The following is a 64,307-nucleotide window of genomic DNA, read 5'->3' on the forward strand; positions in this document are numbered from 1 at the left end:
GTATATTTTTTAAGTTTAGAAATTTTTTATAATAGACTTTTAGTTTGAATAGAATTTAAATTTGTTGAAATTTAATTAATAAAATTTTACCTAAATTAAACATTCGTTAAATATTATCCCCTTGTAGGGCCCTTGGGTCCTGAGGTTCATTATCTACCCGCATATTGGGTCTGTGGCCCAAGTCGAGGACAAGAACCCGCACGAGGAGGAGGAGCCTTCATTAGAAGAGACTGTGTTGAAAAATGGAAAGGTGGAATTTGGTCATAATAGCTCCAGAGAATGTGCCAGGGATGAAAACGTCCTCAGCCAGACTAAGTCGAGGTCCTGGAAGATGGTTTATCAGAAAGGGTGATGACCCCAAAAAGTCAGTTGGGGGGGACAAGCATTGCAGAGATATCAGAGGAGCCCCAAAATATCTTAGGTGAAAGCTGCTGCTTCCGCATTAAATGCACTACAGCTAACTTTCTGGCCACATTAATTTGGAGGTGTTGCTTGAACAATAGATTTTAGCCTTACAATTACTACATAAGGACATATGAGGAGTGCTGATAGGACAAGTATCCAAACTAACCGTGTAGCATGCACGTAGAAGGTGGAGATGAAAAGGAAAGACAATATAAAAGGAGAGGGGGTGGGTGAGAAAGAGGGATTAGAAAATCCAGGAAAGAAACACTGTATCCGTCTACAATCAAATTTGTAACGTTACCTAAGAACTTTATATAAGAACCAGTGTCCTCAGATTTTGTCGAGGACGTTCTTTCTTCAGTTTACACTAATGCATTTTCATTCTTCTATCATCAAACCTATCTAACTTGTTGTTTGGTTAACTAAAGCCCAGTTTTCTAACCCATTCTCTACAAATTCATTATTTTGGGCCTAAGTCCATCTACGTGTTGGACTAGGAATTCAAATCTAGTCCTTACACCCCTAATTAAGGAAATATATCCTAATATATATATATATATATATAATTAATTAATTTACTAATTAGTGAGAATAGCTACTTGACGCAACTACGACTTTTAAGCCCAACTTTTATTATATAGTATATGATGAAATGATATAATGTTAAATCATGCAACTTGAGGAAAAACAAAAACAAAAATGTGGATTGTGTGGGATTTAAGTTTAGAAATGTTTGATAATAGACTTTAAATTTGAATAGAATTTAAATTTGTTTTAAATTATTTTTAAATCTTATCCCTTAATCAAAACACGGTTTTTTTTTTTTTTAGAAAGAAAATGTAGGCTATTGTATAAGATTTTGAGTTTAGAAATTTTTAATAATAGACTTTTAGTTTGAATCGAATTTAAATTTGTTGAAATTTAAATGATAAAGTTTTACCCAAATTAAATAGTTGTTTAATATTATCCCCTAATTAAGAAAATATATCCTAACAAAAAAAATATAATTAATTTACTAATTAGTAAAAATAGTCACTTGGCTCAACCACAGCTTTTAAGCTCAACTTTTATTATATGTCTATGATATGATATGATAATATGATGTTAAATCATGCAACTTGAGGTAAAAACAAAAACGTGGGCCTTGTGAGATTTAAGTTTAGAAATGTTTGATAATAGTTTTTTAATTTGAATAGAATTTAAATTTATTTTAAATTATTTGTAAGTCCTATCTCTTACTCAAAACATTTTTTTTTTTTTAATTTTTAGAAAGAATATGTCAGCTGTTGTATGAGATTTAAGCTTAAAATTTTTTTATAATAGACTTTTACTTTGAATAGAATTTAAATTTGTTATGATAAAGTTCTACTTAAATTAAATAGTTCTTAAATATTATCCCCTAATTGAGGAAATATATCCTAACAAAAAATATATACTTAATTCACTAATTAGTGAAAATAGCCACTTGGTATAACCACGGCTTTTAAACTTAACTTTTATTATATAGGGTAGTGTATAATATGATATAATATATAATATAAAATTCAATCCCGAGACACTAAATATGACCAGTTATCGAATATGAACTGTTTCGTACTACAATATTACGAGGAAAAAAAAAAATCTTAAACATCTTTAATGTTAGGCTTTTTGACAAAGACTGAAACATTTAATTGTGCAAGTTCAAACGTCCTAATTCTATCAATCACATATTCATCAAAAAAAATCTATCAATCACACTAATTTCAATAAAAAAATTTATTTATTTATTACTAGTGTGGGTCCGAGAGTTCTGCAGTCCGGCCCAAACTTTATCTGGGCCCAGGGCCCGTGCCGAAGACGAGTGCTCGGCGGCCGAGGTAGCAAGGGGAACGGCTGAGAACTTACCCTGTCCTCGGCATTCAATAGCTTCAGCAGGAAGACCAACACCCAGGTGTAGGCAATCACCAAACAGCCCCCTCAAGGGGATGTGAACGGAATGGGGCCCATAGGGAAGCAGGGTGTGAACTCGGACCAAGGAAATTGCGTCCCACCCCCTTCAGTAAATGCACCTGCCAATACCCAGAGCTGGTTAATGAGAAAAGACGTTTGGGCGGTGCAAACGTCGATCCATGCAACTAATAGAAAGTTAGACGGGACAGTTGATGGGATGGACACAGGAACAAGCTCCTGCCTGACCTACAAGTGGAGGGTCAGGATCAGCCAAGACGGACTATATAATAAAAAGGAAGGTGCACCGATTGGGGGGTTGGGAAAAATGGCCAGAAACCAGAGCCTCCCAGCCCACCTCCAGGAGAAAGACTCCAGGGGTGTAGGGAAACTTAAGCTCGCACGAACACCGCGAAAACCCACCGCCTGTCAACCAGGGCCTAGCCTTTCAAACCCACGCTCTACAAATGATATTGTTAGGGGCCTTTTCACGTGCGAACCCGACACTGTTACGGTCCGTCACGAATCGCGTCCTTACAACTAGTATATATTTTCATGAATAGACCACCATATAAACTTATTACAGGAAGGAAGGTTTCTTAAAGAATAGGAGGAAGTTAAGAAATCAAAAGGAAAATGCTTTCTTTCTTTTAGGAGAAAAATACTAGGCAATTGTGAATCTAAATTTTAATTTTGCTTGAAAGAGAAACCTAGAGAAAGACTTGAAGTTGTAAATATGACAAAGGTATAAAAATGTACACTACTATGCCTTTATACTATTTATTTAATTACATAATCATAACCAAACTCTCAAATTGACAGTAGCACAGTTGGCTTGGGTTTGAATCTCTTCTCGAGCTAAACTCACTGATTTTATTTATTTGTTTATTAAAAATTCAATTTCGACTTTGAAAACATGAGATTTTTTAAATAAATATATATTCCATAAGTCTAATTACATATTTGGAACATGAAAACGAGATACTTCTACCAATAAATGATTTTTTTTTAATTATTAAATTGCTTTAGAACAGTTGCATCATCAAAATCATTAACTGGTTGGCAAGTTGCAGTTTGTCCATTATTATATCATTATCAGCCACCTCAATAAGTTCATGTCTCTTTCTCATAAAAGAAAAAAGAATTAATATGTTCATGTCTAGGTTCAGTGATGTCTCTTGTTTATCAATTTCTTCAACTATTCAACCGCTGTCTCTGGCTCCAAATCTAGTTTTGACTATTCTCTTGATACCAAATCAGTTGTTTTTTTCTTCATACTTCCCGAATTTGGACTTCGCTCGTTGGCCGTCTATTTTTGGACGGGCCCTTATCATTACCAACAGGGGCGGTGCCACCTTAAGGTCAAGATGGTCCTGACCTGATTTTTTTTATATATAATAATAATTTAAAATTTTTTATTTGTCTACCTTTTAAAAAAAATTTTGGAACACCTTCAATTTTTTTATGCTAATAAAATTAAATTTTACTCTATAATTTGTTCTACATTCAGTGAATGAATGATTGTTTGATTGTGTATATTGAAAGAAATATAACTTGTAGAATTGATAATGGTCTCATGCACTGATTTCAAAATATAAAAACTCGTAGAAAACAATTGTAAACTTTATATATTTGAGTGTTTTTTTTTTATTGTTGTTATTGTCAATATATGAATTTCTTTTTTTATTAGATATGCTTCTTAAAGAACACCCTGAGAAAAATTTCTGGAGCCGCTACTGATTACCAATGTGATAATTGCATGTGTCATCTTTTGATCACATATCATCGCATTAGATCTGGTGCATGAGACATTTGTGAAATTATATTCAACTTGAATTCTCTGAGATCCCAAGGTTGTTATATGTAAAACCTAGTGGGAGAAACCTTCCCAATTGATGGTCTAATTCAAGGAAATCAGAAAACAATAAATAAATGTGACCCACATCTCAGAAATCTCCAATATTGTAACTATATCATAATTCATAAGTCATGACAATAAGAACTTCGTTTAGTTCAGATACCAAGTTTTCAATCCATGCAATACAATTACATAAAAGGAGAACATTGTTTGTTTGTCATCTGAACCATCTTGTTGGTTCATTTCATACAAGGAATATTAGAGCCCAATCCATTACTCATATGCCTAATGATAATTATTATATATTATTATGTATATATTTAAATTACAAGAACAAAAGAATCCTTCAAAAGGTAGAGGTAAAAAAAGAATCACAAAACCGACTTCTAGGGAGACAACATGTCCAATTGTCCTTGCAAGGTAGTAAATGGTGGTAATTGAAAGGCATCAAATTAGAGCCCCACAATGTTTATCTAACCCCCAAACAATGTGGCCCCTTGCTGCTTTGTATTTTACGGCAAATTCCTATAGGTTTCTTCCTCCTCTTCCAAATGGAGGAACAATAATCACCATACATCACGTAGATACCTACCAGTCATTTGCAGATTCTTTATCATGCTCTCAGCTTTGGAGCTGTCAAGAGATCCCTGAAAATTCACAAGTCAATGAGCCTGATTAGTCAGGTGTTTCAAATACTAGAAATCCAATTCAACATCAATAATTCTAGCCACAAATTTTTTCATATGATTGGAAAAAAGTAATGCTACGACCACATAAAATGGCATAACTTTTGCGTGTGATGGTGGGTCCATGTGGAGACACTTCTATGGTTCTACCACTCACAACTTGCCACGAGTTGTGCCATTTTATGACATCACATCACCAAACCATAATATACCACTTCAACTGTAGTAAATATAAATAAATTTTTTTTTGATAAACTAGTAAATATAAATAAATTAAGAAAATTATTGTATCCTCAGACTTATTGATTACTTTTGAGAAATGTGTGACTCTAATGGGGCCTCCAGTCTCATAAAAAAAACAAGCCAATTACCACCCTACGTGGGCCTTCACCATATAAAACACTACTTTTTTGTTTATGACATAAATATTATTTTAGCATATACAATAATGCCATGGGTGGTTGTAATTCTTTAACTGGGTCGGTTTTATAGTGGGTAGGTACTGGCAGCTTCAACACCACACGTGTATCTATCAAATCAATAAATTCAGCGGTCAGAATTCATCCAAGTGGACATACCTGTTCTTGAGCAATGGTATGAAGAGTTCTATGGACATCTCTAGCCATGCCTTTGGCATCACCACATACATAAATATAACCTCCTTGAGAGACCAGGTTCCAAATATCCGAGGCCTGTATACACATAACAAACATGGCTTAATGCTTCTATTTAGTCAACTAATTAATTTTTTTATTGGTAAGTTACACACGTATTTAATAAGAACATGAACCCAAGACTCCACCCTTCACCTAGAACTTGCCAGGGGAGGAGGTGCCAGTTGAGTTAGCGTTCATCGGCTAGTAGATTAATTAAAATTTAATCGTGGGATATTAGAGTTGGGGTAGGTGAGAATGAAATGGGTCCAATACCTTCTCCATAATTTTATGCTGCACATACTCCTTGGTGGGTCCCTCACGTGAGAAGGCAACAACCAGCTCGGAGAGAGCTCCAGTCTCAACAAAGGTGTTCAGCTCATCTTCATAAATATAATCCTGAACAAAAAAGAAATGTAGTTATTGTGATTGACTTGCACGCATACCTAACACCCACCACCCACCCACCCACTGAGCCATGGAACTTTGTAGAACATTATAGAAACGCAGAAGGTGTTTGGTACATCTGGTTTTTTGGAATTTTGGTACATCTGTTTTTTTAGAATTTTGGTACATCTGTTTGAAAACACGTGGTTTAAAAATATGTGTAGAAATACGTGTGAGTAAAAAAATATGTAAAAATACATGTAATGTTGTTTAAAAACTGAAAACATATGTTTAAACAAGTCTACCAAACAGCCCCTGTAGTTTTTCTTTTTTTTGGAGAATAAAATTTTATAGGTTCATGTCTCACCATTCTACGGTTCCTGCATCCAAAGAAAAAGATGGAGGGTCCCAGTTCTGCTCCAGCTTCTTTCAGAGCTAATCTTTCCTGAAAAAGTTATTACATAATTGCTTGCAGTTAGCTCAGCTAACATGTGCAATATGATCAACAAGGAGCAAAGTGACTGAACATCAAGCTTGAAAGTAAAACCTGGAGGAAACCCCTGAAAGGAGCCAATCCTGTGCCAGGGCCAATCATGATAATAGGCACTTTAGTATCTGCTGGGAGTTTGAAGTTTGATTGCCTAACAAAAATAGGAGCCCAACTGCAATCATGACTTTTCTCCAGGGGCACAGCATTCTGGAAGGAACAATGAAAAGAGTAGCACCATAAGATATCAATTGACATATATACCACCACCAAAATTAGATTGCTCATTGACAAAAGAATCAATCTAAAAAAGAAAATCACAAGATGATATGTAAAAACTAAAAAGTAAATATACATACACATGTATACACAAATCAACATCCCCCAGAACTAGAGTATTGACACAAATATATATATATATATATATATCCTGTTTCCAATGTTCATCTTGTTTGTAAAACTTCTCAACAAAAAAATGGAAAGATTTAATATAAACAAACCAAGTACCTTCATCCAGGTAGAACACACTCCTCTGTGAACCCGTCCTGTTGGTGTTTTCTCGTAAACTAATGCACAAGTAACATGAATCCGTGATGGAGCCATCCTGCAGAAAATATTTGGCTATTGTTAGAAAATAAAAAATAGAGAGGAATGTAAATGAAACTACAGAAAGAGAGTGCCTGGTAGTTAAACACAAGTCACAGAGTCACAAATACTACATTGTATTCCCACGTTAAAACATCCTTTGCACCTAGTGAAGTTCCCTTCCTCTATTGTAATCACAATAATTTAATATCTAAATATATCAAAACATCCTTTGTCAGGGTGAACTTTGTTTTTGGTACTTCAGACGGAGCAATGGCTCTCCATCCTACTGCACATGTAACAGAAAACCACCACCTCCGAAGAACATGGTTGGAGTTGATACTTTCTGATTTTCCCAAGAAAGAAAAGGGAAAACTAAAAACTCAGAAGACATGTACATGTACCTTGGGGATGATGAGATTGAATAGTATCTGGGCTGCAAGCGTGGGGCAACTGCTGCAAAGAAGACACCAAGTGGGGGCCTTGCTGATGGAAATTCAGCCATGACCTCAAGAAGGCTTCTCTGACTAGCAACCATCCATTGTGCATATTCATCCTGTACAGGTTTACAGCAAAAGTTATCCCGTGTACAATAAGAAGCTAAACAAAGGACAAATTTTCATATTAGAGTATTCACAACCTTTCCAGCAGGTGATGCAAGATGTCTTAATCGGTCAGCTTCGGTTGGATCAGAAGCATGAGCTGCTAAAGCGAGTAGGGCAGACTGATAACATATGAACTAAGTTTGTTAATTATTCAAAATAATGAACTAATTTCACATACATATGGCACATTGACCAAAAACAAACCTTTTTGGGTGAACTTAAAAGATCAGCATATCGAGTCAATGCTGTTCTTATGGTACAAGGTGGGAAAGGAGGTGGCAAGGAGCTTGAGCTTCCACCAAATGGTGTACCATCCTCTTTATCAGTGTGGACAGAGAAATAAGTATCTGGTGACAAACCCAATATGTTCAATGCCTCGTCTACAACTTCACTTAGATTCTCACAGTAAACACCAACATGATCCCCAGTTTCATATCTGAGAAAGAACACAAGTATGACTACATGAGGAAAATATTAATGCATTATAAATGCACAAGCATTTCTTTCTCTTTTTTGTTAATCTTCAAGTTGCAGCTATTTTCAGTAAACAAGAGATAGATGATAAATCTACGGGAACATTGTAATTACACCATTTAACAATACATTCACACTAAAGCAACTAATCAAAACACTCAGCTAAAAAAAGTGGGAACACAAAAGACAACTTACGAAAGTCCAGTGCCAGAAATATCAAATTCCAGGTGGATGCAAGAACGATCAGATTCAGAAGTGTGAAGCTCCTTTCTCACAGCCACATTAGATCTACATGCAGCAAACAACTTATACATACGTTAGACTACAGACTAAAAAAATAGAATCAAGTATGCAAACTCAAAATCCAGAAAGTAGTTATTTCGTTCATACCTGCATGGATGCTGAGCATCATACACAGCATGTCCATTTGCATTAGCCCAACTTTTATCATCTGCTGATGCAGCTGCAGAGTCATGGAACACAACCCGATATTCCAACACAGCAGCAGTGTAAGGGGTGGTAACTGTTGTTGGATCATCATCATCTCGAAGCAACTGATCCAATTCAGGCCACACCAATTCCCTCCTAGACATGGTAACAATCAACTCAGAAAAATGTATTGGTTTAAAAATACTGAACCAAAATAAAAAGGGTAGAAACAAAGCTTGTGCTGTGGATCAACATTGCAATTCAAGTTCCCAATACCATGCAGTGAAGTCATCCTCAATGCATTGATCATCATCTCCAAGACCCACTGGGACAAGGCGTTTCCCACCTGAAAATGCAACAAAAATAATTATGTTCGCTTAGAATTTCTGCTAAGTTTTAAAAAATTCTAGGAAGACCAATGAGAAAGCATATGAATATATACACCATGTCAGTAAAACTTTCAAATGCAAATACCCTATTGCAAAGATGGATAACATTCATCTTCAAGCATCTCCATCAGTCTTAATTTTGATTATTCACTTTGCAGATTTATGGTTTACTAAGTTGGGCTAGTTAGTCACATCATTCCGCTTCTATAAAATAACTTAACTCTGACATTTATAACCCATAACTGCATGCTAGATGAACAGAAAGGCATTAAGAATGCAAAAGATACACAATTTGTTAATGGCCAAACCCATGTAATAGCATAGTTGTGTATGTTTATGATGTATATCTGCTGCAATTGCTTACTGAAGGCTGCAAGGAAGGTAGGCTCACAAGGTAGGTAGATCAATGCATGCTTCAAAACTAGCTATACATTCCAGAGAAAATGAATCCAAAATAGGGCTCGATATACATTCTTAGTGGTAATAGTACAAGCTGGTTAACAAACTAACATGCTTTACATATAATTGCAATTTTGCAATAACCTAGCATTCCATTTGATTTATCAAAAACCATATCAGAGTAAAGCATCTCATAATCCACAAACTCATAAAAGTCTCAATCAAAGATGCATAAAAAGAAACATAAAAGCATACCCTGGGCAGAAAGGACCTCATCCACAACATTGGCAACCTGTTTTCCCAGCAATAATAAACATGAATTAAAATGCCGACCATTACACGCCAAAAAGTACCAGCTATAAACTATAGATACACGTATGCAAATATTAAACAAGAATCTAAAATGCAAACCTTGTTGAAATGCTCGTACTGCCTGTTGCCAAGACCAAACACTCCGTATTTAAGGTTCTGTAGCCACTCCCCTCTCTCATTCCCCTATACCCACAACCACAAATTAAAAAATTAAAAAAAAATTATTGATGTGATTGCTAATTAGGCTCTATAATATGGTAATTCAAAATAATTGACAAATCCAATAAAATTCTTGAACCACAATAATTTAAAAAAAAAAAAAATTACCTCTGTAAACCACTTATAGAACCTCGCTGCATTGTCTGTAGGCTCACCATCTCCATATCTACGCCAACCCAATTAAACCAAATATTTTTATTTGTTTTTTTGAAAAAATAAAAAATAAAACCCAAACCAAAAAAGAAAAAGAAAAAGCATAGGCATAGCATAGGAACTCACGTGGCCAAGAAGAAGAAAGCCAAACTCTCTTTCTTCAATTTCTCCTCGTATTCTTCGTCATCGCCGGCATAGTCATCCTATAGTCCATTCCAACAATACCAACGTCAATTTTCCAATACCAGAAAAAAAACACTCCACTCCAGAAAAACCTCAACCACATATACACAGACATACCAAATCAACAACTTTAAACGAGGCTTTCTCGTACCGCGCTTTGGCCTCCTCAGCTAAAGCCTGAAATGAAACAACAACAACCACCATAAGAACCTAAGCAAACAGAAATTCAAATTCAAATTCAAATTCATATATTATAGATACGAAGAGAGGTTGTTTTGGCTTTGCGAACCTTGGCGAAGCCTTCGGCAGTGCCGGTCTGAGTGCCGAAGAAGATGGTGACTTTCTTCGTGCCATCGTCAACTTCGACCTCCTCCTCTTTCACGATCAACGGCTTAGGAAGCACCGGCAACGAAGGTTGAGAGCTGCTGGATCTGCGCCAAATCAAAACGACGACGCAGCCGATCAAGACCGCGATCGAGGTCGTGAGAATCATCACCATCTCCCGATTCTCGAACATAATGGAAGCGACATCGTTGGCCGACGACACGTTGGACGGGTCGAACTTCCCTTTAATAATTGCCGACATCAGATCCATCGGCGACACTTTCATTGAGTTCGACGATGACGATGACGATGACGATGGTTGCATTTAGTTCTGTTTTGTTGTTGTTGTTGTTGTTCTGGGTTTTGATAGTGCCACCGGAATCCGTAGCAAATTATATATGAAAGACAGGTCAGTTTGGAATTCCGGTGCAAAGAGAAAAATGAATGTGAGAATATAAATGGAGATGAGAGGAGAAGGAGTCTGTATTTAGGAGAGTGTTGGTGGTTGGTGGGTGTAGAGTAGTTGGAAGAGAGAGACTCCAAGCTCCTCAGACTTATGAGAGAAAGGTACTTGGAAATTGGGAAGTTAGGAGAGGAAACTCTTGGTTTTTATTGTGAAACTTGAAGGTCAGAGTGTGTATGTGTGGGTGAGAAAGTGAATTTCTAAAGGCGTACATAATTTTCTTTATATAATGATTAATTTGGCAACAAATTTTAGAAAACAAGTTATTATTAGAATGTTACTATAGCTAAGTAATATAGCTTAAATTAGATTCTATTACAGCTCGTTGCTTAAAATCCGTAGAAATATTGAATTCCAACTCTTAAATGTGAAAATATCGGATTCGTATCATTAAATGTTTTTTAAAAAATGGTTTTAGAATTGGTTTAAATTAAAAATAATAACAACTTACACGTTGTTGTTGGGAAAAACACAAAAATTTTGACAATATTCTTTTTAATATTGATAAGATTTTAATAAGTCTCAGATTTTGGATGTTACCCCCTCTTTTTTTTTTTTTTTTCCCCTGCCACTGATATAATCTGTCAAATTATTTGCCAAATTTCGGTGTGTTTCTCCTATTTATTTAATACTCTTGTTACCAAAAAAGAAAGAAAGGAAGAGGCAGAGACAAACACGAACCAACGACGCCTACCAACCCAGACTAGTCAAAAACACAATTCCACCTAACACCACACTTAACTATGGTTAAAACTTAAAACTCTCTGGTCAGATTCTTCTTCTTCTTCTTTTTTTTTTTGGCATGTGAATAAGTCATATGCTCAGATTGATGTCAGCACTCCGCAGTGAGAAAGTGAAAGGTGGCTTTTTTTTTTTTTGCTGAATAAAGGGGGGGGGGGATCATTTGTGACTAACCCCCAGGGCGTGACCTAATAGGGGCACCCCCCGTTAGGGAATGTTGGATTGAGCCATAACTACTGTGACCGGGACGCCACAGACCTCACCCTAGCACCCCAAGAGAGCCAGCAAGAGAGGCACAATGCAAGCTAGGAAACCCTCCTCCCACACGGTACCCGCCACGACTCGAACAAGGGACCTTATGCTTGCATGTGGGATCTCTCCCAACTGGGCCACCCCTCCTGGGGCAAGTGAAAGGTGGCTTTGATCCTATAATTACTTGAAAATATATTTTGATCCTATAATTTATAGATGTAACAAAATAAATGGTCATATTTAAAAATTAGCATAATAAACCTTGAGGTTTTAAAAAATACAAAATAAACCCTATATTTTTAAAGTAACAAATTAAACTCGAAAATTTCAGAAAAAAATGCCAAATTAAATTTTAACTCATTTAAGTGAAATGGGTACGACATTGTGTTGGGGTTCAATATAGGCTAAAGATTTAATTTGTTACTTTTAAAAAGTTTTAAAATTTAATTTTGTTACTTTTAAAACTGCGTAATTTGTATTCAACTAAAGAATTTTAAAATAGTACATAATGAATGGTAGATAATTCTTACCTTAGTATATTTTAATTTGTTGAAAGTTGTGAGTGATACAAAAATTAAGTGATGTGCATAGTTTATTGTGGGGCCCAAGTAATTTATGGGCCAGGCCCATTTTTCCGTGGGGGAACCAAAGGCCCAAGTCGAGGAGGGCTATGGCTCAAGCTCGACAAAATAGCTTTGAGATGCTGCCGAGGACAGTTCAGTCCTCGGCAGACCCAAAGTCCTACCGGAAAGAGGGGTAAAAGCGGTATAGGACTAAAAACTTGGGGTAAAAGCGGTATAGGACTAAAACTTGGAAGAAAAATCTAAAATATCCAGGAAAAGCTGCCCTTACTGCCATTCAAAACTCTGAACCTGACAGAGCCGCATTCTTTGGCTTTTACAACCACCCCCAACGACTTTGGGTATGGACTGATGGGACAAGTATCAGCTTTGGAGATGTTGATCCTATACGTGGATGAAGGACAGTGAATGCTGGGGAGTATAAAAGGAAAAATAAGTAACCTAGAGAAGTGGCGGGGAAAAATGGCCAAAAACCAGAGCCTCCCAGCCCACCTCCAGGAGCAAGATTCTAGGGGTGAAGAAAACTTAACCATGTATGAACACCACGGAAAACCCACCGCCTGGTGACCAAGGCCTAGCCTTTCAAACCCACGCTCTACAAATGATATTGTTTGGGCCTTTTTACGTACGAGCCCAGCACCGCTACGGTTCGTCACGAATCGAGTCCTTACATTTATCTATATAAGTACTTAGGATATGTTTGGTAGACTATAATAGACATTGTAATATAATAGGTATTTCTATGATTTAGCTATTCAGTAATTTGGTTATATTTTTATTACAGTGAATAGTCATTTCTTATGAATAGCTATTCTTTTAAAGAAAATGCTAACGAATGCTCTTAGGGCATTAGTTAATAATTCATTTAAAGAAAGTTTTTATCGAAAAAGAAAAAAAACAATTAATATTTTAACAGTTTTTTTCATTTTTCATAAAAGCTGTGTCAAAATTTTCCTAAAATGAATTGTTAACCAATACCCTAAGGACACTTGTTACCATGACCCTTCTTTTAAAATTATAAATAACTATTTTTTTTTCTTTTTTTTTTATACAAGCTAGAATTTATACTCTAGTCTAATCTAAGTGTATGTGTGTGTAAAGCTCTTTCCTGAGAACTTGAACCCCGGCTCTTACCCCCCACACTCCACAAGCATTTATACTTGTAAAGTGACCACCGCACTAGGCCTCGTCAATGGGCCGGGCCGGGCCGGCCCGACCCGTTTTTACTTGGCCCATGGGTCTAATGGGCTGGGCTTAACGGGCTGTTGACTAGTCAATGGGCTGGGTCGGGCCGGGCTGGATGGAAAAACCCTAGCCCATGGCCCTACCCATGGGCAATGCCCATTTGGCTTTTAGCGGGCTGGGCTAGTGAGGTGGGTTTAATGGGCTACCCATGGCATTTTTAACAGGTCTTCAATGGGGTTATAAAAATTTAACCAAAAAAATTATAATTATATATTATTACAAACTATCAAATTGAACAATTAAATCTACTAAAAAGATTCTATTAAAAAAAATACTAAGACATACCTCTTAAAAAGGTACTAAAATAAGATTAATTAACTTTTATTGATAAGAATAAATAAGTACATTGAATTAAATATCAACTCTTAAAGGAAATATTTGAAGAATAAAATATCAATTCTTAAAGGAAATATATGAAGAATCAAATATCAACTCATTAAGGAAAGAATTTCTTCCAACCAACGGTAAGCTTTTTTTTTTAAGGAATTTCTTCTATAATTGTAACTTGTAAGGAAAGAATTGGAATTTATCAAAGGAAAGAATGACTTTCTTTCCAGAGGCACAGAGGTAGGGCAACAGTCATCTTAGTAATTTTGTTTTAAAAATCAAAGCTACTAGACTAATACCAAAATATATATTTATTATGCATATTGTATCACAATCATTCCAAGTATTTAGTGGTTAGGTGTGTGGTCTTAAAGTTTTTATAATGTCTAAAGTTCAATCCCTCACCCACCCAACCCCCAAATTATTTTGTTATAAATTTTGGGCAATGAGTCAGGCTAACGGGTCGGGCTACTGGGCTGAGCTAACGGGCCGGCCCACCGGGCACCCATGGGTAAAGAAACCAACCCATAGCCTGTCCCATTGGGCTACTGGGCTGCCCACGGGTTTCAATATTACCGGGCTGGGCTGCCCATTAGCCTGGTGGGCTAGCGGGCTACTGGGCCAGCCCATGGGTCATGGGCTATTTGATGACCCTTACACCGCACCAAGGGTGCGCGATGGCAACTATTCATTTCTAAAAGATATGTAATAATTATTTCTTAGTAGGTGTATTAATTCTTACAATTAATTATATATATCTAAATAAACAAACTTTCCATATGCACATAACAATTACAAAAATAAAAAAATAGCTAATCTCTCTTTCAAATTTAAAAAATATTGTTTTTTAGAAAATATAATTATATGAGTAAAATATTTCCTAAAATATATCTTAAGTTTGATTTAAAATGTTTTCATTCCATTGTCTTCAAAGTTCTATTATTGTGTTGTCACAAAACAAATGAATAGTAATAAGCATTACATTACAACATTTCCTATTCCTATTCTTATGTAATTACCGTTACAGTCTATCAAACACACCCTTAAAGTATATACAACTTATTACTATTGAAAAATAAATTGCACCTCTAGCAAAATCGTTTTAGTGAGCTTGGCTTGACTGTCATACTTTAGCATATACATCTTTTTAAACTTTATTAAAAAAAAAAAAAAAAAACTATAAATTTGTTGTTATATTTTAAAATGAAACGAATCAAAAATAAAATAAAATATATAAAAACATAAATGCTTTAGTTTTGGGTAGTTAGGTTCATAATATTTTTAAAACAAATTATATGTGACGAGTTGTTATTAGAGGGTAAAAAAGTAATTTCAATAGTAGGGCCAGATTATCTATCTATATTATGTATAAGATGATTCTTCTCTTTGAACTGGACTTTTATATGATTAATACTCTCATTAATGAAGAGTAACTTCTTTTAGAAATAGGGTCATAAATATCAAATAACAAATTTCATTTTAAATTCAAAAATAGAACTCCTAAAATTTAGGATGTTCATCTTTTTATTCCCTAAAATTTAGCTTTTTTTTTTAATTCCTTTTTAATAATATGTGCAAATTATTAACCTTTACCTTAAAAAATAGAATAGCCTCTAAGGCTAGTAACTAATAACAACTTGTTATGTGGTAATTGTTATGAAAATATTGTAAACATAACATTTCTCATATTTTTTTACAATATTTTTCATAATTATTAACATGAACTAGCATAAGTAGAGTAATTCAACCACTTCCACATAAAGTACCTAATTTTTCTATTTTCATTAGAGGCAATTCTTACTAACTGAGTTTTTTTCCTTTTATTAGTTATCCATCACATTAGGGGGAATTCTTACTACCCAAGTTTTTACCTTATCCATTACAATTGGCCATGTCTCATAACAGAAAAAAGAAAAGGCTGTGTTATTGACTTATTGTTTTAGTAGTTGAGAATTGAGATATCCCAAGTGGGAGAGTGGATCTAAAAGGACAGGGTTGTAAGACGTGGAGGAAGTACAGACTCAAGAATCCCAGTGTTAACATTGAACATATCGAAGAGTGCCATTAAAAGATGCCACTAGGCACCCAAATAACAAGTTTGTGTTAAAATAGGCGTTAAAGACAAAAAAAAGTTTTTATATTATCAAATGATACTATGTCATTCATATTAAAATTCAATAAATTAGAGATATGTATTTAACTATCTATTAATACACGTCTTTTATTTGTTAGAGAATTAGTCATTTTTTGTTGACATATCATTTGATACCAAATACCATCAACAGACTGGCATTGCAAACTTGGCATCCCTATATTTTTGTCGTTGCCTAAACAAATTTGAAACATGGGTCATTTGGTAATGCTGTTTGTATTTTTTGAAAATACGTGTAAGTGAAAAAATGTGTAAAAATACGTACCATATTATTTAAAAACTAAAAGCATGTGTTTAAACACATGTACTAAACGTGTTAGTTTGTGGATTTCATCTCATGTCGGTTGTGCCCACGTTTGGATGGGTTAGATGGGATACCGTGTTTTATAGCGTTGTCATAAAGAACCGCTTGAGCTGCAAAAAGTCTTAAAAATAGTTGAGTTGTTCACTACTTTTGTCCTTGCATTGGCCTATTCCTTCGGCGAATTCTATTATTGTATTAAATTTGTTTTGACTAATAATTGAAATGCTGGTGTATCTTGGTTTGGGACTTTTAAGAGGGTGGCTTAAACTTTTATATGGTACAAGTTTTGGAGAATAGAAGTAATTGATTTCATATTTTATTAATATATATGTATTTACCAATATATTCCTCTTGATTATTACTGGAATAATATGCATCATACATTATTAAGACAAGTCGCTGCGATTAATTGTGTGCAGGAAGTAAATTCTCCAAGTGAATCATGATTTTTACATGTAGTAGTGTTCTAATCCAATGTGAAAAGCTAGTAAGTCATAACTTTGTTATTCCATTTCAGCCATTATTGAGTACTTTGTGGTTGTTGATTAAAGGAATCTCCAATTGATATTCAGCCATTATTGTTTGTTTCAAATTAACTTATTTTGTTTTTTTTGTCTATTGAAAAAAATAAGCTAAAATATACTTGTACTTGAAAATGTGAGGTTTTAAAAAGTTCTACAAAAACAAAATAAGCTAAAAGCTAAATGAAAAAGCTCATGGCAAAGGTACGAGAAGTTAATATTTGTGGAAAAACATGGGCAAAGAATGGACAAATGCAAGATTATGACTTTTGTTGTGTAACTTGTGTTCCATTTTTTCTTACTTTGAGACTACCAATTTTACGACTTACAAACTTTGTGTCACAAATGTTGTTGAAACATTATTTCCATTTATTATCACATTAATTTGTTGATTTTTGTAATAAAATTTGTAATTACTATAACACTTTCCTTCCTTTTCCTTTGGTAGGTCTTTCATGGCCTTTGATATTTCCAATGTTGGTTATGTAGGAGTCTAAATCTTTTATCCCAATTTGTCTACTCCACTTTATACTCCACTAATAAAAAATTGCCATATGTACACTTATTAAATTCAACTCTAATTTTCAGCATTTTCTTATTCTAGTTTCTAAATAAATAAAAAACCTAAACTACCCCATCAGCCACCTCCATTGCCGCCATCACCACCACCAGCCTTCGTCGACGTCATCAACAGCCAACCATCACCTTTGGCCACCAACCTCGACCACCACCGGCCACTAGAATTAAAACCTAAACCATCCTATCAGCCACCACCACCACCACAACCGATCCTCCACCATCCCCAACCTTAGCCGATGTCATCAATGTCCAACCACCACCTTTGGCCACCAACCACCACAACTGCCCTCTCAATCCTACCAACCATGTTCAATACCAACCATCCAAAATTAATATATTCTTTGAAAATTTAATAAGTAAGACATATTTGAGAGATTTGGATATGAGAATGGTAGAGTCTTTATCTCTCTTTGTATGATGGTGGTTCTAGATTTGTTAGGATTTTAGGGTGGAGTGATGGTGGTTAGTGAATGGTATGAAGATTGGCTTCATTGTCTGGCATGGTAGAGATTAGGTGATGGTGGTTTCTGTGACCCGCGACTTTAAGGGTGGTGACTGTCGACGCTAGCCAAATTTGGTGGGGTGAAGGTTGGTGGTGGTGGTGGTGGTAGTAGGGAGGTGTTTGGGTTTTTTACTTTTTTTTTTTTTTTTTGGTATTTAAAAAAAAAAAAAAGTCATAATGGTATAATTTAATTAGGTGGATATGTGATAAGATTTTATTGGTGGAGTATAAAGTGGAGCAGACAAAGTGAGACAGAAAATATGGACTCGTTATATAGGGAATACTTCTTGTTAGTTAATTAATGCATGTATTTTTTGCCAAACAAAAATGTCATTTTCAAATATGTGAGAGAGAGAGAGAGAGAGAGAAAGGCCTCAAACAAAATGTACTTCTATTTCTTCCTTCTTCTTCTTCTTTTATTTTTTTCTTCCTTTGAAGGAATGACCTTTTTTTTTGAAGGAATGTCTTGGTTCTTTCGTCATATATTATTTCAAATAATATGATTATTTAACAATTTGGACTGATGTTTCTTAAAAAAAAAAAAAAAAAAAAAAACAATTTGGACTGACATGCATATGATCAAGAGAGCATTGCTTCTGCGCATCATGAATGTAGAGCACTAGAGCGCGTATTGGGAATTATATGAGAGAAAAGGAACTAAACTTGCACTTGTGAGTTGTGATGTGCGTGACTCCACAACTTTCGGTAACTAGTGTTCCAAAATGTCACAATATATGGTCTCTTTTCTTTTGAGCTTTAAAATAAATAATAATAATAACTAGCCTCTGAGTACGCGCGTGAGGCTTTTTAATTTTTTTTGGTAAAGATTAATAATTTGCATTTATTATAATTTAGGGAGACATGAAGACATTTTAACATAGAAGTATGAATTTATTATTTTTGTCAATTTACTATTTTAACCTCATTTTAAGTTTTAGGTAGGGGTATTTTTAACAGTAAAAAAAACAATAACTAACTTTCTTTTGCCAATTTACTATTTTAACCCCATTTTTAAGTTGTTGGTTAATTAATTTAGGAGTTTTTTTTTTTTTTTTTTTTTTACAGGAAAAAAAACTTTGTGAATCCTCTTAATATATACATATAATAAATATCTCTATTTTGACTAGTTTGTGATAATTGAGTTTAGAAATATATATATTTGAATGATTCGATGGTTATAATAGACGAGGAAGAATTTGAACCTTAAATATCTCAGTTTTGGCTAACTTGTGATAACTGAGTTTAGAAATTTTCTTACTTATTCTCTTATTAGCTCAATGACTTGATTTTATAACAAATGTCAAATTTGTTGATAACACTTTTAAAAAGACTCCAATTGAGTAGTTAATATAACATGTACACTATTTTACCCAAAAAACTTAAATCTACAAAGTTGAGTCCCACTATATTATATTAGAGATTAAATTATATAAGGATTTTTTTTTAAGAAAGAATTATATAAGGACTTGGTAAAAACCCTTTGGGTGTAATAAGGACATGCCGCATCATTAAATTACTAAAACATAAATACATATGATAACATCTCAATAAATACTAGCCTCTAAGCACGCGCTCACGCGTGTGCTCAGAGGTTCTTCTATTTTTTGGGTTAATTTGCATTTATTATAATTTGGGATTTCTACTTTTTCTAATCAAAAAAAAAAATTCTAATAAAAAAAAACCCCTAAGGGTGTAATGAAATTTTAAAAAAAAATTGAAAAAAAAAGAAGACAGAAGAAACAAATACATTGCGATGAAGTAAAAAAAAAAAAAACGTGGGGTGCGTTTTGTAGATTAAAGGAGTTTTAAAACTAACAAAGAGTAATTCTATTTTGTAGGAAGTTAGTGAGTAGAAGTAGAAGTTTATTAGAAGTAGGAAGACATTTCAACGTAAAAGTAAGAATTTATTATTTTTGTCAATTTACTATTTTAACTCTATTTTTAAGTTTTAGGTAGGGGTATTTTTTACAGTAAAAAAAGCAATAACTAACTTTCTTTTTCCAATTTACTATTTCAACTCCATTTTTAAGTTATTGGTTAATTAATTTAGGATTATTTTTGATTAAAAAAAAAAAAAAACTTTCTGAATCCTCTTATATCTTAATATATACAGATTATATTTTATGTTTTAAGTAAAATATTGATGTGGTGAGATATATTGAATTTTAAATAAAAAACTTATGCGACAATCTTATTAAAAGCATGAATTTTACACTCTATCCATACTAAATTTTGACTCATTATATTAACCACATTATCTAGTAATTTTTATTCAATATGAAACTTCAGTCGTTTTAGCCAACAAAAGTCTTGGGTTTTAGAGCTGGAGATAGAAGTATATTTTTTTAGTTAAGTGGCCACATGACTGAATCTTAAAAAATGAACTTAAAGAATAATATATAAGGTACTGTACTTAAATTTTGTTATGATAAATTACTTTGAAAACAAGTGGTCCATTTTCTATTAACTATTATCAACTAACTCAACGCTTGAAGTAGTGACACATATCTCTCAAAAAAAAAAAAAAAAAAAGTAGTGACACATTGAAATTGATGGACCGATACAACTCTCATTTACAGTCTATTTTAAATTTCCTGATTGTCAGTCAATGTTTGATTTTTGGCCCATTGTATTTTTTGAACCCACTAATAAGTTTTGTCCAGGGTCAAAAAATGGTAATAAATTATAGGGATGAGCTCCTTCCTTTTGAGCAGATGCTTTGTAAATGTTTTGTTGACTTGGCTTAGGTAGGTGCACGGTATTCATGCACTATGCCAAGCTTTTATAGTAGACAATTAGCTAACTTTGGATTTTTTTTTTTCTAAAATAAAAAAAGAAAGCTAACTTTGGATTTACTTCGGTAAAATAATTGTAAGCATAATCGTCAAAACGTAAATTATGTTATGAATCATTTTTTTTTTTTCATATATAGTAAGAATCACAAACTCTTAATAAAAACTAACATTATTATACGCACTCCACACGTGTGATGAGATTTTTTTTTTTTTTTTGAGTTTAAAGTAATTTTTCAATTTGAATTTATCTATTGTTAGTGAATTTACACATGAAGGAATTTTTAAAAAACTAAAATTTAGGATTTGAAATAGAGTAAACTGCTAGTTTAGTGTTTGTTACTTTTTAGGAAAAAAATGCATCAAACGTGTGTGAGATATATTTATGAGAAATGATATGTCTACAACATTTTCACAACAAATCCTAAGTAGCAGGTTGTTATTATTGGGACAAAAAAGTAATCCTAGTATTAAGTTCAAATTTGAATCAATAACAACTAAACACCTATGATTTGTTGTGAAAATATTGTGGACATAGCATCTCTCATATATTTATAGAGAGTGTGCTAATTTTAAGAAAAAAAGTTCTCGGGTAGTTTTTTCTTTTTGAATTTTGTTGAATTACAATTTTAACCCCATTTTTTTTTTAAGAATAAAGATTATCTAATTAGATTATGGGTATTTTTAACTTTTTTGAAAGTATAACTAACTTTTTGAATCCTCTTAATATATAGAGATTATTAAAAAAAAAAAACTATAGGTATAATATTCAAAGGGTATATTCATTATAAATTTTGAATATATTCAACTAATTACTAATTTATTCATCACTTATATAATAATATTTAACAAGCTAACTAAATAAATTAAATTAGCATTGTTTATAAGTTATAACATACACATTCAAATTGACTAAATTTAGTAGGTTCCAGTTAACTCAATTGATAAAATCTATGACACTTGAATAAGTGATTTAGGGTTCAATCCCCGCCTAAACGCTTAAACCAAATACCGATTGATATTTCAGTCTGATGATAAAGAGTCATTATCGGGAGTGGACACCATAGGTTGAAACTCTCTAAAAAAAAGACTGAACTTAAAAGTGATAATACATTACAAATGATCAAAAATATATATATATATATATTTTTTTATTTTTTTAATTGTATTCATCATCTTGCCTAATCAACTCCATCCAAGCTAATGTTATCATTATGTTCATCATTTTGCAAACTTATCTCTTCATAGAAATTTTCTTCATTATCATCAACCTATATTATATCTTCTTGTTCTTTTATTTTAATAATTTTTTTTAAAAATATTTCTTCTTGGCATTTTAGTCCTTGTTGTTTGAAAGATAACTGCATTATAAAATAGTCATCTCAATTTGTCAACTTTTGTACGGTGTCAGAAAGAAACATCTGGGGAAAAAATATTTAATTTTACAAGATGAGCTCGTCATATTACTTAGCATTTGGTTAGAGCACTCGCATAAGCTTCAATATAATTTTAGTCTTGTTCAAAATATATATATATAATTTTAGTCCCCTAAAAAAAAAATATATATATATATATATATATATAAAAAGTTTAGTCAACTTGGTGTAAGAATTTTACTTTTGTTACTTTAATATATCTGTATCATCCTCAATATTATTTTTCTTTATTTTTTTTTCTCTCTATAATCTTTTATATCCTCTCCAATCTCCATATCGCATATATTACACAAAGTTACCGTCACACGAAGCACACAAATTGTTCACCATCCCCTTCGCGACTCGATCATCGTTGCCCACTACCCACTGCAACCCAACCTACAAACCACCATTATTGTCTAGCCAATTTCCCCGAACCCACTTCAATCCCTTCATTTCTAGACTTCAAATCACCTCAAGTTCCACATAAAACCCAATTCCCTTTGATGGAAGGCCTAAACCCAAAGCATCCATTTTTTACTTCACCAATTCTTCACCGACTGTGACATGTCATGAATCTTTTTTTTTTTTTTAATTTTATTTTTATAATTTTTAAATTTATTTATTTTATAAGGAAAGTAAACGAAATCTGCTGTAAGTTGTAATTGATGGACTATATATATGTGTATAAAAAAAAAAAAAAAGTACTGCATCAACAAAGTTTTCACAATATTTTTATAATAAATCATAGATGGTAAGTTGTTATTACTTATAATTTAAACATACCACTAAAATTACTATTTTGCCCACTAATAACAATCCATAACAACCTGCTACTTATGATTTGTTGTGAAAGTGTTGTAAAAAATATTGTATACATATCATTTCTCTATAAAATAATGGAGGCTAAATTGCAAATTACACTATTAAAGTTTGGGGATGTTTGGATTTTACATCTTGAAGTTTTAGAATATGGATTTTATCATCTAAAATTTGGGGATGTTTGAATTTTACTTCTTAAAATTTTGGGGTGTTTAGATTTTATACCCTGAAATTTCAGAATTTGAGGGTATAAAATTTAAACACCCCTAAACTTTAGGGGGGTAAAATCCAAATTCTGAAACTTCAGTGTATAAAATTCAAACACTCCAAAACTTAAGGTAAAATCCAAATTTTGAAATTTCAGGATGTAAAATCTAAATACTCAAATTTTTACGGTGTAGTTTGCAATTTAGCTAAAAATGGAACAAAAGCTAGACTTGTATTCTGCATAAAGTAAGGTTCCATATATATAAAAACGAAATGAAGTTTGTCCTTTTTTATCTATTGAGTAAAAGCCTAAAAGGTTCAACACCTTCGAGTTTCGAATGCAATGATGTTTATTCCCTTGGCCTCGTTTGGGAGGAGGGAATGGAATGGAATGGAAATGAATGAAAAGAAAAATTTTAGAATATTCTTTCATTCATTTGTTTGGGAGTTTTAATGGAGAGAATGAAAAGTCCATTCCCTTATTTGGGAGTTTAAGTGGGAGGGAATGGAATGAGTAGGAGGGAACACTCATTTCTCTCTATTCCCTTAAAATCTCAAATTTTCATTCCCCCCGAAATCTGGAGGGAATAAAATTAGATTTAATAATTTTTTTACTAAAACTCCCAAAATAACCCTATATATTCAACTCTTTATTTTAAAATAAAGGTCTAATAGTAATATTATTATAAAATGATTTCATTCTATTTCCTCTATGTTACTTCCAAATAAGATTACTTACATTTCATTCATTTTCATTCCTATTTTAAAACATCCAATCAAGGTTACTTAATTTCATTTCATTCTTTTCCATTCCTTTCCCTTACTTGAAGTGCATGCTAGTTGTTAGTTCAAACTATTAATTTTATGATTGGAATTGGCCTTTTTTTATTCTTGTTTCTTGGTTTATTTGGTGAGTAAGTAGTACTGATTATTCTGGGACTAAGGATTACAATATTTTTATGAACCGATTAATTTATGTGGTACCATATATACGCAGAATATGTTCAATAATGATTCCTTTCGAGTAAGGTCAGAATTCAGAATATGCCAATATTTTATGTATAGAAAATTCAGAACCTAAAAAATTATACTAGGGAGAATGCATCGAATTCATAAGCTCTTATAATTTACTATATATCACATCTTAAAAATAAAATCTTAAAATTTATTGCTGATAATTAGTTTAATTTATTCAGTTAGTTGGATTCATAAAATTATCAATAAACTACTTCCTCTCTTATGAAAAAAAAAATACTGTAAAAAGTGAGGTTATGAGTTCAAAACTTATTGAATAATTAGTTATATACCAATAAATAAATAAATAAATAAAGTTTAATTCTGAAAATTGGAATGTGTTACTGTGAATCAAATTAAGATCTATTTTACTTACTCATGATATATATAATTTGGACCAAGAGTTTAAAGCAAAAGTAACTGTCCTATATACAAATCTATCGAGTTTTGTATGAATGTTATTTTTCAATTCATTACGCGAGATTGTTGAATATTTGCACGTATCTCAAAAAGTAGGTTTTCAAATAATATTCTATATATTTCTGAAAGTTATTGAATATTCATTCCGTGTATTTTATAGTTAATTGAATTGATATTGGATAGTAAAACAATAATTAATAAGCATACAACCAACTCGAACTGGTTCATTACTTCATTATATGCCAATAGAGACGTGCATGAGTATTGCATAATAACTAGTTCTGTTAACGGATGCCTTTAAAGCATTTGTTTTATTTTTTTTTTTTTTTGAGAAAATTTTAAAGTATTTGTTAATTGACAATTTTAGGAAGATTTTGATACTACTCTCATGAAGAATATAAAAAATTATAAATCAATACCTTTAAGACATTCGTTAATTTTTTCCTTAATATTGTCATAGTTCTGAGTACTCCATTTATCTAAATTTTATAATGTTGTCAATTTTAATTGAGTGCCCGTTTGGGTAGAGCTGAAACTTGCGTTTCAGCTCTACGTTTTCCTAACTTTTTTTTTTTCCTCTGCACGTGAACAGTAAAAGCACTGTGCAGGGGACAAAAAATACTATTCACGCACTGTTTACGCACTGTTCATGTACTATTCATGGGTCCCACGACACTATTTACACATTTAAAAATTATTTTGCTACAGTGTTTTCAGTTTTCAGTTTTCAGTTTCAGCAACAATAAGCTCAATCCAAACGGACCCTGAAACTCTTTAATCAAACTTTTCCTTTTCTTCCTTCCAATCTATTCTGGTCAAATGTTCATTTTGTTGATGTCTTGCTGCTTTTGCATGCTCAAAGTCCACTCCATACACAATCATATATATAAAAGAGTGCTTCTCGGGTCTCGGCTTCCCGCAATAAAACAAATTGCGTCTCTCTCTCTCTCGTTAAGGCCAAGCTTAATTACGCGTATAGCCAAGTCCAAGCTCTACTGTTTAATTAGTTTTCTTAATATGAATGATTTGCACTTTGGTCTTGATTTCATGCACAGCAATATAGGAACCCAAGTCCCATTTGTTTTTGATTTACGGCAAGGGAACATAGACCCTTACATATATATATATATATATATATATATTTATATTTAAGGTCTGTTTGGATTAAACTTATTTTTGTTGAAACTGAAAACTGAAACTGAAAATACTGTAGCAAAATATTTTTTAAACGTGTGAATAGTACCGTGGGATCCATTTTTAATGAAAAAGTTTCTGAAAAATGGAATTTGTGGGTCCGTAAACAGTGTACGGATCACTGTTCACAATGTAAAGTCAACATTTGCGGTTACTGTTCATGCAACAGTGCATGAACAGTAGCCGCATCACTCTGAAACGCGTGAAAACCAAAAAAAAAAAAAAAAAGAAGGAAGAAGGACACGTTTACTGTAGCGTGGGTCCCATGCCCAAAACGCAAACTTTGAACGCAGGAAAACGTCCAAACCAAACGGACTCTTATATTGAATATTATACGGAAAATCATATAGCGAGTGTGAGAAAGAGACGGTGCTACAAGCTCTACGGCAAATACAAAATGATGTTCTTTATTCTTTGTGATAGAGAATCAGGGATGTACTTGGGGTTTAGGTCTTGTAAGAATGCATATGTGCTATTATTATATTCTTCTTATTTTATAGTAGAACTTTCTTTAGACAGGGACGATCCACTATCAGACATTGGACAATGGGGGGGAATGCGCCCCCCCCCCCCCCCAAATAATTTAGTATATATATATGTATTAATTTTATCAATTTTGTTTTATAAAATTACACTTTACTCCCCTTAACAATATCATTAGTTCTTTTGAGAGTGGTGCTATAATCACAAACTTTTCTACAATATTTTTACAAACAATTAAGATAGCAAATTCTTATAAGTTCATATCTGAGCCCACCATTTTCAACATTTTTTTTACATAATAATAACCACTAACCACATTAGCAATTTATAAAAACATTTGTAATTCTAGCATTTTTCTCATTTTAAAGGCTATAAAAAAATGTATAGATCTAAAATCTAAAACGAAATACACAAGTTCGGAAAATCTAGCCCAACAACAAAAATTACTAATAGCAAAAATATAAAATTAGATTAAATTAAACCCGATCAACCAAATTTACTCACACAAAAAAAAAAAAAAAAACAAAAAAACAAAAACAAAAGAAGCTAAATAGCAGAGTCAGAAGCCAACACTACCGCACTTAGACAATAGCAAAGCTACCTCTAATTTTAAGTCCTAGCTCTATCTCTGGGCGAATATTACCAAATCACGATAATTCTTTATCTAATTTTCTTCTCTAATCTTTAATCTTGCATATTTAAACAGTTTATTACTTTATTTTCACAACAATATTTGGCTGAGAAGTCATGTTTGAACTTGTTATTTGTCAAAGGCTCTTGAATTTTGATTATGTGTGCCAAATTAGAAAGTCAAATTCCTTGTCGACCAGCTGCGTGTAATTTTTGACCATTTCAATGCCTTCATTTCTATTGGCAATATTTCATATGGTGGCCCAAAGAGTTGGGGAAAAGAACATGTTACAACCTGACCAGATAGTCCCTATGCGGTCACCTTGGATGAGCTCCGCCTTTTTGACCTTTCTCTTTTACCACGCGAGCGGTGAGCACAACATTAGAGCATTCACGTAATTATCTACAAAATATTTCATTTTACTATTTCAATAATTATTTTATCTATTTTATATTATATTATACTATTTTATAATACGTTAAATATCCTAATTTTTATTTTATCATATAACACATTAAAATAATATATTTATACAATAAAATAATATAATCAAAAACCCAATAAAACCCAAAGTCAATGAAAGAAGGAGGCAAAATGATCCGAGGCGGAACGTATAAAAAAATAAATACAAGCTGCTACCGTTTAAGTTGCATATGTAAGAGCACTTATAGTAGTGGAGCTAAAAAGCTATATAGCTATTTTAACTCCACCAAAACACAAAAATAAACATACAGCAGTGAAGCTATAGCTATTTTTTTTAGCTTCATTGCTACAGTGCACATTTATCTATGGATGTACACTGTAGTTGTAGATGTGCACTATAGCTGAGAGCTAAAAAATAAAATAATTTTTTTATTCTCACTTTTTAATCTCGCCCTTACTTAGTTGCTTTTTTTTTTTTTTGGCTGCTGTGAGTTGTGGTGGTTGTGGCTGTGTGGGTGGATCAGCATCAGTGAGTAGATCGGTTCGTCGGCATCAGTGGGCTGTGGGTGGGTTTGTGGGTAGATCAATGTGTTCGTGGTGGTGGCTCGGGTGGGTTTCGTGGTGGTGGGTGTGGGTGTTGCCTGGTGGGTCTGGGCTTGGTTTTTTTTTTTTTTTTCTTTGTTGTGGGCTGTGGTGGTGGTGGTGGTTGTGGTTGTTGTTGTGTGTGTGGCTGTGATGGTTGTGTGTAGTGGTTGTGTGTAGTGAATATATTATTTTATTATAGTAGATATATTATTTTATTGTAGTAGATATATTATTTTATTATGATGTTTATACTATTTTATTATGTTGAAAGCTAAAGTAGATCCACTGCTGTAGCATATGTGTAGGTAAAATAAATAAAGTAATTTTTGGTGGTGCCAAATAGCTAAATTTTTAGCTTCACTGTTGTGGATGCTCTAAGAGCCTACTATAGTAGTATTTTAAATTTTTTAGAATATAGAAACTGAATAAAGCATCATTTTAGTGTTTTTGGATGGTAAAATACCATTTTGGGGCTTGCAATGCTAATGCTTTTAGAACATTAAAAACTGAACAATGCTTGGAATATAACTTGTTGCACAACTGTTACTATGATTATGAATCCAAATGTACGCACTATTTTTTTCTTATCACTTACAACTTGTCATGTGACAAGTTATGACAAAAGTTATGAACTTAGCATTTTTCTTAAAAACAAGCTTCATTTATGGGTCTCATTTATAAAGATTACTACTGTCTCTACGCTGGTCTATAGAGCAACATTATAGACAAAAAAAAAATTTCACAACATTTTTTTTATAACAATTAGATTTTGTAAGCTTTAGTTTTCTTCTAGCTAGATACATCACCAGCATCACTTTTTACTTACCACTAATAATTTGTGATATTATAAACTGTCACATTTTTTTGGACTCTTGTCTATAAAAATTAAAATATGAAGAACCCATTGGGATAGTTCTATAGAGATTCTCATGGTCAGCATGCCATGAACATATGCAATGTATCAAGTGCATGTGCATGTACGGCCTGACTTTTATATGGTTCTAGGTCACTTATTCTCACTTCGTCACCTTAATTTTAAGGGTTTTTTCTTTCTTGTTTTTTTTGGGTGCTGAAACGTAAACTATCATTGAAAAAAAAAAAAAAAAAACAACAACAACAACGACAAGAAACAAATTAAAGCAACAACCAAAAAACAGCTACACATACTAGCAACCCTAAGCAGAAAGCAAAGCAAAAGGAAAAAAAAACACCAAACAAAAATACTTACAGCCTCTCTGAGAGCGCACTAGGCTTAGAAGAAACACTTCGCCACGTTTATATTATGTCGATGACTATGATGTAAATTTGATGATGAGAAATAGGTACTGATTTTTCTTGTTAGAACATAGTACTATCCCATATTAGTGAAAGAAAAAAAGAGATAGATCCATTTTCTGATTGGCCTGTGCAGACATATAATCAAACAAGATGGACAGCACAGCCTCCATTATTAGACCCAATTAAATGGGAAAAAAAGCAGTAATGACCCATGTAATTTTTTTTTTTTTTTAATCTATTTGAGCATTAGAATGTATTTTTTATATTTTATTGTATTTTTACCTACTTACTTTTTAAAATATCCTACATCAGGTTATCTATTTTATACTACATTTCATTAAAATATCAATTTTCATGATTTTTTAAAATTATTTTTCTTTCTTTATATACAACAATCATCACCTATTCTCTTCTTTCACCTTCGGGATATGTAAAAAAAGAAAAAAAATTAAATGTAAAATGAATAATACTAGTGTAAATTTACATGAAAACTATAGCGAATTTGAAAATTTTATACATTTTTAACTTGACTAATGTGGATGATTTTAGAACTGAAATGTGTAAAATTGAATTGCATTAAGCAAATGCACTAACCTCATTGGGTAAAATTCCATGTTTTCCAACACTGAAATCTATGGATCTACTTTGAGCACTGAATAAAGTCTTTGAATTTGGAAAAAAAAAAAAAATTAATGCTGACAATGTATCTCATTGAGTCCACTATATCAAACACCCAGCTCATTCGTACATTAATTGTTTAATAAGCCACAACTATCTCAAGCACTCAAAATTTATTTTTGGTCAACTTATTTCTACCTCACTTTTTAAATTTTAAATACATACGAAAAGTAGGCTAACAAAAATAAACTAATTCAGAGGGACCCTTCACGGATCTCCATTTTAGATGTAAATAATCACCTAAATCTAATGTGTCTTGCCATACGAAATGTAGACTTATCTTATTTTATTTTTATTACATTTCTGAAATCTGAAATTGGTCTTGATTTGCATTTTTTTTCTTTCTTTCGGGCGACGCAATAAATTCTGCCTAAGTGATTAGTATTATGGTGATGTGGACGTTTTGGTGCGTTTGATTTAAGAGCATTGATCAAAATTTTAAAGAAAGCGTTTATATATGAAAATTATTAAAAAAAATAATATGAGAAACTTGACGAATAGTTGGGAACTCCTTTAATTCAAGAAAACAAAGTTCAATGTTAATATATATATATATATATATATATATTTTGGTTAGATAGTTGGACAATGAGATATTTGAACTATGAACGTCTCTATTGAACATTAAAAAAGATTAGTTGATAATTGAATAGTTGGTAATGTTTAATACTAATATTCATTTAAAACTGGAAAGGATTTGAATCATAGGATCGACCATTGGAGTTGCTTGAAGAAAATTTGTTGATGGTCGTTTTAACTAAGAATTTGCACAACTTCAACTCAACTAAACCCAATTTCTCTTGAGTACCAAAGAGTCATCTCTCTCCCTTTCCACCTCTCTTAACTTTCTCGTTTATGTTGTAAGTGGAGATAGTTTTCATAGTTATGTTGTACAAGTGTTTTGCTACCTTTGTATATTGTAAGTTGGGCTTGAATTTCTCAATTTAATCTCATTTCAACGAATCTGAGAGGTTTTTGGGCTTGTTATAGCATTTTCGGCCATTTTTCTCGAATGTGTCCCAAACAACATTATACGGCAAAAAAATTAGGTAAGATGTTGGGGGAAAAATCTGTATCCATTTTAATAGGCTATCTCTTTAGAAACGCCTTATAAGTTATGACAATAACATAAAAGATTGATGTAGACGGGGGCATCATTTGATGGTTATTGGAGGTCAATGATAGGTGAGTTTATGACTATAAATGAGCCGAGTCACAATGAGTACTTAAATTTTAGGCATTTTTATTTAATTTTATTTTGAATACAAACTCAAGCTCCTCACTAAACAAAATTACTTGTTTAAGTTTGGTTCATTTTATTGTTAACCAAACTCCAATGTGTTCACAAACTATTTTGATTAAATTATTCTTTTCACACATATAGTAAAATCATGACTAAATTTTTTTACCCCTTCACAAATTAATGAATTTTGCTACGAATGGACTATTTATATTATCAATAAGTTACAAATAATAATTTGATATCACATGAACCTATATACAAATTTATACAATTTAATTTCAAGTGTGTATAAGTATATTTTTATACAAGTGTGTGTGTCTATATATATATAGTTCAATCGAGTTTTATGTTCACTAACACAATATCATGTGTCAGATTAGCTTGTTTAATAGTCGAGTCTAGACAAATAATAAACAAGTTTTTTCACGAGTTGAACTTGAACCATCCATAAATATATTGATTCATTAATTTATAACCACAGGTGAGTTAACATAGATCCATTTGTTTAGACTATATACGTTTAATGAGAAATGCCCTTTGGAAAAAAAGTCAATGGTCAATCAATTTAGTGGTGGGGAGGGGACCGCGCTGGGGGTGGGGGGTGAAGTTAATATTTGTAACACATTATTATATTTTAGATTAGCTCGTTTAATAGTTGAGTCTAAACTTAGACTAGAGTTTGACTTGTTTGCTAAACAAATAATAAACAAGTTTTTTCACGAGTTGACCTTGGACTGTTAATAAACATAATGATTCATTAATTTATAGCCCTAGGTGAGTTAACATAGATCCATTTGTTTAGACTATAAATGTTTAATGAGAAATGTCCTTTGGAAAAAAGTCAATGGTCAATCAATTTGGGGTCGCGGTGGAGGGAAGAAGGGGGGGGGGGGATGTGAAGTTAATATTTGTAACACATTATTATGTTTCAGATTAGCTCTTTAATAGTAAAGTCTAAACTTAAACTATAGTTGCTAAACAAATAATAAACAAGCTTTTTCACAAGTTGAACTTAAACTATTCATAAACATATTGATTCATTAATTTATAGCCTTGAGTGAGTTAACATAGATCCATTTGTTTAGACTATAAACGTTTAATGAGAAATGTTCTTTGGAAAAAAGTCAATGATCAATCAAGTTGGGGGTGGGGAGGGGGGGAGTGAAGTTAATATTTCTATTTTGTATCGTTGTTTTTTTTCCTCTTTAAAAAAAATTGTGGTGAACTCATTCTAATTGTTAGAGATATGTTAGCTCAATGTTAACATAAGTATATAGAATAGGCTAAATCTTAAACTAGAAGAATTGAGTTTGGGCCTATTACGTTAAACTAGTATATCTTTAACACTAATTATTATTATTGTTTTTTAAATTTAATCTAGTGCACATTAAAATTTAATTTGATGCAGATGGATTCAAGGGAAAAGGAACACATCCAGAATTTATAGAAGGTGTATGAACAAATTATTATGTGCATCACTCATTTTTTTATTTGTTTTCATGTGACTATGTGAAATATTGTGGGATTCATTATGGATCACATCATGTAATACGTATTAATGCGGAAAAATAAAAGATAAATGAAAAAAATCATTTCCCTTAATTAATCAATATTCAATAAAATATGTAGTTGTGATCAAATGACATTCTTTCCCCTTTTAGAAAATGAATTTATAAGAAAGTTTAAGCCTTCCCAAAAACATGTGAAAATTTTGAGATTATTAATTGCTTTTTATTTTTCTAATTATTATTAATAGATACGATATAATTTGAATTTATGACGTTCATTTTATGATATTGACAGAGTTCAAATTCAAATTCTCTTATTTAACGACAATAAACTTTACTAGTTAAATTAATTGAACCCAAGAGATTAGTAATTCTTTTTTTTTGGAGAGTAAACGGTAGAATTTTATTCAAAGAAATAATAAGTTTATACAAAAGTAATGCAGTAAAGAACAACCATGCTAAATCTGAAATAGCTACATAGCTTTCTCACCACCTAACAATGCTAAATCTGAAATAGCTACATAGCTTTCTCACCACCTAACAAAAATAGCAACTGTAATCAAAGTTACATAAAAAAATGCCCAAGAAAAAACAAGACTATTTTACTAAAACTCAAGACAAAACTTCAAAATTAGCTTCCAAGTATTCTAAAGCATGGGCAACAACAGACCAGGTTAGAACAGTGGGATCCGGATCATAGCGAGCCTCATTCCGCTTATTTCAAATCATCCAGCTGATTGTGAAAAATATTGCAATCTTTGAGTCATTTTATCTTTGCATTAGTTGATCCACCACATCCACAAATGAGAGATTTGTGTAATGAGTCGTGATCTCCCTCAAGTAATTCTTAAGATTAGGATTGCAAAAGTCTTTTTTTTTAATTTTTATTTTGATAAGGACTCGATGGACTACCCAATATATTTGATTCAATTACCGCCGGGTCAGGTCCATTAGGATATTGTTGTGGCACGGAACCCAAACCATAAACATGCTTCTTTTGAGGCTTGTGGGCCTGTGCCTGTGGCGCCATGCGCAAAAGCAAAAGCCCTATCGAGTCAAAATCCTCCGCACCCAACTAATTCAGCCAAACAACTACTAGCCAACCAAATACCACCACGTCGACAATACTGTCCAAACAAACCAATATAATAGGCAGACTGTACAAAACCTCACTGCATCCAACCACAGAATACCCAAAACCTTCGGACTTTAATCAACCTTTAAGTCTAATTTAACTACCACTTTCTCAAAAAAATAAAAAAAAAAGTATAATTTAACTACCACAGTGTGAGTGTCCCTCCAATTCAAAAAGTCCAAAACGAGTCCGTTTGAGATATTTTCATTTCCACCACTTCCAAACGTTTTTTTTTTTTTTTTCAATTTTCAAAAATCTCTCGTCGCTCCGAAGTCAGATCTAACTGAGAGAGACTCTCCCTCTCTCTAAGCTCTCAACAATGCCAGCGACTGACGCAGACTTCGATCTCAGAGTACGATCCTTCTAAACCCTAACAATGCTCTTCCAATTCTCTCTCATTTTCTCACTCTAACTCTCTCTCTCTCTCTCTCTCTCTTCTTCGCAGTCGTCTCCTACTTCCGCCTTCACAACCGGGTGAGTATATATTTATATATATACACCACAAAGTATATCTATATATCTGCATTTGCATTTTGATCTCTCACTCGCTAGGGTTTTGATCCGTACTTGTACAGAGTGAGTGTTACTATGCATTTTTGCTGTATCTATCTGTGTGTTAATGTACTGATTTCTAGGGTTTCTGACTTTCTTGCTTGCTTCAGAGAGCATGCATTTGCTGATGTTGGAAACTTGGACCACTGCGCAAAGTACTTGAACCAAACGCTTGTTACGTATGGATTTCCGGCTTCGCTCGATCTCTTCGCCAATGATCCGGTGAGTTTTCGTCTTGATTCCTTCGGTTTTTTGCTTTGATTCAATCGAAACTTATGTGTTTTTTTTTTTAAAGGTTTCGATCGCGAGGACTTGCAATTGTATGTACTCGTTGCTTCAGCAGAGGCAGCGCGATGTTGAATTCAGAGACTCTGCTAACGACCAAAGACAGCGGTACTGTTGGAATTGCCATAACATGTCCAATTGCTTCAAATTCACTTTGATTCTTTTATACGAAATGCTGCATCTGTGTCATGTCTAGTTCATCAAAATTTGGTTAATCACATTCGTTTAGATTGTGCATTGGGGAAAGTTGATCTGTCCTGGAGTTTACTTTTTACGAATTCGATGTCTCTTAGTTCATTGTCATATCCATTCATTCGTATAGGCATATTGTGCTTGTCTGGCGTTGCTGTAAGTAGTAGAGCTTTAACTATGTAGCTTTAGCAGTAGAGCTTCTGTGATATACAACTTTAACTGAAAATCTCTTTAGTGTTTGGAGTGTTTGGCAAATTACAATGAATTGAAGTTCAAGATTTATAGAGCATGAACAGAGAATTCTAGAACTTTTTCCTAAAGCTTTAAATTTCAGCCTTAGTGCTTGTTTGGCATTGTTGTAGGAAGTAGAGCTTTTGTGATATAGAGTTTTATCTGAGAAGCTCTTTGGTGTTTTAAGTGTTTGGCAAATTAAGGTGAATAGTTCTTTAAAGTTCTAGATTTATAAAGTATGAATAGTGAATTGTAGAGATTTTCCTATAAGCTATTTTTTAGTTGGCCCCAGACGCCCCATTAAAACTCTTTTATGTTAGACAACCAGACAAACCCTCAGCCTTATGATTATTTTCAGCTTTAAGGACCCCTTAAAAGCTGTTTTATGGTGGTGAACTTGTTGCTATTTCAAACCAAGCACCTGATTTTAGTCCATTTGTAATGTCATACGTGAACATAATAGATGGTGGCATTGGGGAAGGTCTTACATTCAAATTTTTCTGAGTATAAAAATGCGAATTTGAAAATGCTGTTTCGATATAATTCTTATTGTTTTTAATGTTATAGGCTACTATCAGACATATCAAGATTAGAGGCTAAAGTTGAGAGGCTTGAGGCACAAATACAAGCCAAAGATAGGGAGATAGCAACCATTACGCGAACGGTTAGGAATTCACTATTTTTTCAAATTGAAGTTGTGTTATCTGTCTGATCCTTTTGTTGAGATCTTTTGGTAATTTCATATAGGAAGCCAAAGCCACTGCAGCTTTTAAGGCTCAGATTGAAAAGCTACAGCAGGAGCGAGATGAGTTTCAAAGAATGGTAATTGGTAATCAGGTTAGGACACTTTGATGTATTGGAGTTCTTTTGCTATCTACTACATGAAATCAAACAAATCCTGACAATATTGACAACATATTTTGATGTTGCAAAAGCAAGTGAGGACTCAACAGATACATGAGATGAAGAAAAAAGAAAAAGAGTACATAAAGTTGCAGGAAAGGCTAAACCAAGTGTTGATGGAGAAAAAGAAGGAATCAAGATCAGGCATGGAGATAATGAATTTGCTTCAGGTATTTATTGGCCGACAATAGTGATAGGACTAATTGTTTTTTATTTTATTCATCTAATGACTTGTATACATGTCTAAACAGAAAGAAGGGCGACAACGTGGAACATGGAATGGGAAAAAGGCCGACAATGATTTCTATAAAAAGATTGTATGTAGCAGGGTTGGCTTGTTTATATTAGACAGCAACTAGATTATTTATTATTAACATACTCTTTGCAGGTGGATGCATATGAGGCAAAAAATCAGGAGTTGATGGCAGAGAATACTGATTTAAGGGCTTTACTGCGATCAATGCAGGTTTATGTTACTATTCTATTAATGTTGTTAAGGTTAAGGTTACTGTTTTGGGTTTCCATCACTGCACTTCCATCAATGGGTTTTTACATCCGGTAGGCATGGCTGACTTACAGGCGGATATGCGTGATTTTATAAATGCTCCTAATGGGTTGTCCAAGCAATCTTTGGCTGCCAATGAAAGAGTCGAAACTGACCCCTCACAGTCCCCGTTGGGAGGGAAGACGGTATGAAAACTTTTTAAAGGATGAAGTGTTTTCTTTTGCTATGCTATAGTGCTGTATATAGGATTTAAGAGTTCATGGCTTGCAGGATGTCTTTGACCTGCCTTTTCATATGGCTAGAGATCAAATAGAGGAAAGCCTCCGAAATAAGATGGCTTCCATAAAGGTACTTCCTCCCCACCCCCACTACCAATTTCCAGTTCATCACGTGGTTCCAAGATAAGTTGTTAACATGATTTCCTTTTTATGCTTTGGAAATTGAAGGAGCGTATGGGTCAATTGCAAGATGCACAAAAAGATGCAGAAGTTACTTCTGAAGCAACTGAAAGGGAGCTTGAACTTGAAGCTCAACTTGTTGAGGCAAGGAGCATAATTCAGGAGCAGGTACTATTTGTCTTTTTTTATGCAAATCGTAGATTGGATGTAATGCATTCTTCTTTGGATTATTATCTGGATTAGATGAATTTTTTGTTTATCCGCTCCTTGCTTATCATAATGCAATTTTTTTTAGTACCTTCCAAGTGAAATGAATATGTTATTAATATATAGTTCATTTCCTCTTTGTATGTTAATCCCCAATTATTCTGTCCATTGAATTTAGCCTTGTCTCTTGCTTTCCTCATTTTGTAGCTCAAAACCTGTAACTCCCTCTAAATCAATTTTTTCGAGCATGTATCCTAATTAAATCTAAATACTTTACACACGGCTAGGGGAATTGGTTTATTTAGCTCCCTTTTGAGTTGTCACATGCTGAATCTAAATCTATAAAGCTTGAACTTCTTGAGAATTTGTATAATGATCCATAGAAACGGTACATAGGTAGGTGCATCTTTCTAAAGGATGTTCCCTACTTCCCAAAGTGAAGAAGAAAATTATGATTTTAAAAAGTCTTATCAGTGGAGTTTGTAAAACATATTTGATCTGTTCAACAATGTTTTTCTCGATTCCAATTCATATAACTAGAGCCATGATCTTTTCTAACTACTCACTTTTTAAATATTTAACAATCTAGTACATTCCTCCCTTATTTATTTGGTTTTTGGTTTGATGATTAATATAAACACAATAATTCACTCATTTCAGGCATCCATAATGTCTAAACATCTTGCTAAGTCTGAGAGGCCAAGGTATTCCCCATATCCCTTACATCTGTTGTTGAAATATTTTATATATTTATGCTGGAGACTGGATGGTATTAATATATTTATATATATTAATTCTGATAGGGATTCTATCATTTCATCACCAGCTGAGGTATAATTCATTCTTTCTGTCTCTTCTTCTTCTTGTGATCTGGTTTCCAGCAATGAATCTGTAAATTTGATGCTAGTTATATATTATTTGAATTTTTATTGCCTTGTGATTAGTTCTTGGTTGTGTTTGGAGCTCGCAAGATTGTGCTTTGATGGTAGAAAAGTAGCTTATTGAAAATAATGTTAGACAAGGGTGGTCTTAAATTTGTGAATTGATTAGGATGTAATATTGAGGGTATCGTGGAAGTCTTCTGTGCAAGGGATGTTGATCATTTGCTCTTTTCTAGGAAAAAAAATGTTTTTTGTCAATTGTTAAACCTTATGAAATGAAAACAATTCTGAGATTTTGGGTTCCAGATGCTTATCCGTTTATGACCCACCTAATATGCCCAGCCCACTCATTTCTGAGTAATTATTCTATATTCCATGAGTAAAGTGACATGATACTCTCTCACATAAATGGTGGATCTACCATTCATGTAAGAGGAGGGGAGTACCATGTTTCTTACTCTGGGAGTACTAAATAATTTTTCCTCATTTCTGAACCCTAGTAGTTGGCTACATGCCAATAGCTCTATAATTAACGAATGTGCACCTGCATTAGGGTGGATTTTGTATACAATCTAGGTAGAATATTGTTCAAGATAGAATGCAGCTGCTGCTGCAGTCATGCTTTGAAAGTTTGGATTGGAGGTTTGTTGACAATGGCTGCTTATATCTACTCCCCTTTGCCTTTACCCTCTTCCCTTTCTCTGTGTGCACTTGTGTTTGATACAGGCTATTTAGAACATCATCAGTATCTTGGGAACTTGAGCTTTCCCTTTAAAAAGAAAGAATAAACTAATGTAATATATAGGTACTAGCTAGGAAAAAATCAACTTCTTTATTTGTGCTGTCAAACATAACAACCACATTGTGGTGTTGTTGGTCTGACTTAGCTTATTTGATGTTCAGGGAGTAAGAAATTGACATGCCAGGCAAAATTTTGGCCCATATTCGAACTGAGGTTTGCCGTATTTGGAGATGAGTTGCAGCTTGCAAGCTTGTATTTTTGTATACTTATTCCTGATTGTAGTATACAGAATGATCCTTATGTTTGTAAAAGCTAGAATCGGTAGTTTTCAGCTGTAATGTTATTGTAATTATGTATCTAGATTTCCCCTAGTGATGTAATGCTTACAAGTGCTTTTATCAAATCATTTTCGGGCAGTAATAACTTAGTAAATTCAAACTTATGTAATGCTGTTGGCAGGCGAATGGGAAATTCTTCTAACACAAGCTCTTTGATCCGGGTTCTCTATTATCATAATTTTCATTGCCCCTGAAAAGACCTGTTTCGTTTTGCTATTTCCTGTTAGCTTTTGGTAGGTTGGTACCTGTAGTTGCTCTTAATGGATCTGAATTATGATTCAATGACAAAATGCATACCGACTTTGACATTACTAACATACCAACATATTTTAATGCCTCCAAATATTTACAAAATAGACATAAAGGATGGTAGCCCATTTCATATAGGAATTCTGCGTACCTACCACGGGTAATGATTAGAAAAATTGAAAACTGAATGTGCGTCATTAGATCTATGTAGTAGTATTTTAACCTAATTTTGGTTCTGCAATCTACTGTAAAATGCATGAACAGTTTCTTATCATTGCTGTGCTCAATTGTAGATTTGTAGCACCTTTTCAAAGTCTTATAGTCTGCTCTCAGGATTTTGACCTTTTGAAAGTAACTTTGTGAAAATTACCAAAAAAAAAAAAAAAAATTATAGCATTTTACGGTTTTTTCATTATCAAACATTTTATAGGATGGTTAATTTATAACAACTTGAGGAAGCTTTAGCTAAATCATCTTTGTTATAACTCATAAGGACAAATCAAGTCATGGTCGAGAGTGGGACATTTTGTAACGACTTATGTAACTCTGAGTTGATCATGAAAATGAACCAAGTTGATCATTAACAACTTGAGCTCGGCTCGATAAAAACTTGTTTATGTTTGTTTATTTAAAAATAAGTCAAGCTTGAACCTTAGTTTTAGGCTCATTTAATAAACAAGCCGAGTCAAAGCAAAAAAATTTGTTCACGAACAAGCTCGTGAACTATTAGGCTTGATACACAACAATTCAAGTATAGATTCATTTTTAAGTTTATATGTGTTAGCTAAATATACTCATTACACATATCTTAATAATAACATGGCCAACGTGAGACCACTACCTATATTAACTTAATTTTTTCCTTCCCTTTAAACTGATGAAGAACCACTTTAGACTAAAGTTACATTTGAAAATAAATAAATAATTAAGTATGCCACATATAATCCTTCCCTATCAATCATTTAAAGTAAAATTATGAAATATGTTAGTATTTTTCACAAAAAAAAGAAAAAAGAAGTATGTTAGTATCTTCTCATTCATAATAGTTATAAACAGATATTTTTTTCAGTCTTTCACCATCTAACGTGACTGTAAAAATTGTATTTTGAACAATTGTTGAAGCTGTAGATAAGAAATGATGAATGGATGAATTTAATTATGTAAACTATTAATTTGAATAATAACTAATTATAAGTAAAATTAGATGCATGATAAAATGAGTATACTATTTTCTATTTCTTTTTTTATTAATTTTAGAGATTTAAGCATTTAATAATGTAATTTTTTTAGATCTCAAGTTCAAAAACTTGACCTGAACTCGAGTTTGAGTTTGATATTAAGCTTGAGTTTAGCTTGACTAATTAATTAAGCCAAGCCAAGCCAAACTCAAGCTTTTTGGCTTTCCCACGAGCTCAAGCTCAAACACTATTTTCAAGCTTGTCACAAGCTCAAGCCAAGCTCGAGTTTTTGATTTTTCCTGACGAGCCAAACTTGAACATGCACTACTTAACAAAACTCGGCTAGTTTATAATCCTTACTAACCCAATTTGAATGATGCTGTACAAGTTGTCAAGTTCGCTTTACACATTTATCCAATTCAATTCATATTACTTCGCTTTTCACACTTATCCAATTCAATTTATATAATTCTGTTTTACACCTCTGTTTTTAAATTGAAAAGCACGACTATATTTTGAGTAAAAAAATTAAAGCCACTTTGTGAAAGGACTATTAAGCGAGCTATCTTTTGTACTTTGACACACCCTAAAAATTGAAAATGTCGTAAAAGGCACCACTAAACAAAGCCTAAGGAAGGACTACCCATGGTTGCAATCATAGTATCATTCAAAGTCTATCACTCTTAGCTTATCTAAATCTATTGAAGTACACAATTTAACAAATTTTCTTTTGTCTAAAGCTTGATGTTTAAACTTTAAACTACCTTTCTATTAAGGATTTGTTTAGATACTGTTTATTTATATATATATAAAACCGAATCTTCTGAACCTTTCACAATTTTCTACGTCAGCATAATATTTAAATTTATTTAAATAAAATTATTTTTGTTTAGTCCAAACTTAACAAGGAGTGAAATTCTATCTCTCTAACAAGTCCAACTTAAACTCAAACTCAAACCCGAAAAAAAACCGATACTTCTAAGAAAAAAAAACCAAAAAAAAAAAAAAAACTCTCTTTCTCATATCTCTCACACTACCATCTCCTTCCCCCAAAACCCAAAACTCAGATAATCTCTCTTCTCATATCACTCAAATGCTATCAACTACTTCCCCTAAATCTCAGATCTAACCATCTCCTTCAAACTTTTGGATCCGGCTTTGATCTTCGAAATCGGGATTAACATGCTAAACTAGACTTTTCAAGTTTAGTAGTTTACTGCTTTTGACTGATTTTCATTTGTAGCTGTCTGCCAATGTCATTAAAAAAAAAATAGTAGATAACTTTGTGGTTGTCAATTTCTTTACGTTTTAGGTTTATAATATTATAAGTTTATATTATTATATTACCGAATTCTCTGAATCTCTCACAATTTTCCACGTTAGCACAATATTTAAATAAAATTATTTTTGTTTAATTCAAACTTAACAAAGAGTGAAACTTTATCTCTCTAACAAGTCCAACTTAAACTCAAACTCAAACCCAAAAAAAAAAACCGATACTTCTAAGAAAAAAAAAACAAAAACATAGTAAAAAAAAAAAAAAAAAAAACTCTCTTTCTCATATCTCTCACACTACCATCTCCTTCCCCCAAAACCCAAAACTCAGATAATCTCTCTTCTCATATCTCTCAAATGCTATCAACTACTTCCCCTAAATCTTAGATCTAACTATCTCCTTCAAACTTTTGGATTCGGCTTTGATCTTCGAAATCGGGATTAACATGCTAAACTAGACTTTTCAAGTTTAGTAGTTTACTGCTTTTGACTGATTTTCATTTGTAGTTGTTTGCCAATGTCATTATAAAAAAAAAAAATAGTAGATAACTTTGTGGTTGTCAATTTCTTTCGTTTATAGGTTTATAATATTATAAGTTTATATTATTATATTACCGAATTCTTTGAATCTCTCACAATTTTCCACATTAGCACAATATTTAAATAAAATTATTTTTGTTTAGTTCAAACTTAACAGAGAGTGAAACTCTGTCTCTCTAACAAGTCCAATTTAAACTCAAACTCAAACTCAAACCCAAAAAAAAAAAACCGATACTTCTAAGGAAAAAAAAAACAAAAACACAGTAAAAAAAAAAAAAAAAAAAAAAACTCTCTTTCTCATATCTGTCACACTACCATCTCCTTCCCCCAAAACCCAAAACTCAGATAATCTCTCTTCTCATATCTCTCAAATGCTATCAACTACTTCCCCCAAATCTCAGATCTGACCATCTCCTTCAATCTTTTGGATTTGGCTTTGATCTTCGAAATTGGGATTAACATGCTAAACTAGACTTTTAAAGTTTAACAGTGTATTCCTTTTGACTGATTTTCATTTGTAGTTGTTTGCCAATGCCATTAAAAAAATAGTAAATAACTTTGTGGTTGCCAATTTCTTCACGTTTATATGTTTATAATGTTATAAGTTTATATTATTATATTATCGTGTAGTTGATTTTTTTTTAGTGGAGATTTCCTATTGCCATGTTATTAAGTCATGAGAGAATGTTATAAATATCAAATATACATGATAGTGTTGCTTATTGTAAATTAATGTATTTGTCTTTGGTTTTGAGATTTGCTTAATTGTTTTATTTTTTATCTCATCGTATTTGCTTAGTAGTTTAAACTTATTGTTCATGCTTTTTTTTTTTCTTTCTTTCTAAGTTCACTAAATAATTAGTTTATAAAAATCATTAAAAAAAAATTAAAGTTAATTTACGAAATAAAGCATTTTTTTTTAATCTAACCTAACTCATTATGTTTTCTATTCCAACTTATTGCAACTTTTTAATGCTCTCTTTATTTATCTGGGTTGGTTGAAAATTTAGTTCATGTTAATGTTGATGTTGTTTAATTTGGTTTTGTGTGGAACTTTGTGGACCTTAAAACCCTATATCAAGACCAGTTTTGGTGTTTGCTATATCCATAAAGGCATAAATGTGTATAACCAATAAGTCATTACTTGAGATGCTACGAGTGTAAACATGTCTAAAAAAGCTGTTTACAATATTAGAATAAGTAGTAAGATTGTCTATGCACAGTTTGAATCCCAGTTTATACTCTGTTTGCATTAATTTGAGACCATTTTTTAAAATTCTCAGTTTATGCTTTGTTTGTATTAACATGAGACCTTTTTTTTTTTTTTTTTTCCATTTGTTTGTGTTTGAATTTAATTTAAGTTTATGGGTTGTGTTTTTGTTAATTTTAATTTAAGTTTGATTAATATTTTTCATTTAGTAATTTAATGTTTCATATCAAAGATACAAATTTTTGAGACTGGAATCTTAATGTACAAGAGAAAGAAACAAAGAATTATTTAAATTTTCGTATAATATAACTTTTTTGTGTATCGCATGGGTTAGCGATTAGTTTTGTTGAAACTGAAAACTTATTGCTATAGATAAAAATAAAAGTGAGTTGAAATAGTACAGTGGCGCCTATAAATAGTATAAAAAAATGCAGTAGGATCCATGAATAGTAGAAAAAAAAAAAAAAAAGAGGATAAGAATTTAAAAAAAAAAAAAACTAACTTGATGTTTCGGTCCACGCAATGTCGCCCTCTCCAATGAGTGAATAACTTAATTCTTTGGACAGGACATAAAAGCCAACTCAATTATGGGCTTTTTCTTGAGGCTGGTGAGAATTATGAAACATTTGAATTTTCAATTTCACACTTGCAAGTACCAATACAACAATAGCTATTATAAAAAGAGGAATTTCTTCTATTTTTTAATCTGTGATGTAACATGGAGGCCGGATTTTTTTCCATGATTTGGTTAACTACTTTCAACGTTTAGCGTAATTAATTTTTAATTATCACTACTTGCTTTTGTGGAATGAGTGAATAACTTGTATTAGTATATAAGAAGAACAAAACCTTGAAAGTCAAACTGAATATTCAATTGCATTGTAGCATATATTCAACTAATCAACCCTAAGGTTTCTCCCATGCTAAAAACTAGTTTCTTTGTAATGAGAAAGCCCATATTTGCTCCAAAATAGCTGTATCCAAACAAAAAGTGACAAATTGTCATTTGACCAAATGCCTAGGGATATTTCAGAGATTTTGCTGATGTATTATGTGGGGTACCTAGATCAGTGCTTGCATGGCACTATCGGGTTGTGACAAGTGGCCGATTTCATCGATTTCAATCTAACCTTCATGTAGAGAATAAATGAGTGGTAAATAGCACGCAAAGTTGGCAATGTCTTAAGGATTCGGTAATTGCACGTGAATAGAAAATGCCTAACATTAGCTAAAATGCTTAACCTTTAACGTGACCTTAGGTACAAAGGTAATGAGGTATTTTTTTTTTCTTTCTTTCTTTCTTTCTTTTCTTCATTTATTTGCTTGTTATTTACAAAAGAATTCAAGTCACTCTAAAGTGAAGTAATAAAAGAGTAACACTCAAAAGAAAAAAAGAAAAGAAAAACAATAATTAAAGGATCATGCACCCTAAGATTCCATCATTAACCTTAGAGATCGGAGTATTAAATCCTCTCTCTCTCTCTCTCTATATATATATATATAAACCTCAACTTTCACAAACTTATACCCACGTAGAGAAATCTCCATCACATCACAAAAAAATCCCTAGCTATATAATATATATTAAACCTATTACCTACTAACCAAAACCATTGAATATAGCAAAAAATGGGTTATGAACATGGCAAGGGTGCAGAAAAAGGAGTTTCTTTGGTGCAAGGAGATGAGTTTTTTCATAAAGTTATTTCAAGGGACTCCACTGAGGGCTGCTCTTCTCGTATCTATTACTACCGAAACTCTGAAGGGGTTCCATTTGAGTGGGAAATGCAACCTGGGACACCAAAAGAGCCCCCGAAAGATGAAGAAATTCCACCAATTACTCCTCCACCAGCTGTGTTAAGCTTAGGACTTCCTAAGCCATGCATTAACAATGAACAGCCCAAGGCTAAGACCTGGCTAATAATGCTTAGGTTTTGGAACAAAATCAAGAAAAACAAAGAGAGTAAGAGTGTTAAGGCAGTTGGGTCTCAGGGGAGTAGTCATGATACTCAGGACTGTGGGGCTGAAAAGTTTTTATTTTGTGGCTCAGACTCTGAATTTATGGAATCATCATCATCACCACGAGCTTCAAGCTCTTCATCCTCGTCCTCTTTGTCTTTATCGAACGGTCCCTCAGTGCAGTCAGCAAGATTAGAGAGTCCAGAAGGCAAGGCTAATTCGTTTCATGGGACTTTAAGTTGCACTCCTTGGAGTATAAGCACCATTCTGGTTTCGATTGCAAGGCGAGTTTAATTTGATACTATTTGTAATTATTTGATTATCATGTGTTAACTAGACTGCTGGCCTTTTTTTTTTTTTTTTTTTTTTTTTTTTTTTTTTGCTTTGCAACATATTTCTAAAGCTTATGTATAGTGACTACATGTATAAATATGTAGTCTTGTACTTGCAAGTAATATATTGCTACATACATACAATTGTTGACTTTGATTTTCATCTCCTATTTGGAATTGTTTCTTTTTTTTTTTTTTGGGGGGGGGGGGGGTGGGGAGTGGGGGTGGGGGGAACTGTTTCATTTTTAAAAAGATAAAATAATAACTTTTTTTTTTGAAGAGAAAAATAATAATAATTTTAATTGATAAGACCTGATGTCTTGATTAACCATAAAAAAATTAAAGATTCATTTAATTTCATGATACATATTATTTTTTTTCTTATTATTTATTTGTAGGAATCCACATAAAGTGATGAGTAATAACTCGATATTGTAATTATAGAGCTGTTATGTGGATCCCTCCTATATATCCACTATATAAAGTTAACTTTGATGGGGCTACTTTCAAAAAGTTAGGTGCTGCTGGGTTGCTTGTTGTACATGACCATACAGGTAGTGTTATTGGAGCCTCGGCAGAAAGAATCCAGCTTTCATCTTCTCCAGCAGTGGTTGAAGCATTGGCATGTAGGAGGGCTCTGTATTTTGTGAAGGAATTAAGCATATTTGAAGTTTCTGTTGAGGGCGATTCTGAGGTCATTATCAAGGCTATCCTAGCAGGTGACGTGGCCAATCCGAAGTATGGACGTGATAAATGACATTTTGTTTGTAGCTAATGATTTTCGATGTCGTAATTTTTCTCATGTAAAACGCATAGGCAATTCAGTTGCCCATTTTCTTGCTAAGAAATTTGGTTATGAAATAATACTTGGCCTTCGGGTTTGGATTCTCAAAAAAAAAAAAAAACTATGTTTATAATTAAAATCAATGCTTGAATACTAATTCTTGTTACCCTTTATTTTCACTCAAATGATATTTTGAGTCTTTTGCCACTAGAAAAGAAGCCTGAACAAGTCCGGTTTGTATAATCTCAATTTTAGGCAAGTGCATGATGTTGCAACTTGCAATGTGACAATTTTTTCCCCTTCCTTTTAGAAATTGAATTTATCATATTGATCTTTATGTCCCATCGACACTTTATTTTATTTTATTTTTATCTCGTTTTTGATTTCAGGTTCACTTGAAATCTTGGATGTTGATGATCTATGATTGCACACTAATTATGCGGGTGGCTATCACTGAGTAGCATCCATAGTGGCTTTTAGGACTTAGTTCTTAGGAAAAAAGACAGTAGTAGAGATCAAAATATTTAAGAAGAATATGTATCAATTAATAGTGGCAAAAATGCATCATGTGTTACCGGTGTTTCAATAGTTATAGATATGTAATGAATAGTTATTGGCAATAATATCAGTTTTATCACTCTCATCTTACTTTGTTATTTCATAGATGCTTGTAAACTATGCATGTAATATAATACAATTTATTTCAAAACATTCAAATTGCCAATAATATTGATTTAAAATCTAGAAGTTTACAATTGTTTTAAAGAAGAGAAAATGCTACATATCAAAGGCCTATCCCCTATTCTGTAAAAGGGACAATCTTAGCAAAAGAAAAATGTAACACTGGTAGCATTAACAATGATCTATCCCATCCTCTCTTTTACAACAGAGACAATCTTAACAAAAGAAAAATGTAACAGTAGTAGCATTAATAATGGCCTATCCCCTCTTCTCTTTTACAACAGGGACAATCTTAACAAAAGAAAAATGTGACACTGGCAGCATTAACAAAGGCCTATCTCCTCTTCTCTTTTACAACGTCCATAGCATTGGCAGCATCAAAATCCCATACCTGAACATATTTCAAAAACCCAAGGTTATTTTTTGATAACTTAGTAAAGGCAAAAAAAAAAAAATTAAAAAAAAAAAAAAACTTTGCATCATTTGTTAATCATTTACCAAGAAAATTCATGCGAGCATCATAATTAGTTGTTTTGTCACCCAAAGGAACTTGTGCATGATCAAACCCAACATCCATTCCCTACAAAAAAATTATAATGATTTGGTGTCATCTATGTCATTGCATAAAATAACATGCCACTTATTAAAAGCTTAAAAATCTTCTTGATGTTATTTTTCCATCTATCTTACTTTTATTTGCATAATGCTTTCGAACACTAAACCCCATTTGTTTTCCATAATTTTTCCAAAACATCCAAACTGCATCTAACGTATCAAACTCCATACCAACCTTCGGGGTACAATCAATCATGGTATCCTTGTTTTGACAAGAATTGGCCATCCTCCTATAAAAATACAAAAAAAAAAAAAAAAAAAATTCTCAATTCCAATAAACTCAAATGAATTTTTCAAATATTACTAATATACCAAGGTCCCATTACTAATATACTCAAACTAAATAGACAAGTTTAAAACAATCATCGCAATAGCAAAACCCAATAACATGACAAAAAAGCACCAAAGCAGATTACCCAATCCAACAGCTTACAAATCATTAGAAAAATTAGTAAAAACGCAAAGCAAATTGATTACACTAGTGTGTGTATATATATATTATTAATATGGACTACAATTGAGTGATTCAAAGTAGATGCATGCTAATTGATATTCAATTGATTCCAAATGGTTAGAGGCATCATGGATTAACTTATTAATATTCAATTGAATCATCGATTAACTTAGGGTTTTCAAATATATAATTCTTACACAGTATTCTTTTCTAGGGGTAGAAGACTCAAAATATAATTTAAGTAAAAATAAAGGGTAATAAGAATTAGTATTTAGGCATTGATTTTAATTATAAACATAGTGGGGCAAACACAAAAGTAAATACTAAGAATTTTAAAAATCAACAATATGTAAAGGGGTCCCAATTGCCAAAACATGTAAAGAATTCCATTGATTGCCCTGTGGCAATGGTTCAACTATGGATATCACATAACCCACTACAAGTGCCTCAAGAATTTTACAAGAAAAAAGATTATTACTGCATAAACAAGATGCACACCATAAACTAAATAAGTATAGGTTATCCATGAAATGTTCATGATATAAGAGTCATTCTTTTCTTCTCTCTGATTATTGTGGCCTTGTTCTTTGTCTAAGATTATACTAAATGTAACAAACCAGTACAATTATCTTGTTTTTCTGCTTGTTTCTTATCTTGAACAATTACCAAACATCTTGCAGGCAAAGGGTAGCTCCAAAAAATACAACCTTTCTTGAACAATTATTAACAGTTTTGCAATAGTGAAATTGCAAAACAACAAAAATCTAATATCAAGCATAGCTACGAAATAAAAAAAGGAAAAAAAAAAAAGGAAAAAAAAAGAAGAAGAAAGGAAGAACTAGTAGTTAGTAGACAATAGATAAAGAACAAAGGCTAGAGAGAGAGTAAGATATTTGATATACCTAGCCTCCATTGGGCTTTCAATGGTCATCCATGGACGATTTGAAGGGATTGAGCTAGATGGATCTATCATTTGTGATTGAAAATTTCAAGGATGTAAGAGAGTTGTAAAAGAAAATTTAGTTTTCTTCTTGAACTGTTTTGCCTAGGAGTGTTTTTGGATTCAAATGGGAAAAATGGAGAGAGTAATTTGTGGGTTGATGAATTTTTCAAGTTTGAGATTTGTTCCATAAAAAAAAAAAAAAAAGATCCGTTTGTTTCTAACGTTAAGGATCATAGCATTCTAAGGCTTAACCCCCTTTTTTTTTTGTGTTTTTAAAAGAGTAAGTTAGTGGATTGATGATGTGGCAGCATCTTAAACCATTAATTTTAAATGAGATGTGAGGATTTAAAGAAATTTATTTAGTAGAGTACCCAAAGAATTTTAGATGATTTGAATTTGTGGGAAACATCTCCCACATCCCCAAATTGAGGGAGAAAGAGAAAACCCGAAAAGGGAACAGAAAAAGTAGAGGCAAATTTATTTATTAAAAAAAATCTCCATAAAAAAAATACAAGTTCATCATCTCAAAAAGAAAAAAAATGAAAGAAGTTCAATATATATTTTTTTTTGTAAAGAAAAAGTTCAAATGTTCAATATTAAAAAAAAAAACATACTTTACCAAGTACCAAATCTATCCAAAAAACTTATCAACAAAAAAAAAAAAAAAAAAAAAAAATCTATCCAAAAAAAAGTCAACATATTCAAATTAAGAAAGGGATATGAATTAGAGATAATGAAGGGATCTGATGGGATTGTTTTCCTGAATCCAAGTTAGATATCGGTATTATTTATTTACTTAACAAAACAAAAATATATTATAGATTTATTTCCTTTTGGGTCACCATGAATGAAATACTATTCACTATAGAATCATATAAAGTTGATACAAAGGTGTGTCAAAGGAATTTCCGTGTAGAGAAAAAAACAATGGCCGCAAAAATGACCAAACAGCAACCAAAAACTGCTGAGAGAACATCCATACTCCACCAATCAAATCAGTACTTTGTGAAAAGAATTCTTTCAAGAGATTCATCTGTTGGTTGCTCTAATCGTTTATATTATCATCATAACCCTGGTGGGGTTCCATTCAAATGGGAATTGAAGCCTGGCAAGGCCAAAAATCCACAACAGCATGATAATAAAATCACATCAACCATTGACCCTCCACCGGCTAAGCGTCTCCTAGGGGTGTCTATGGCAAAGAAGGCTTCCTCGTCGGGTTCAAAGCCAAAGGCTTGTTCATGGAAGAAGTTCAAGAAAAACCTAAAGGGTAAGAAGAATGTCCAAGTTAAGTCACAAGACTCTCAACCAGAGGGTGACGTTGTTGTTGATTTTAAGCATGGCTCGGATGAATTAGATGGGTGTGAGTTTTCTAGGTCGGACAAGGAGTTTATGGCTTTGAGTAGTGGTTCAAGCAGTTCATCATCGGGGTCATCCTCTAATAATAAAGCCATTGCTCTGCATCGCCCTTGGAAATTGAAGAATCTTACCAAGGGTTTTGTTAGATGGAAGATCTAATTGCAATACTCCATAGAATGTTGAGGTTGGTGTTTTCAAAATTTTTTTTTCTTTTAGAAAAAAATTGTGGGACTGTTTTATTTGTGTAAATTTTTAAGTACTAGGTTGACATTTTGAACTTTTGTTTTTCTTTTCACAAAACATGTGGCTAAATGTGCGTGTGTTTGCACAATAGGCAAAGTGTTAGTGTAGAAACCCTAACGCAGATCCCTCTAAGTTTGAGGTTGCGAATGCCTTTGTGCTTTTTTGATTTTGGTGAATGAATGCCTATGTGTTTTGTTACAAATAGATCTTTCAACCCCATGTTATTTTAGATTGTAAATTTGTTTTTGTTACTTTTGCTTTTGTTGGTTTGGAAAGGAATGTTTATTTTAGAATCAATTTATTTGTGGGTATACAATATTCTCACAACAAATTATAAGTGGTTAGTTGTTATTGATTTTAATTTGATCCTATCACTGAAATTACTTTTCTACCTTATCAATAACAACTCATAACAACATACTACATAAAATTTGTTGTGAAAATGTTGAAGGTATAACATTTTTCTACATCCTGATTATGACTTTTTTGGATTTGAGGACTTGGATGAATATGTTAGATAGAAATTCTCCGAGCCCATTAAGGAAAAGTCAAGAAATTCCTAAAAATTATGGAATCAATTAATCAAAGTGGTCAATCATGCATTGACATATGTATATTCTGTATTTGGAAATAAAATACCATAAATATTCCCTGTCATCACTTCTAAAATAAGTTCCCTTTCCTTTTCTACTTAATTAATTACATAACATGTGTAATCTTTGAAAATCTGAATGAATGCAATATTTGTTAGATTTTTTCCCCTCGGAGAAACTTTTTCACATAAGTATGGTATGGATTTGGAATTAAAGAACCATAAATATTCCCTGTCATCACAATTCTGCAAAAATAAGTTATATATCTTTCCTTTTCTTCTTAATACAAATACATCACCTGTAATCTTTGAAAATCTGAAGGAATCCAATATTTGTTAGATTTTTTCCTCTCAGAAAACCTTTTAGGCAATGGTTTGAAAGAAAAAATCATGATAGAATTATTAGAAAATTACGAAAATGATTATAGATGGAATTGAAAAATCTATATTGATGCAAGCAAAGTGTGATAATAATTATCACATGTGACAAACTTGTCCTAATTATGAGGTAAGAAAAATAAAGCTCTTCCTATGTGATATTGGTTGTGTACTCATCCTTAGGATAGAAGATAGATATTACTTTTTGATATTACTTGTAAAAAAGAGATTACTTTTTGATAATATGCACTGTGATAGATAATACTTTTGATAATGTGAACGTTAAAAACAAGCTAGATAGCTAACCCAAGCTACTTATTACAACGGCATAAGTGAATAATAATAAAAAATGTTTGGCTTATCTCTGGAATCTCCTTTTGTTTTAATGAAAAAATGTCACATCATTCATTAACTAAATAAAAGATGGAGATTAAAACTCACTACCATTTGCTATTATATATTTAAAATAAAAGAACATGTCCAGTTAAAAAAATACTGGAAATAAGCCAAAAAAAAAAAAGTTCCAATAACATTATTTAGAGTCTTTGAAATAAGATATTCAGACTAAGGTGTAAGGAACACTAGCAAAGTTGTGGTCCTCAATCCCCTCCCTTTCTCTCTCTTTTTCTTTCTTTTTAACAATTTCTTATGGGGAAAAAAATGGCAAACATGAAGAAAGATTTTTTTTTTTTTAAATGCACAATTATTTTCAATCGAAATTTTTTTTTATTTTTTAGGAGTGATATTAGAGATACTGCAAATTTTATTACATGAGGCTTACAAAATGATATATCATTGATCTAAAAAAAATTAAACATTTATTTATTTGGATGTTGAAATTTACCAATTACATTTATTAATTTATTACATTCATTTATATTCTAATGGTAGGAAACCTACCAATCACTATCCTAATTTGTCAATGCATATTGCACCTTGCCGACGATGGAATTGCATGCACACACCTACATAGGTAGAATGGAGTGTGCATTTTACAACTCTTGATTTTTTTTTTGGTTGGTAAAACGACATTCATTCAAGAGAAACTAGGGAACATCAAAGCTACTAAGGCAGAGTCCATTAGCGCACAGACCAACATTGTCAAAATTAAATACATCTGATAATACTTAGAAAATCAGTAGGCTGGATGGCGTGGGCTTTGATGATTCAGAGGGCCTGAAAAAGAAGAAACAAAAGATCAGAGGAGACCAAGGTTGACCAGCCACAAACCCTCCGATGATGAAGTTAGTTTCTCTCTTTTGATAAATGGAATTCCAAAATTCTGGTGATTGTGTCTGGAAAAAACTTACCTTTTTTTTGTTGGAGGTTCGTGTTTATATAGATTTCTGGGAACTGTTATTTATTTAGTAACTTCCCCTACTATTGAGGAGTCCGAAAAATTTGGAGTTAACTTCCATAACTGCTATGGAAGTTGTATGCTTTGCTCTTATTTTTCATAACTGTCGTTGGGAACGTTTTATGACAGAGAACCTTGATTCTTGTGTTTTGCGCTATAAGTGTGGAGCTTGTCCTGAGATTGCATGGACGAGAGATCAGGCTTGGAGGGCGAGGGTTGAGATTGGGCTCTTCGGAGATGGAGAGGCTGATGTGTGGGTACTGTTTGACCCAATTGTATATATACAAAGCCTAAAGCCGCGTTTTTAAACTGTGGCTATAGGCAAAATATGAGGCCGCGTTTAAGAAATGTGGCCCCATCCAACACTAAAGCCGCGTGTTTAAAACGCTGCTTCAGACCCAATTTGAAGCCGCGTTTTAAACACGCGACTTCAGACCAAATTTAAAGCCGCGCTTATAAAACGCGGCTTTAGGCAACCTAGAGTTGCATTTTCTAAACGCGGCCACAGTTAAGGAAATCATAAAATAAAAAATAAAAAAAATAAAAAAGAAGAGTTTGCCAAAAAAATTAAGTCGTTAAATCACGTGGCCATAGCCCCAACCCAAAAAATGCAGCTACAGCTCAAAAAAACGCAGCTTCAAAACCCTTTTATGGCCCCGCATTTAAAACGCTACTTTAAGTTTTCCTTTAGGCCGCGTTTTTAGAAACTGCGGCTTTAGTCTATCTTGGGCCGCATTTTTTATAGCCACGGCCTAAAAAAACGCGGCCCAACGTCCCTGCGTTTTGTAGTGCTTGTAACAATGGGCAACTCTGACAAGCAGTTTGCAATCAAAGTGACATGTGACATTAGAATTATTTACCAACTCAACTATAGATTTGGCATCTAATTCTATTTCTAAAATTCAAGGTTAAGGTTATAGCAAGATAAGACTGTCTCTAAAAATCCAGACTCATCTCCAATAACTCCTCTTTCTCAGGACTACCTAGGATTACCTTGAGAAGACCCATCCAAATTGAGTTTGAGCCAACCCATTTGAGGTTTCTCCCATTTGATCTGAGTTAAGATGCTAGGAACCTCACTTCTATTAGATATAGCACATTGACCATATTTGACAGCCTATGCGAGATTACATTATGCAGGTTGACATTGTGAGGAAGCACATGAAACAAGAACTTATTTCTGTGATGCCAAAGAGAAAAATAGTCCACCATTGAATGATAAACTCTTGTAAATTACTTGAATAAAAATCTGGAAACTTATTGCTGAATGTGAGATTATCCTAGCAATTTTTGGCCAAGATACAACCTCTCAAAGCCTGGATTATAGACTCATTACCATCCAATCCAAGCTGATAGGGCAGTCCACTGACCTGCCAATACCTCTTTTAGCTATGCATTCTCTAACCGCAATACTGTTATGAAAGCACAGCCCGACAAAATTTTGAATTCATGGAAGAGTTTTAGGGCTTCTTTGGCATATCAACTTCAACACATATTTTTAATTTTTAAATAACATTACACGTATTTTCATACTTTTTCACCCATATGTATTTTTAAAAAAACTAAAAATAATTATTTAAACATACATACCAAATGGACCTTTTACAGTTTTTAGCTTCAAAACCCATTGACTATTAAACAAAGATTCTTTAATTTCCCCTGTATCCTTTGACAAATTGTAGGCACTCTTTGTATCAAAGTCACCATTTGCAAACACAGTCCAAATCAAGCATTTCACGCAGAAATTCACGGTACATACTTTTTATTTTTTTATTATTGATTTTTTTTTGATGAACATTTATTATTATTGATTTACCATATCTACATAATAACATAAAATATTAATTTAAATATACTTTTTATAATAATAAATTTCAAAATTAAATATTTATGGTACATATATTACAAAAAGTACGTACAAGCAATTGATTCTTTTCGCAGCTTTCACCGTTCATTATGTTAAGCTTAGTCATTGACTAATAATGTGTTTCAGGAGGCTTGAATGAACGAGCAGAAGACTGAAAGTGAAAGATCTTTGATTGTCGTTGATTTTGCTATCTATGTTCTAGGAAGCTAGCAAGCATTGATGCGGATCAAAATGAAGCACCCAAAAGTTGAGGATTAGAGCATATTCAACTTATATATGTGTGTGTCTCTGGGGGATGGGGTGAAGAAACGCCACTGGTTGTGACTTGTAAGTCTTATGACTAGGATTATGACAGCACGAACTCTAAGTCTAATAAGGCATGGTTTTGAAACCGTGAACCCCTCTTCTTTGCGGTTCTTTTAGCCTTAAAAGCATGCACCCGTACGAACTGCACGCTTCTTAAAGCCGTGAACGGCTCTCACGGATCCTTTTTTTCAGCAAAAAGCGGCCGAAATTAAAGATTTGGCCGGCATGCACTTTGGACTTTTTTTTTCAGATCTGGAACCAAAAGATTTGTGAGGAAAAAAAAAAAAAAAACAAACAAACTGAGATGAAGAAGACGACTAATTAAGTAGGGGTTGTGCGAAGCTGAAGCAGCAAGCTAGCAACCCAGCACAGATCGCCAGTCATGGCTTTCATCTTCATCTTCGTCTTTTGCTTCTATTTCTTCTTCTTTCTTCTTTCCGTCTCCACTGCTGTGGACTCCGGTTTCTCACCTTCTCTCTGTTTGTTTTGTTTACTGGTGTATTTTTTTTTTTTTATTTTTTTTTTTATGTTTCCAAAATTCCCTTCACGTGACATTGCATCGGGTAGGAAGAAAAAGTTGGACTTTTGATTTAAAGATGGCAAAGATTTTTGCAGCTTTGAGGCTGTGATGTGACTTATATTGGTGGATTGAAATGTTATAAATAAAATAGAAAAATGGTATGTTATATTCATAATATTTTTATAATAAATTATAAATAATTAATTATTAATGGTTTAAATTTGAATTTAACACTAATATTATTTTTTTGTCTTAATAATAATATTGTTATTTAAAATTTTTTATAAAAATATTATAAAAATATTGTGAAAATATCATTTTTCAATAAAAGATAAGTACTTTTAATTAATATTTACAATTTTTTTAACGTAAAAATATAGTTGTACAAAATATTTTACAATTTTTTTGTCATAAACATCAGTGGTTGTAAAATTGTGTAAAATACAAAAAGTGGTTAATTTTACACATTTTAACTAAAAAATATCCATATTAGTGCTTGCAAAATTGTGTATATATACAAAAATGCTACAGTAACCATGCATAAATGCACGATTACTGTAATTTTGCATTTAATGTGACTGTTTGGATCCGGCTGAAAAAGCCAGTGCATCTCCGTCTGGCTTTTTTTTTTTTTTTTTTTTTTTTTTAATTTTTTTATTGTCGCACGCGTTTTTGGATAGAGACAAAGTTATTGTTCACGCACACAAAGTTACTGTTCATACACTGTTCACACACTATATATGAGATCCACAACTACTTTATTCAGAAAAAAAAATATTAAAAATGGGTCTCACGATACTACTCACACATTTAAAAATTATTTTGCTACAGTGTTTTCAGTTTTCAGCAAAATAAGTTGTATCCAAACGGACCCAATATTTTACTATTTGTTTCTCTCTCCTTCACCTCACTCCCTCTTTTGCATCATTGAAGGAAATAATAAAAAAAATGTAAAAGAATAAATATTTTATTGAATAAATGTTTAAAATAGATAAACTGACGTGGATGTTTTGTAAAAATTGATGTGTAAAATAGAAAAAATATGTTTTTTTTTTTTGCAAAATAGATAGAAATTTTACACCATCCGATGCGGTTGCTCTTATAATGTAGCAAGGTGTGAATAGTGAAGGAAGAATAAAAAGTCACATCATAATTGTGGCAAAATATTATAAAATAATGTGTGATTCTAAAACTATTTTTTTTTTAAGGCAACAAATACAATTAAGTATATAATAATTATTAAATAATATTCATTTTTAATTTAAAATTACTAAGTAATTTAATTTTTATTTATTTTATTTAATGTAAGTGTCCTTATAATTCCTATGTTATTATAATATTATTATTATTATTACTATTGCAAGTTTAACTAATCAACATATAAGTAAATAAAGAAATATTATATCTATTTATGCTTAGGATTTGATATTTCTAATTTGTCCTGTGAAAGTTATGATAGGAAAAAATACATTTGAAAGATAGATTTCTATATTTAATTGGATCATTTTATTTAATACTAATTTAATATATTTATTTATATTTAAATAATTATTAAATTAATTATGATGTTATTACGGCTTGACCTCTGTCTAGTCTCAAAAACTTTAAACCTCTTTCTTTTACAATTTATTGAACTGTCTGGGTCTAAAAACCATGCCCTAAGTACAAAATTATGAAATTTCCATCCACCTATTTATACCTCATAATGCATCTTACTATTAATTTCCAACCAAAAATGCATTGCATATGATTAAGTTGGGGCTATGTACATAAATTTCCCCAACTGCTGAAGAAACTCATCTTCCATTAATTCCCAACTTAGCATTTAGCAACTCTTTTTACACTTACCTACTTCTTTTCATTTATTTAAGCAATTCAACATAGCTAGGCTGCCATCTTTGCCTGAATGATGATGGATGCCCAGAAGGAAGAGAGCGTAAACAGTGTTGAAGAAGATAATACTAACGTGAGGAATCAACAAAGAAAAAGAGGAAGGTTAAGGAAAAGTGCCAAGGATATTGAGAGTATCCCTGAAAAGAAAAAGAAGTATAGGTCTTTGAATGATATAGAGAAGGCAGAAGCTGAAGAATCCATTTGCTGTGAAAGAGTTGAACTTGAACCTGATGATGAGGAGTTGGTAGCTGCTAGCAGTGCTCCCATGAAGATAAAAAGGCGAAGACGAAAGAGCACACCAAGACGAGCTGCGGTTTAATCAAACTTTTCAACTTTGAAGGTGCAATAGTAATTAATTGGTATGTTAAAAATATTATACGTTTTTTGGTGTGTAGAGAATGTTCTTCCTCACCTTAATACTATATTTCAAGCCGATTTGACTTTTCTTTAATTGAAGTCATAGCTTTATTCTTAAAATAAACTACAGTAGATTTTAATTTTGCTTGTTTATTTGTTTATTTTCTTTCTTTAAGTGGTGTTAGGGTCCTTGGGGATAAACAAAACTTATTTCATAAACTTTATAAATTAATATGTGATTATCAATTACAAAAAAGTAAGTCAAACATTTATTATTTATAATTTTGTATTGAAGAAATGTTAATCATATTCATTAATCTATATATCTATATATATAATAATAGGTGATTTTTTTTTTTGAGAAAAAATAATTGATGAAGTTGAAAGAAACTCAAATGAGAATTATAAATTAGAGCTCTAATTTTGCGCCATGTGTCCTAAATTATTTATTTTCAAAGAGTTTTATTCATTAATTTTAGAATCAAATGTGAGACTACATTATAAATATTCAGCTAAGTGAGTTATTAGGTATAAAAATCAAAGAGTTTAGAATAAATGAATCGTAAAAAAAAAAAAAAAAGTGTTTCATAATAAAAAAAAAAAAAAGGAAAATTTACATTTTATACCTAATAATATCCTTCCAAAATTTTTTAAAAAGTTAACAAAATATAAAAATGACTAACAATAGTATTTCAATTATATATATAGGAATTATATTTTACATCTTATTGTATATTTTTAAGTGTATCCATGTATATGTATGAGGTTACAAACTAGTAATTATAATCTTACCTTATAAGTTTTCTGAAATAAAATTTATAGTGACCTCGACATATTTTTCTGTTTATTATTTTTTTTAAGAAGCTTATGAGAGTGTATACAACATATATGATTCAAGAATTGTCTATCTAGCACAATAGTACTTTTTTTTAGAGAGTTTTACTCTATGACGTTCGCTCCTGATAATAACTCTTTATCATCAGACTAAGACACCAATTAGTTTTTGATGTAGGTAAGGATTGAATTTTAAATATCTTATTCAACCATAAGAGACTTTACCAATTAAACTAATTGGTCTAATACAATAATAAAAGACAGTGAGTTGCACCCATACTCCTAAGTAGGTTATTTATTTATTTTTATTATTTATATTTTTTACATATGTGGCTAAATGTGCGTGTGTTTGCACAATAGGCAAAGTGTTAGTGTAGATTGTAGAAACCCTAACGCAGATCCCTCTAAGTTTGAGGTTGTGAATGCCTTTGTTTTTTTTTTTTTTTTGGGCTGAAGGAATGCCTTTGTATTTTGTTACAAATAGATCTTTGAACCCCATGTTATAATAGATTATAAATTCATTTTTGTTACTTTTGCTTTTGTTGGTTTGGAAAAGAATGTTTAGAATTAATCTATTTGTGCTATGTTCACAATATTCTCACAACAAATTACAAGTGGTTAGTTGTTATTGGTTATAATTTGAACTTATTACTGAAATTACTTTTCTAATTTGAGGGCTAGGATAAATGTGCTAGCTAGATAGAAATTCTCCAAACCTATTGAGGAAAAGTCAAGAAATTCAAAAAAATTATGGAATCGATTAATCAAAGTGGTCAATCATGCATTGACATATGTATATTCTGTATTTGGAAATAAAATACCATAAATATTCCCTGTCATCACTTCTAAAATAAGTTCCCTTTCCTTTCTTCTTAATTAATTACATAACATGTGTAATCTTTGAAAATCTGAATGAATGCAATATTTGTTAGAATTTTCCTCTCAGAGAACCTTTTAGGCAATGGTTTAAAAGAAAAAAAAAAATCATGATAGAATTATTAGAAAATTATTATAGATGGAATTGAAAACTCTATATTGATGCAAGCAAAGTGTGATAATAATTATCACATGTAAAAACTTGTCTTAATTATGAGGTAATAAAAATAAAGCTCTACCTATGTGATATAGGTTGTGTACTCATCCTTAGGATAGAAGTTAGATATTACTTTTTGATATTACTTGTCAAAAAAAGAAGATATTACATTTTGATGATATGAACGGTGAGATGATACTTTTTGATAATGTGAACGTTAAAAATAAGCTAAGTAGCTAACCCAAGCTACTTATTACAACGTACGGCATGAGTAAATAAAAAAAAAAAAAAAAAAAAGTTTCCAATAGCATTATTTAGAATCTTTGAAATAAGATATTCAGACTAAGGTGTAAGGAACACTTGCAAAGTTGTGGTCCTCAATCCCCTTTCTCTCTTTCTTTTTCCTTCTTTTTTTAAAACAATTTCTTATAGGAAAAATATCGGCAAACACGAAGAAAGATTTAAAAAAAAAGTGCATGATTATTTTCAAATGAAATTTTTTATTATTTTCTTGGAGTGATATTAGAGATACTGTAAATTTTGTTATATGAGACTTACAAAATGATGTATCATTGATCTATTTTTTTTTTTAACATTTATTTATTTAAATGTTAAAGGTTACCAATTACATTTATACTTTTTATATTCTAATGGTAGGAAACCTACCAATCACTATCCTAAGTGGTCAATGCATATTGCACCTTGCGGATGATGGAATTGCATGCACACACCTGCATTGGTAGAATGGAGTGTACTTTTTACAATTTTTATTTTAAATTTTTTGTTGTTAAAATGACATTCATTCAAGAGAAACTACATCAAAGGTACTAAGGCAGAGTCCATTAGAGTACAAACCAACAACATCAAAATTAAATACATCAATAACCCTTAATGGCGAGATTTCAAAAGACAAATAGTTCATCTTAATTAGCAAGTGTATCAACACACTTGTTAGCTTCCTTGTGATAATGGGCAACTTTGACATGAAGGATTTGAGAATCTAGCAGCTTGCAATCATCCACAAAAGAAGAAATGACACAATTAGTGACATGTGACATTAGAATTATTTATCAAATCAACAACAGATTTTGGCATCTAATTCTATTTCTACAACTTCAAGGTTAAGGTTATTGCACAGGATAAGACCATATTTCTTGAGAAATCACGAACCGACAAGCCAGACTCATCATCTCCAATAACTCCTCTTCCTCCGGACTACCCAGGATTACCTTGAGAAGACCCATCCTGCCATCCAAATGGAGTTTGAACCAGCCCATTTGAGGTTTCTCCCATTTGATCTGAGTTAAGATGCTAGGAACCTCACTTCTATTAGATATAGCACATTGACCATATTTGACAGCCTATGCGAGATTACATTATGCAGGTTGACATTGTGAGGAAACACATGAAACAAGAACTTATTTCTGCGATGCCAAAGAGAAAAATAGTGCACCATTGAACAGCAAGGCGAGGTGTCAGTCTGTCAACACGACTGTTCAAATTGAATGATAAACTCTTGTAAATTACTTGAATAAAAATCTGGAAACTTATTGCTGAATGTGAGATTATCCTAGCAAATTTTGGCGAGGATATATGCAATCTCTCAAAGCCAAAATTATAGACTCAGTAGTCAGTACCATCCAAGCAGATGGGGCAGTCCGCTGAGATGTCCATACCTCTTTTTAAGTTTTAGCGATGCATTCTCTAACCTCAATACTGTTATGAAAGCACAGCCCGACAAAAGTTTGAATTGTTGGAAGAGTTTTACAGTTTTTAGCTTCAAAACCCATTGACCCTTGAACAAAGATTCTTTAATTTCCCCTATATCCTTAGACAATTGTAGGCACTCTTTGTATCAAAGTCACCATTCGCAAACACAGCCCAAATCAAGCATTTCACAGCAGAAATTCACGGTACATACTTTTTTTTTATTATATATTAATTTACCATATCTACATAATAACATAAATTATTAATTTAAATATATTTTTTATAATAATAAATTTCAAAATTAAATATTTATGGTACATATATTACAAAAAGTATGTACAAGCAATTGATTCTTTTCGTCAGCTTTCACCGTTCATTATGTTAAGCAGAAACTCTTTTTTTTTTTTATTGTGATAGTTCCATACGTAGTGGGATCATGTTGCCCTTTGCGAAGACTGAAAGTGAAACATCTTTGATTTGTCGTTGATTATGCTATCTATGTACTAGGAAGCTAGCAAGCATTGATATGGACAAACTGTATTCTACTTCACAGCCCTTAGAAACGTGTGTGTCTGACGACTACTGAGGCTAACTGAGAGCACCACGTACCTCTATTTCATTTTCATAGTATATACATCTGGAATGGTAAAAGCATTATGGCAACATATTACGTACACGCAGAAAAAAGTGCATCTTGCTGAATGCATTAATCATCAGTCAGTAGGTAATAGCAAAGATCACCGAATGTAGTGATGGAGATAAGATTTGATTTCAGATTGGCAAACTTTATAAGTTATAACCAATACACATGTTTTTATATATCCATGGACATACAAAGATTAAACACACTGTGTATGAGTATTAACACTCACACATTGATGATGCAAAGGATCTCACCTAGCTACTTGTACCCAAATTGGAGTATTGGAAAAACCCTGAAAAAGAAAATCACTCGATCAAAGAGCACTGGTGTGATATTGGCATAAGTTTCTCTGAAAACTCATAAAAACCTAATTTACTGATAATAAGAGTTTTCTATTATTTTCCTCTCATACCTTGAGTGGGTGTGGCCTAACGTTTATCTAAGGGTCGTTGCTGACAACTCCTTCTATGATTTCCTCTATTTACTAGAATCATGGCATAATGGATAACGGGAGGATCACTGGACATTGCTGACGAGATTCTCTGGACATATTGAATAGTAATTCTCATTTTTGGAGTTTGATTTTAAATTATTTAATTTACTTTTACGTCCCATTATTTTGAATTTTTGTTTGTTTGTTTGTTTGTTTGTTTGTTTTTTTTCTTTTTTTGGAAAAGGAATTTTTGTTAAATTAGTTTCAACTAAATAATAAGGTTATTTTGGAAGTATAAAAAAATTTATTCCAATTATATAGACTAAATTATACTTTTGAACCTTGAAGTTTCCGGTTGCTTTTATTTTTTTCCCTTAAAGTTTGAAAGTTTTCAGTTAAGTCTATCGAGTTTAATTTTATTTTCAAAATGGTCATTCCTTCCATCTTTATGATTGAGCTAACCGTAAAGTGCTTCTATTTATTTTGGCTTTTTGTAGTAATTAACATTTTTAGTAAATTTAATACTTTCCTTTTATTATAATTAAGTGACAATAAGTACTCTGTTAGCCAATCAACCATTTCCTTTAGCTAGGTGACAGACTGACAGTAAGGATGACAATGAAACATGCTTTAAAAGAGTAAGTATTGAAATGAAAATAACAATAAAAAATTAATTCGTGAGGATCGAAATGAAGCACCCAAAAGTTGAGGATTAAAGCACCTATTTATACCTCATAATGCATCTTACTATTAATTTCCAACCAGAAAGGCATTGCATCGATCAGGAATACATTAAGTTGGACCTATGTACATAAATTTCCCCAACTGCAGAAGAAACTCATTTTCCATTTTTGGCATTTGAAAGTGGCCCTACATCAATTCACAACTTAGCAACTAGCAACTCTTTTTACACTTACCTACTTCTTTTCATTTATTTATACAATTCAACATAGGCTGCTATCTTTGCCTGAATGATGATGGATGCCCAGAAGGAAGAGAGCGTAAACAGTGTTGAAGAAGATAATACTAACGTGAGTAATCAACAAAGAAAAAGAGGAAGGCCAAGGAAAAGTGCCAAGGATATTGAGAGTATCACTGAAAAGAAAAAGAAGCATAGGTCCTTGAATGATATAGAGAAGGCAGAAGCTGAAGAATCCATTTGCTGTGAAAGAGTTGAACTTGAACCTGATGATGAGGAGCTGGTAGCTGTTAGCAGTGCTCCCATGAAGATAAAAAGGCGAAAACGAAAGAGCACACCAAGGCGAGCTGCGGTTTAATCAAACTTTTCAACTTTGAAGGTGCATTAGTAATTAATTGGTATGTTAAAAATATTATAGGTTTTTCGGCGTGGACAGA

At 32.3% G+C, this 64,307-nt stretch overlaps 4 protein-coding genes across 5 annotated transcripts; 3 read left to right on the forward strand and 1 right to left on the reverse strand.

The window, feature by feature from the left end:
* Nucleotides 1-4,317: 4,317 nt before the first annotated feature.
* On the reverse strand, nucleotides 4,318-11,123 carry LOC115977432 (NADPH--cytochrome P450 reductase 2-like). The gene is made up of 18 exons (XM_031099273.1): nucleotides 10,443-11,123; nucleotides 10,271-10,330; nucleotides 10,097-10,173; nucleotides 9,926-9,983; nucleotides 9,698-9,781; nucleotides 9,542-9,578; nucleotides 8,775-8,844; nucleotides 8,460-8,654; nucleotides 8,265-8,357; nucleotides 7,800-8,031; nucleotides 7,631-7,714; nucleotides 7,395-7,546; nucleotides 6,913-7,009; nucleotides 6,466-6,615; nucleotides 6,286-6,363; nucleotides 5,808-5,930; nucleotides 5,457-5,570; nucleotides 4,318-4,839 (listed from the first exon to the last, which is right to left on the reverse strand). Exons 1-18 carry the CDS (start codon nucleotides 10,800-10,802, stop codon nucleotides 4,759-4,761), a joined length of 2,145 nt encoding a protein of 714 aa, XP_030955133.1. The 5' UTR covers nucleotides 10,803-11,123; the 3' UTR covers nucleotides 4,318-4,758.
* A 23,024-nt stretch (nucleotides 11,124-34,147) lies between these two features.
* Nucleotides 34,148-39,315, forward strand: LOC115977433 (afadin- and alpha-actinin-binding protein). 2 transcript variants are annotated; one of them, XM_031099274.1, is made up of 15 exons: nucleotides 34,148-34,324; nucleotides 34,418-34,446; nucleotides 34,635-34,746; nucleotides 34,820-34,917; nucleotides 35,800-35,896; nucleotides 35,980-36,069; nucleotides 36,168-36,305; nucleotides 36,387-36,452; nucleotides 36,524-36,601; nucleotides 36,715-36,825; nucleotides 36,911-36,988; nucleotides 37,087-37,206; nucleotides 37,906-37,949; nucleotides 38,049-38,076; nucleotides 39,030-39,315. In XM_031099274.1, exons 1-15 carry the CDS (start codon nucleotides 34,292-34,294, stop codon nucleotides 39,042-39,044), a joined length of 1,137 nt encoding a protein of 378 aa, XP_030955134.1. In that variant the 5' UTR covers nucleotides 34,148-34,291; the 3' UTR covers nucleotides 39,045-39,315. The 2 variants fall into 2 exon arrangements, with proteins under 2 accessions (XP_030955134.1, XP_030955135.1); XM_031099275.1 differs by lacking the exon at nucleotides 38,049-38,076.
* Nucleotides 39,316-45,266: 5,951 nt separating this feature from the next.
* On the forward strand, nucleotides 45,267-46,035 carry LOC115975968. The gene has a single exon (XM_031097027.1). The coding sequence runs from the start codon at nucleotides 45,288-45,290 to the stop codon at nucleotides 45,909-45,911; it is 624 nt and encodes a 207-aa protein (XP_030952887.1). The 5' UTR covers nucleotides 45,267-45,287; the 3' UTR covers nucleotides 45,912-46,035.
* Nucleotides 46,036-50,279: 4,244 nt separating this feature from the next.
* Nucleotides 50,280-51,144, forward strand: LOC115974398. The gene has a single exon (XM_031094746.1). The coding sequence runs from the start codon at nucleotides 50,354-50,356 to the stop codon at nucleotides 50,942-50,944; it is 591 nt and encodes a 196-aa protein (XP_030950606.1). The 5' UTR covers nucleotides 50,280-50,353; the 3' UTR covers nucleotides 50,945-51,144.
* Nucleotides 51,145-64,307: the final 13,163 nt, after the last annotated feature.

The sequence above is a fragment of the Quercus lobata genome, chromosome 2, assembly GCF_001633185.2.
Source record: "Quercus lobata isolate SW786 chromosome 2, ValleyOak3.0 Primary Assembly, whole genome shotgun sequence".
NCBI classification, from domain to species: Eukaryota; Viridiplantae; Streptophyta; class Magnoliopsida; order Fagales; family Fagaceae; genus Quercus; species Quercus lobata.

Excerpts from the sequence above, each read along its gene's own strand:
- LOC115977433 (XM_031099274.1), top strand. The coding sequence starts at position 34,292 with ATGCCAGCGACTGACGCAGACTTCGATCTCAGA. Across the intron at positions 36,306-36,386 it reads AGATAATGAATTTGCTTCAG|AAAGAAGGGCGACAACGTGG; the intron begins GTATTTATTGGC and ends ATGTCTAAACAG. Across the intron at positions 37,950-38,048 it reads GCTAAGTCTGAGAGGCCAAG|GGATTCTATCATTTCATCAC; the intron begins GTATTCCCCATA and ends TAATTCTGATAG.
- LOC115977432 (XM_031099273.1), bottom strand. The coding sequence starts at position 10,802 with ATGCAACCATCGTCATCGTCATCGTCATCGTCGAACTCAATGAAAGTG. Across the intron at positions 8,358-8,459 it reads GATGCTCAGCATCCATGCAG|ATCTAATGTGGCTGTGAGAA; the intron begins GTATGAACGAAA and ends TGCTGCATGTAG. Across the intron at positions 5,931-6,285 it reads GATGCAGGAACCGTAGAATG|GATTATATTTATGAAGATGA; the intron begins GTGAGACATGAA and ends TTTTTTGTTCAG.
- LOC115975968 (XM_031097027.1), top strand. The coding sequence starts at position 45,288 with ATGGGTTATGAACATGGCAAGGGTGCAGAAAAAGGAGTTTCTTTGGTG.
- LOC115974398 (XM_031094746.1), top strand. The coding sequence starts at position 50,354 with ATGGCCGCAAAAATGACCAAACAGCAACCAAAAACTGCTGAGAGAACA.